The sequence below is a fragment of the Rhinopithecus roxellana genome, chromosome 20 (assembly GCF_007565055.1).
Source record: "Rhinopithecus roxellana isolate Shanxi Qingling chromosome 20, ASM756505v1, whole genome shotgun sequence".
Classification (NCBI taxonomy): Eukaryota; Metazoa; Chordata; class Mammalia; order Primates; family Cercopithecidae; genus Rhinopithecus; species Rhinopithecus roxellana.
Genome location: NC_044568.1, coordinates 41,187,864 through 41,259,192, shown reverse-complemented (window position 1 = coordinate 41,259,192; position 71,329 = coordinate 41,187,864). Strand labels below are relative to the sequence as shown.

The 71,329-nt window shown below is 43.4% G+C and overlaps 2 protein-coding genes and 1 pseudogene across 4 annotated transcripts; 1 reads left to right on the top strand and 2 right to left on the bottom strand.

Moving 5' to 3' along the window:
• Positions 1-14,139: 14,139 nt before the first annotated feature.
• Positions 14,140-53,337, top strand: CCDC113 (coiled-coil domain containing 113). Of its 2 annotated transcripts, XM_030925559.1 has the most exons (9): positions 14,151-14,312; positions 16,932-17,058; positions 18,183-18,344; positions 23,830-23,985; positions 25,255-25,335; positions 28,095-28,250; positions 33,269-33,376; positions 50,017-50,172; positions 51,224-53,337. In XM_030925559.1, exons 1-9 carry the CDS (start codon positions 14,212-14,214, stop codon positions 51,308-51,310), a joined length of 1,134 nt encoding a protein of 377 aa, XP_030781419.1. In that variant the 5' UTR covers positions 14,151-14,211; the 3' UTR covers positions 51,311-53,337. The 2 variants fall into 2 exon arrangements, with proteins under 2 accessions (XP_030781420.1, XP_030781419.1); XM_030925560.1 differs by lacking the exon at positions 18,183-18,344 and having other exon boundaries at positions 14,140-14,312; positions 51,224-51,592.
• On the bottom strand, positions 21,377-22,562 carry LOC104664071 (annotated as a pseudogene). Its single transcript, XR_748202.2, has one exon. The product of XR_748202.2 is annotated as an ATP synthase F(0) complex subunit B1, mitochondrial pseudogene (transcript).
• Positions 51,533-65,589, bottom strand: PRSS54 (serine protease 54). The gene is given in 6 exon segments (XM_030925561.1): positions 51,533-52,283; positions 56,286-56,417; positions 57,627-57,885; positions 62,591-62,768; positions 65,501-65,549; positions 65,551-65,589. Coding segments are annotated over 6 exon segments (1,182 nt in total). The 5' UTR covers positions 65,587-65,589; the 3' UTR covers positions 51,533-51,755.
• Positions 65,590-71,329: the final 5,740 nt, after the last annotated feature.

Here is a 71,329-nt window from a genome sequence, read left to right as displayed (position 1 = left end):
AAAGGGAAAATCAGCAGCACAGGCAAGGAGCTGATGTGGTGATAACCATATTTGTATGAACTCTTCTGCTAGGAACAGGACGCCTGGAAACATACTGGCTCACACTGACTTTGTATTTTTGGTGCTTGCTTTAAAATCAAACCACTTCGCTTGCTAAGTTGCCAGGACCAAGAAGGGGGCAGAAAGGAGGAGGAGACCTCCTTGGAAGATAATCGAATCTGAAGGAGGTGAAGGGATGAGCCATATGTTTATCTGGGGGAAGAGTGTCCAGGCAGAGGAACTGCCAGGATAAAGGCTGGGAGGCAGGAGGATGCATGTCACGATTGAGAAACAGCCAGGAGACCAGTGTGACTAGAAAGGACTAAGTGAAGGGGTTGGGGTGGGAGCCGAGGTCAGAGAGGAAATAGCTGGGGTGATAGACAGGGTCAGCCACAGTAAAGCACTTTGGGTTTTACTCTGAGTGAGTTGAGAAGTCATTGGAAGGCTCTGTTAGGAAGAGGCATGATCTAACTTACGTTTAACAGGATCCCTCTGGCTGTTGTGTGGTGAATGCACTACAGGAGGTGGAGGTGAGAACAAAAGGGGATGAGAATTTGGGATTGGGCAGCATTTCCCTCCCTCCCTCTCTCCCTTTCTTTCTTCCTTTCTTCCTTCCTTTCCCTTCTTTTCCTTCCCCTCTTCTTCCTCTTCCTTTCCTTCTCCTCCCTCTTCCCCTCCTCTTTTTTCTTCTTTCAGCTTTCTTTCTTTCTTTCTTTCTTTCTTTCTTTCTTTCTTTCTTTCTTTCTTTCTTTCTTTCTTTCTTTCTTTCTTTCTTTCTTTCTTTCTTTCTTTCTTTCTTTCTTTCTTTCTTTCTTTCTTTCTTTCTTTCTTTCTTTCTTTCTTTTTTCTGAGACAGGCTCACTCTGTTGCCCAGGCTGGAGTACTGTGGTATGATCTTGGCTCACTGCAACCTCTGCCTCCCTGGTTGAAGCAATTCTCCTGCCTCAGACTCCCAAGTACCTGGGATTACAGAAGCATGACACCATACCTGGCTAATTTTTGTGTTTTTAGTAGAGACGGGGTTTCACCATGTTGGTCAGGCTGGTCTTGAACTCCTGACCTCCGGTGATCCGCCCACCTCAGCCTCCCAAAGTGCTGGGATTACAGGCATGAGCCACCATGCCTGGCCCTCGCCCCTCATCTTGCAGTTTTATTGACCCATAACAAACTGCAGAGTGATGAGATAACTGCTATAATGTAGACAAAAGATGATGGTGGCTTGGACTAGAGTGGTTGTAGTAATGAGAAGAGGTCAAGTTCTAGCTTTACTCTGAAAGTTGGGCCAGTGGGATCTGCTGACAGATCAGATGTGGAGGTGAGAGAAAGAGGAGAGTGAAGAGTTAGTCAAGGATTACTTCCAGGTTTGTTGGAAGGAGTAATGAAGTTGTCCTGGAAGGATGAAGTTGTTATTTACTGAGATGGGGAAGAATGGGTTTGGTGGGAGGGGGAGTTTAGTGCAGGTATGTTAAGTTTTATGTGTCCATTACACATGCAAGTGCAGATGTTGAGTAGGTGGTTAGATGTAGACAAGGCTGGAGTAGAGAAGACAGCATGTTTATTTGTTTGCTTTACAGCGTTATTGAGGTGTAATTGAAATAAACAAACTGCAGGTATATAAATATTGTACAGTGTACAACTTAATAAATTTTTTCTTTCTTTTTTTTTTTTTTTTTGAGATGGAGTCTCGCTCTGTCACCAGGCTGGAGTGCAGTGGCATGATCTTGGCTTACTGCAACCTTTGCCTCCCTGGTTTAAGTGATTCTCCTGCCTTAGCCTCCCAAGTAACTGGGACTACAGGTGCACGCCACCACGCCCAGCTAAGTTTTGTATTTTTAGTAGAGACAGGGGTTCATCATGTTGGCCAGGATGGTCTAGATCTCTTGACATCGTGATCTGCCCGCCTTGGTCTCCCAAGGTGCTGGGGTTACAGGCGTGAGCCACCGCGCCTGGATGATAAGTTTTGATAGATGTTTACACCCACGAAATCATCACTCCCAAAAGTTTCCTTGTTCCCCTATGTGATCCCCTCCACCATATTCCCACTTCCCTGCCCCCTCCATATCCCAAGCAGCCATTAATCTGCTTTTCATCATTGTAAATTAGCTTACACTTTCTAGAAGTGTGTACAAATAGAATCATACAGCATGTACTCTTTCTAAAATCCAACTTCTTTCACTCAAACTATTTTGAGATTTATGCGTGTTGTTGCCTGCGTCCATGGTTTATTCCTTTCCCCCCTTTTTTTTTTTGGATGATAGATAGTGTTCCATGGCTCATATATATGTGTGGATTTGTTTCTGGACTCTATTTTATTCCATTGATCCATTGTCGATTTGTCACCAATGCCATGCTGTCTCAATTACTGTAGCATTATAACAAGTCTTACAGTCAGGTAATATAAGTTGTTCGACTTTGTTCTTCCTTTTCCTTTGTTCTTTCTTCTAAAGTTGTTTTTTCTTTATTCTTTGAATTTCTGTGTGGCCGTTAAAATCAGCTTATCAATTCACAAAAATAAAGTCTGATGGGAGGTTAATTACAGTTGCATTGATTCTACAGATTAATTACCCAGTATAACTCATATCTTAATATTTAGCCCTGTGATCCATGAAGGTGGTCTCTCTCTCTCTCTCTCTCTCTGCAGTATAGGCATTTTAGTATTTTAAATTTGTGTCTAAGCACTGCTTTGGATGCATGCTATTTATTTTAATATTTGGTGTTTGAATTTTATTCAATTTAAAGTAGTTTCTAATTTCCTTATTGATTTTTTTAACCTATTTGTGATTTAAGTGTGTTATCTTGTTTCCAAATATATTAGAGGTTTTTCCAAATGTCTTTCTGTTTCATTTCTGATTTAATTCTATTGTGGTGAGAGAACATACTTTGTATGGCAAATACTTTTAAATATATTGAAGTTTATTGTTTTATGAATATGGTCTTCTTAGTAATGTTCTGTGTGCACTTGGAAAGAATGTGAGTTCTGCTGTTGCTGGGTGGAGTGTTTTAGAAATGTCCGTTAGGACACTTCAGTTAATAAAGCTGCTCAAATCTTCTATTTCCTTACTTATTTTTGTGTCCTTTTAGCCTATCAGTTTTTGAGAGATTGGTGTTGATATCTTTGAAATCTTTATTATTTATTTATTTATTTATTTTTGAGACGGAGTCTTGCTCTGTCGCCCAGGCTGGAGCGCAGTGGCGCTACCTCGGCTCACTGCAAGCTCTGCCTCCTGGGTTCACTCCATTCTCCTGCCTCAGTCTCCCTAGTAGCTGGGACTACAGGCGCCCGCCACCACGCCCAGCTAATTTTATGTATTATTTTTAGTAGAGATGGGGTTTCACCGTGTTGGCCAGGATGGTCTCGATCTCCTGACATTGTGATCCACCTATCTCGGCCTCCCAAAGTGCTAGGATTACAGGCGTGAGCCACCAAACCCAGCCTGAAATCTTTAATTGTGAATTCGTCTGTCTGTTTCTTCCTGCAGTTCTATTGGGTTTTGCTTCATGGATTTTGAAGCTCTCTTATTGGATGCATAAATATCATGTATTTATGAATTCATCCCTTTATTATTATAAATGGACCCTCTTTATTACAGGTAATAATATCCTTTGTTCTGAAATCTACTATGTCTGATATTAACATAACTACTTCACCTTTCTTTAGTGTTTGTATTATTGTTTGACTAGTGTTTGTATCTTTTTCCCTTTTACTTTTAACCCACTTGTGTCTTTATATTTAAAGTGCATTTTTTTATAGGCAGCACGTATTTAGGTTTTGCTTTTTTATCCAATCAGATAATCTTTGCCTTTTAGTCAGAATGTTTAGATCAATTACATTTGATGTAATTATTGATATGGCTGGATTTTAATCTACCATCTTGATATTTTCTACTTATTCTTTCTTAAAAACAGCTGTATTAATATATAATTCACATCCTTAACAATTCACCCACTTAAAGAGTAAATTCAGTGACTGGTACAATATTCAAAAGTTGTGCATCTATCACCCCAATCAATTTTAGAACATTTTTCTTATCCCAGAAGAAACTCCACACGCCTTATCCATCCCTTATCCCTCATTTTCCCTACCCCAGCCATAAACAACCACTAATCTATTTCTTGTCTCTAGGTATCTGCTTATTTTTGACATTTCATATACATAAAATCACACAATATGTGATTCTTTGTGATTTTCTTTCTTTTTACTTATCATAATGTTTTCATGCTTCGTCCTTATTGTATGTATCCATACTTCATTCCTTTTCTATTGCCAAATAATATTACATTTTATAGATACAACATTTGTTCATCTGCTCATCAGTTGATGGACATTTGTGTTGTTTCCACTTTTTGGTTAGTTTAAATAATGCTCCTGTGCACATTCATGTACAAGTTCATGCATAGCTACCTGTTTTAATTTCTTTTGAGTATATAATAGGAGTAGAATTAGTGGTTCATAATGTTAACTCTATGGTTAGACTTTTAGGAAAGACCAAACTTTGTTTTCCGAAGGAGCTGCAGCATTTTCCATTCCCACCAGCAGTTTATGAGGGTTCCAATTTCTCCACATTCTTACTGACACTTGTTTTTATCTGTCTTTTTAATTATATATGTTTTATTATATATTACACTTCCATGATGACTAATGATGCTGGGCATCTTTTCATATGCTTATTGATCACTTGTATATCTTTTTTAGAGAAATGTCCATTCAAATCATTTGCTTATCTTTTTTTTTTTTTTTTGAGACAGAGTTTTGCTCTTGTTGCCAGGCTGGAGTGCAGTGGCATGATCTCGGCTCACTGCAACTTCCGCCTCCTGGGTTCAAGTGATTCTCCTGCCTCAGCCTCCAGAGTAGCTGGGATTATAGGCATCCACCACCACACCCGGCTAATTTTTTGTATTTTTAGTAGAGACAAGGTTTCACCGTGTTGGCCAGGCTGGTTTCAAACTCCTGACCTCAAGTGATTTGCCCGCCTCAGCCTCCCAAACTGCTGGGATTACTGGCGTGAGCCACTGCACCTGGCCTGTTTGCTTATCTTTTAGTTATTGAGTTGTAATAATAGTTCTTTATGTATCCTGAATATAAATCCCTCATCAAATATATGATTTGCAATTTTTCTCTCATTCTGTGGATTGTCTTTTCACTTTCTTGATGGTGTTCTGTGAAGCACAAAAGTTTTTAGTAAGTCCAGCTTATCTATTTTTTCTTTATTGCTTTGCTTCTATTTGTTCTTTTTGTTTTGTTTTCCTTTTTCTGCCTTCTTTTGGATCCATTTGAATATTGTACAATTCCACTTTATCTCCTTTGTTGACTTAGCTGTATTAGTTTCATAGGCTATTGTGATCTATTGCCATGAACTTTGTGGCTTAAAACAACACAAATTTATTCTCTTATAGTTCCAGAGGCCAGAACTCCAAAATGGGTTTCACTCAGCAGGACTGTATTTTCTGTAGAAGCTTGAGGGGAGAATTCTCCAGTTTCTAGAGCTTCATTCCTTGCATTCCTTGGCTCCTAGGCCCTCTCCTCCATCTTCAAAGTTCACAGCATAGTGAAGTTCACGTCAAGTCTCTCTCTGCTGAGGTTGTCACATTGCTTTCACTCTTCTGTAGTAGAATCTCCTTCTGCCTCCCTCTTGTAAGAACACTTGTGATTGCATTTAGAGCCCACTTACATAATCCAGGATAACCTCTCCATTTTAAGACCTTTAACTTAATCGCAAAATTGTTAAGACCTTTCCACCCTTTACAAGGTAATATTCACAGGTTCCAAGGATTAGAACCTAGATATCTTTGTGGGCCATTATTCTGTCTACTACATTGTCTAGACATTCGGTCTAGAATTAAAGCTACTCTTTTAGTTTTATGTCTTTGCTGTGTCATTTTTGTCATTGCTTTAGGGTTTATAGTACATTTCTTTAACTTAGTAAGTCTATTTTCAAGTGTTATTATACCATTTTATGTATAGTATAAGAACTTTATACCATCACATTCCCATTTCTCCTCTACTATCATTGTCGTACATTTCACTTATAAACTCTACAATGTAAATTTTTTTGTTTGTTTGTTTGTTTTTCTTTTTTTTGAGATGGAGTTTTTTGCTCTTGTCACCCTGGCTGGAATGCAACCGCCTGATCGCGGCTCACTGCAATCTCTGCCTCCTGGGTTCAAGTAATTCTCCTGCCTCAGCCTCCCAAGTAGCTGGGATTATAGGCATGTGCCACCACGCCTGGCTAATTTTGTATTTTTTTTTTTTTTTTTTTTTTAGTAGAGACGAGGGTTCACCATGTTGGTCAGGCTGGTCTCAAACTCCTGACCTCAAGTGATCCACTGGCCTCTGCCTCCCAAAGTGCTGGGATTACAGGTATGAGCCACCATGCTCAGCCACAATGTAAATGTTGTAAACTCTACAAGACACAATTTTTATTATATAAACAGTCATTTATCTTTCAAAGAGAATTAAATGAGAGAAATATATTTACTTACCCACTTAGTTCCATTTCTAGTGCTTTTCATTTCTTTGTGTTGATCCAGATTTCCATCTGGTATCATCTTCTCTCTGCCTGAAGGACGTCCTTTAACATATCATTATGGTGAAGCTCTTCTGGCAACAAATTCTTTCAAGCTTTTGAATATCTGAAAAAAATATTTATTTTGTCTTTATTTTTAAAAGATATTTTTGCTGTGTAAAGTATTCTAGTTTGACAGGTGCTTTTTTTTTCTTTCAGAACTCTACCAACTTGAATTGTTACCTACAAGAAATCTGCTATCATTTTAATCTTTGATTCTTTGTATATACTGTGTCTTTTTTTTTTTTTTTTTCCTGGCTGCTTCTAAGGTTTTCTGTTCATCACTAATTGTAAGCAATTTAGCTATGATTTCTTTGGTGTCATTTTCCTCATGTTTATTGTTATATGAGATTGGTTGAGCTACTTAGATCTATAGGTTTGTAATTTTCATCAAATGTGGAAAAATTCAGCCATTATTTCTTCAAATATTTTTTCTGTCTCCTCCACACTTCTGAAGATGAGCAGGATCAAGGAAAGACACTACAAAGGAAAATATCAAGAGAAGGCAGTACAAAGGAAAATGTACTAAGCTTCTTACATCTTGGAGATGCACATTTGCATAGTCAGGACTTTAATCTAGGAAAATAATAACCCAGAGCTTGCTCCATGCCTGGTACCTGATTAAATGTAATCTCAATGAACTCTTCCAAGACCTTAGTGGGAATGGCTTTGGATGGATAGGAGAAGGACTGGGATGGGAAGGAATGAGTAATGATTAAAGGTACAAGCTTTCGGCTCCAGCTCTGCATGGCACCTGCTGTTTGAGTAATTCACATCACCTCTCAGGCTTTCACTTCCTCACCTATACAAATGAGGTGAGTAATAGTGTAACTGACCGAGTCCAGCTGCTCGCCGCTTGGAGGCCAAAAACACGAGAAGTGAGGTGTGGTGAAAGGAAAGCAACTTTATTCAAGTACTAGCAGTTGGAGAATGGCCAGGCTCATGCCTCTGAAAGACCATTCTAACTTTTTGGGCTGAGTGAAGGGGTTTAAGAAGGGAAAAGGTGGGGGAAACACGCGGGAGTGGTGCAGCGGGAGGTCTTGTTATCTTGAGTCATCACCTGTCTGGAGGACCGGTTTGCATCATCCTAACTGCAGTAGTGGTGGGCTAACTGCTCCTAACTCCCCCTAATCAGAGGGTTCCGCAGCTGGGTCTCTCTGCCTGGCTTGTTTCAAAATTGATCCCTGGAATTTCTAGGCAAGCACATAATTAGATAAGCGAGTACTGTTCATAGAAGTGGCTGGTGGGAAAGGGCAAAACAAAAAGTTTCAAAGTATGTTTCAAGGCTGGAAGCAAGAAAGGAAAAACATTTTAAAACGCATTTTGAGGCTGGGATACTTGGTTACAATAGTACTTATTTTACAGGGTTAGGGGACAAAGCACTCAAATGTTGGCTGTTATTACTACTATTTTTTTTTTTGCCAATATTTGAAATATCCCTCTTCCTTACTAACTCAATTCTTCCTTAACATCGATTAAAGCAATATATATTGCTCAGCTGTGACTGACTCCACTGATTGAGGATGGAGCCAGGATCTGTTTATTTCCTTCTTCAGCTCCACGTCTCTGGAGCACTCCCTGGGATATGGAGGTTTTCAGGATTAATAACTGGATGAGATACTCAGCTCAGATCAGCCTCAGTCTCCTTTTCCCATCTTGCTTATCTCCCCTCCTCTTCTCCACTGTGTTGCCTCTGTACTTTCCAGGGTGGAGTCTGAGAGAACAAGGGGAGACTTAAGAGACAGAAGAGGTCTCACATGACAGCAATGATTTCGGGCTTATGCTCTTGTGACCTGCTTGTGCCCCCAAAGCTTCTTACTCTCGAAGGGCTACTGTGGGTTCCCTAATGATTCTCCCACAGATGAATTCCACTGATTCCCTGACATGAGCCACAGTGTTTTCTCTTAAGATTCCTCTTGGTCTTCTGCATTTTCTGGATATGTCTCCAGCCTCTTTCTGTGAAGACATCTGACCCGTGAAAATCCTTTCTCTTGCCCCATCTTGGGGTCAGCGCAGCCTGCTCCCTGGTAGCCCTTGCCCCTGCCTCCCGCTTAGATATACAGATCCCTCCAGCCTCTACTTTTAACTTCTTGGGGGCATGAGGCAGATGTCAGCCCCTTGCCCCCAAACTCCAGAGCCTCAATAAGCTCATCTGGTGACAGTCTGGAGACCCCTCATTTGGTATGTGAAACCTCTCCTGCAGTAACCCCTCCTGTGCCTTTCCTTACAGAGAAAGTCCAGAGTACTAGGACAGCTGTCACCAAAGGAATTGTCACTTCTCAATGGTGTACCAAGAGCAGGGTAGTGGGAGGTTCTACCTATGGTGTAGGAAATAATTTAGAATTGCATTGTCCATAAAGACCTTTAAAACAATAATACAATCAATGAAAAGTTGGTCTTTTAAAAATTGTTATTACTGGGTGCTGGCAATTCTAAACAATGACAGCGACAAAATTCTCCTCCCCCCAAAAATCATGTGTGGGTCTAAGTCCTAAATAACGGCTACAGTTAATGTTGAGCTTTTATGGTACACATTTTGGCTTCAAATTGGCATATTTCAATTCAGAGAACTCCTTGCTATACAGTCATCCCCTGAAACTCACAGACTCAGTTACACTCATTTATTTTGTGAATAAGTTTCTATAGGTTTGGAAAAGTTTGGGCTTGTTTTGGGTAAAGTTCTCATCTCCAGCTCCTGTGGTATAATATATTCTTGCATTTGAACAACGGGTTCAAAATAAGTGAGGATAGTACAGTGACAGCAAAGACAAAGAAATGGAACTTGAGTTACTTCAATTTTGTTATTCTGTGTGACTTTTTTGGAATTTTAATTTGTGTTTAAAAGCTAAGGCAGTGACTGGGCGCAGTGGCTCATGCCTGTAATCCCAGCAGTTTGGTAGGCCAAGGCGGGCAGATCACGAGGTCAGGAGTTCGAGACCAGCCTGACCAACATGGTGAAATTCCGTCTCTACTAAAAATACAAAAATTAGGCCGGGCGCGGTGGCTCAAGCCTGTAATCCCAGCACTTTGGGAGGCCGAGATGGGCTGATCACGAGGTCAGGAGATCGAGACCATCCTGGCTAACACGGTGAAACCCCATCTCTACTAAAAAATACAAAAAAATACAAAAAAAAAAAAAAAAACTAGCTGGGCGAGGTGGCGGGCGCCTGTAGTCCCAGCTGCTTGGGAGGCTGAGGCAGGAGAATGGTATAAATCCGGGAGGCAAAGCTTGCAGTGAACTGAGATCCGGCCACTGCACTTCAGCCTGGGTGACAGAGCGAGACTCTGTCTCAAAAAAAAAAAAAAATTACAAAAATTAGCCGAGCGTGGTGGCCTGTGCCTATAATCCCAGCTACTCAGGAGGCTGAGGCAGGAGAATCGCTTAAACCTGGGAGGCAGAGGTTGCAGTGAGCCGAGATCGTGCCACTGCACTCCAGCCTGGGCAACAGAGTGAGACTCCATCTCACAAAAAAAAAAAAAAAAAAAAAAAAAAAAAAAAAAAAAAAAAAAAAAAAAAAAAAAAAAATTAAGGCAGTGATGGAAGCAATTCAAGTGTCCATCAACTGATGAATGGATAAACAAAATGTAGTATTTCTATACAACAAAATATTATTAAGCCTTAAAAAGAAAGGAAATTCTGACACATGCTACCGTGTAAATGAACCTTAAAGACATGCTAAGTGAAATATGCCAGTCACAAAAAAACGAAAGTATATGACCTCGCTAATGTAAGGTACCTAGAGGAGTCAGATTCATAGAGACAGAAAGTAGAACTGTGGTTGCCAGGGACTGGAGGGAGGGGGAAGCGGGTATAGAGTTTTATAATTAATATGGAGTTTCCATTTTGCAAGATAAAAAAGTTCTGAGGATTGGTTGTACAACCATGTGAACATACTTAACACTACTGTATTGTACACTTAGAAGTGGTTCAGATGGGCTGGGCGCGGTGGCTCACGCCTGTAATCCCAGCACTTTGGGAGGCCGAGGCGGGCAGATCACGAGGTCAGGAGATCCGGACCATCCTGGCTAACACGGTGAAACCCCGTCTCTACTAAAAATACAAAAAGTTAGCCGGGCGTGGTGGCGGGCGCCTGTAGTCCCAGCTACTCGGCAGGCTGAGGCAGGAGAATGGCGTGAACCTGGAAGGCGGAGCTTGCAGTGAGCCGAGATCACGCCACTGCACTCCAGCCTGGGCGACAGAGCGAGACTCCGTCTCAAAAAAAAAAAAAAAAAAAAAAAGAAGTGGTTAAGATGGTAAATTTTGCAGGGCGGGTGCAGTGGCTCACGCCTCTAATCCCAGCCCTTTGGGAGGCTGGGGCGGGCGGACCACGAGATCAAAAGTTTGAGACCAGCCTGACCAATATAGTGAAACCCCATCTCTACTAAAAATACAAAAAATTAGCCAGGTGTGGTGGCTGGCGCCTGTAATCCCAGCTACTCAGGAGGCTGGGGCGGGAGAATCGCTTGAACCCAGGAGGTGGAGGTTGCAGTGAGCCGAGATCATGCCATTGCCCTCCAGCCTGGGCAATAAGAGTGAGGCTCCATCTAAAAAAAAAAAAAAAAAAAGAAAAAAAGAAAAAGAAAAAAGATGGTAAATTTTATGGGTTTTTTTTTGTCTTTTTCTTCTCACCTGCCTGGACCTCCCAAAGTGCTGGGATTTAGAGGTGCGAGCCACTGCGCCCGGCCATGTTATGTATTTTTTAACCACAATTTTAAAAACATGTAAAGCAGCTTGAACAGCAAGGTGATCCAAACAATATTTTTGTTTGGCAAGTGCAAATTTTAGTTCATACATGTAATATGTTACCAAATTAGAATAATATATTTAAGACTGAAATTTATTCTTTGTGTTGGTTTGAGTCCTCCAAACCAAGATAAAATTAGACATGAAGAGATCTCTTTCTTGGGGAAAGCGTCTGTGATGGACAAAGGAGAGGAAGCTGGAGTAGACAAGGACAGCCTCCCACTGTGATGACATCTGGGAGAGGACAGAGGGAGGGCCAGGGAGCAGGCATCCCAGATCAAAGCACAGCGCTAACAAAGTTCCAGCCAGCCTGATGGGGAGTCTTTGAGTCCATGATGCCAATTAGGCCAGGTACAGTGGCTAATGCCTGTGATCCCAAAACTTTGAGAGGCTGAGGCAGGAGGATCTCTGAAGGGTAGAGTTCCAGACTAACATGTGCAACATAGCGAGACCCCCATTTCTACAGAAAAACAAAAACAAAACAAAACAAAAAAACAGAGGGAGAAAGAAAAAAAAATTAGCCAGGCATGGTGGCATGCATCTGTAGTCCCAGCTACTCCAGAAGCTGAGGTGGGAGGATCGATTGAGCCCAGGAGTTCAAGGCTGCAATGAGCTATGAATGTGCCACTGCACCGCACTCCAGCCTGGGCAGCAGAGTGTGACCCTGTCTCAAAAAGGTAAAAATAAACTCCCCCTTCCAAAAAAACAAAAACAAAAACAAAAATTTAAAAAAAAAGTTTCCAATTAGATGAGTCCCCTGGGGCCATTTCTCTCTCCACACAAAATAGATGACCAGCCGCAAGACCACTTACAACTCTGCCAGTTGGGAAGTTTTCCTTCTCCACTGTCTTTCACCACCTTTTGTGAAGTGGTTGTAATGCAGCCACTGTCCATTTTTGGCTTCCAAGCCAGCCCATCTGTAAACTGAGCACAAGCCTTTGCCTTCTCTTCCAGGTGGTCATGAACTCCCCAAGCCCCTGCAAATATAGTCATACATTTGAGCTGGGGGAGGGATCCTGGTGCAAATGTAGTGGGTGCCACGTTGGTCTGGGCTACCTGCTCATGCAGCTTACTCATAGTCTCTGGTCTTGCTGAGGCCCAACCCTGGATTAACCATTTCCAGGACTGAGGCTGGGCCCGTCCTGCTTAATAACTCAGTGGGTCAAGCGGAACCCAGCTGGTAGAGGGCAGGACTGGATGCATGGTCACTTGGTACCCCATATATTCAGCGCTCTGTCTCTACCAGGGTATAGTAACAGGCCAGGAGTTATTTCTCAAAAGACATATAATTCTCTGCTGTGGATTGTATGGTCTTGTTTCAGAATCCTGGGTCCTTTGTTGTGATTTTCCTGCTGGGTCTTGCTTTAAGATTCCTGCTGCATCTTTTTTCACCACTGATACCCCCAATGCCATAGAGTCTATTGTATCACACAGCCCAGTTGGCAGGGTTGTTTGCATCACAGCCTCTCAACTTGCTACAGAGCCCTTTCTTGCTCTGGGTACACTTGGAGCTGGCACCTTTTTATGTCACCTGGGGATAGCATCCATTTGTGTCACCTTGAGTATGGACATATTAAGTATTCCTAAATGTGGTCTGCATTGTCCCTAGAACCTAAAGAGGCCTACCGCCAGAGAGAAGGTAGTAGGGCTCCAGCTTTCTGCTGCCATCTCCAGTAATTCTACTCTGGCCCCAACCTTGTGCACCCTGAGCAGCAAAACAAAAACCCTCCCTCAGATCTAGGGAGTGCCTGTCAATGCTAATGCATGTCCCTTGCAGGGGAAGGTGGCTGACACGCACCCCAAGCACTTTATCACATCTTGCTTTCTAAGCACATCTAGAGCTCACCTCCCTAGGAGAAGTCTCCCCGTCCTGCCCTCTGTCCTCTTTTATCCCGATGGGGAGCAGAGAGCTCCCGTGTTGCCTCCCTGATCCTTATCATGTCTCACATCAGCGTAGAAGTTAACAGCAAGGACTTTGGGTTCCACCGGAGCTTGATTCCATTCTTGAGTGGAATGGAACCTAAGCTACTCCATTCCTTGGTTTTCTGATCTGTAAGATGACGGCAATAATATCAATTGTACCAGATTGTTTTGAGGATTTAAGGAGATGACTACGATGCACACAGTGTGACGCATGATGTTGCTGTCTGCACCCCAGGTTCCAGCGGCTTGTTTAGAGGCTGTTTCACTCATTTAATTGGAAGCTCCTTGAGGATCAGAATGGTCTTTTGCAGACATTCCCCCTAGGATACTAAGGACACAGTAGATATTCAGAAACTATTTAGGGATGTCTCTTGAATGTATACCCATTTTTATCAGCCACTGTTTTCCTTCCAGAAATGCAGGATGTTAATATCTGAGAGGAGCTGCTGTTAGCATGTAGGAAGCCCCAGGTGGTGAACAGAGCAGGGGCCTCCCAGTGGGACAGGCGAAAAAGGACACTGATAAATCGCGTTAATTTTCTGGGCCCCAGTTTCCTTATTGGGAGAATAGAGAGAGTGATAGATACCATTACAAGGTTGTGGCGAAGGTTTTTCATAAACTATGCTTAACACGATGCCAAGGACACAGTAAGTGCTGAGAAACAGCAGCTGCTATTATTACTATCAATTTAACAGTTATTGTTAAAGAAGTGAAACTGAACGCGGTTAGGTGTGCGGTCAAGGCCAGCAAACTGGCTGGGTCCGCACGGAGACAGGCGGGGCAGGGCGGGGAGGGGCCACCGGAAGCCCCACCCCTTTCCTCGCGTCCGGTCGCCCGGGTAACGTGCCGCCGCATCTCCGCGTCGCAGCCGGAGTGACGGTGGCCGCCGGCACCCGGAGCTCCTGGGCACACTGCATTGGCAGGGACGGCTTCGGCAGAGTGATGACTGATGATGAGATCGAGAGCGTCCTCTCCGACTCCCATGAAGGGTCGGAGCAGGAGCTGCCTGTTATCCAGCTGTGCGGGCTGGTGGAGGAGCTCAGGTACCGCGGCCTGCGCCTGGGGGCCGCCCCTCTTCCTCCTGGGCCCTCCTTCCCGGGCAGCCTCGGACCTGGGGACCAGCATGGAGAAGATCCAAGCCCGCACTGAGCACTGGGGAGACTTTGCCTCTGCTCCTGCGTCTCCACCACTACTGAACCAACAAGCTGTTGGTGGAGCTAGAACCGGGTGGTGGGGCGAGGGGGTGGGGCCGGTGGTGGGAAGCCCAGAGGGTAATTGGGGAAGTGAGAGTTTCAGCCGGATGAGTCTCTCTCGTGCCAGACGGTGTGCTTAGCCGATCCACAATTCTACAGCGGCAAGTTGGACCAGGTGACTTCTAAGCCCTTTTCTGATGCTAAGATTCTATGATAAGGCCGGGCACGGTGGCTCACGCCTGTAATTTCAGCACTTTAGGAGGCGAGACGGGCGGATCACTTGAGGTCAGGAGTTCGAGACCAGCCTGGCCAACATGGTGTAACCCCGTCTCTACTAAAGATACAAAAATTAGCCAGGCGTGGTGGCGCGTGCCTGTAATCCCAGCTACTCTGGAGGCTGAGGCAGGAGAATCACTTGAACTTGGGAGGCGGAGGTTGCAGTGAAGCGAGATTGTGCCACTGCACCCCAGCCTGGGCGACAGAGAGAGACTAAGTCTCAAAAAAAAAAAAAAAAAAAAAAAAAAAAAAAAAAAAAAAAAAAAAAGTGATAAAACTAACACGGCAGCAGAATAGAAACCTAGCTATTGAGATGGTTTTAGTATGAGGCAACGTGTGCCTGAACCTGGATATAGGCATGGAGATGGACAGTAAAGAATGACTGGCCCAATTGTCTGCGTTTATTTTGTTTTATTTTAGTTTTGTAGTCTACTTTATATCTACTACTATAGCAAGTAAATTGGATATCAAGATTCCATGATGTAGTTTTGTTGTACAACTTACTGGTCTTGCACAGAATATCCTAGCTCTAGCAGCTGAATAGATGTTACTTCTACACAGCTACAAATACTTTAGGTCAGAACTGAGGTATTATTACTAATAGTTCTCATTTTTGAGTGTTCCTATGTACCATGCATTTTACATATATGATCTTATATGATGACACTGCAACCCTAGGAGGTGGGTAAAGAAACAAAGACACAGAGGTGAAGTCACTTCCCTAGGTTCACACAGTTAGTGGTAGTGCTGGGATTCAAACTCAGGTGTGACTCCACAGACTACACACACCTGGAGCATGATATATGCTGAAAAAGCAAGCTAGTTTGATAGATTGTGTTTTCCATTCTGACTTTTCCACTAGTTTGTTTTGTTTTGTTTTGTTTTTGATATGGAATCTCACTCGCTCTGTCACCCAGGCTAGAGTACAATGGCATGATCTTGGCTTACTGCAACCCCCGCCTCCCGGGTTCAAGTGATTCTTCTGCCTGAGCCCCCGAATAGCTGGGATTACAGGCGCCTGCCACCACACCCAGCTAATTTTTGTACTTTTAGTAGAGATGGGGTTTCACCATGTTGATCAGGCTGATCTCGAACTCCTGACCTCAGGTGATCCACCTGCCTCGGCCTCCCAAAGTGTTGGGATTACAGGTGTGAGCCACCACGTCTGGCCCCACTAATCTTAAAATTCAGCCAAACAGGAATTATTAAAAGTAATTGTAAAAACTGCAGTTACTTTTGTGCCAACGTAATAGATCAATAACACATGAAAACATCAAAGTTGTTCTCTCTCTCTTATATATATATACTTACATATGTGTGTGTAACACACACACACATACACACATAAGAGAAGTTAAGAAGTTAAAAAGGTTATAACCTTGGCATATACAGGATAAACTAGGTATGTTTTTTTTCCTCTGTTCAAAGTTTTCCACAGTTTATGATAAACTTCTGGTTGATACTTTTCATCCATTGGGTGCTGGAAATAAAAGAACTGAAAAACATAAACCAAAGGAAACATCTGAAGATTGTGGTTGTGTGTAACTTCAATAATATAGTAATTCAGGATGGGCACAGTGGCTATTATTGCCTGTAATCTCAGCACTTTGGGAAACCAAAGTGGGAGGATCGCTTTAGGCTAGGAGTTGGCGCCTAGCCTTGATAACATAGCAAGATACCACCTTTACAAAAAATTTTTAAAATTAGCCAGGCATGGCGTTGTGCACCTGTAGTCCTAGCTACTTGGGAGGCTGAGGCAGGAGAGTTGCTTGATCCCAAGAGTTCAAGGTTATAGTTAGTGCAACAGAGTAAGACCCTGTCTCTTAAACAAATTTTAAAAAAAGTATATATATATAATATAGTAATTCAGAAATAATTTCCCAAATGGGTTCAATGATACTTGAAACCTATGACAATTTTCCATGTAATACTAGTGTTCTGAATTTTATGGCTCATTAAACATATTAATAAAAATATCAAATATATAGCACTTACTATGTGTCAGGCACTGTCCCAGAGGCTTTGTCTTCCTTATTGGAACCCTAAAGTTCTATTCTTATACCCATTTTATAGGTGAGGAAACTAAGGCACCAAGAGGTTAAGGGGTCTTGCAGGTCCACTAGTTATTAAACACTAGTTATTTGGGGTTTAAACTCTTATTACTAGAACTTACTCAGGTACCCTGTCTTGCAGCTATGTAAACTCTGCTCTCAAAACTGAGACTGAGATGTTTGAGAAATATTACGCTAAACTGGAGCCCAGGGATCAGCGACCTTCACGATTATCAGAAATTAAAATGTCAGCAGCAGATTATGCACAGGTACACAATGGAGATCTAGAACATTCTTTTATTGTTTGTCCCCTTAAATGCAAGTGGCATTTGTATATCTGCCTTCGGTGTGCCCTCTATGGCCAATTGACCGTGGGACCTTCTTCTCCCTGTTTTACTTTTGATTTTTCTTTGTTCTCTAGGGTTTCTCTTTCAAGTGACTACGAAAGAAATTGGGTTCAGTTAATAGTAGATTGAGTCTCCCAGCATATGTTAGTTTACTTGAAAGAATTTCTTTTGGCTAGGTGCAGTGGCTCAGGCCTGTAATCCCGACGCTTTGGGAGACTAAGGTGGGAGGATCACATGAGACCAGGAGTTCGAGACCTGCCTGGGCAATATTTCTAGACCCCATCTTTACAAAAGAAAATTCTTAAATTAGCCAGATGTAGTGACGTGCACCTGTAGTTTTAGCTACTTGGGAGGCTGAGATGGGAGAATTGCTTGAGCCCCGGAGTTTGAGGCTGCAGTGAGCTATGATCACACTGCTACACTCCAGCCTGGGCAACAGAGCAAGACTCTGTCTCAAAAGAATTTAAAAAAAAATCATTTAAATTAAGAGACTCAACTGTTTACAAGGCCCAGCCAGCCACCTAAATGAGGAAAGTAGGCCTGGCACAGGCCCTTGTCTCAAAGGGGTTGTCTGTGGAGGCTTATCCTTTGAGGGCCAAGCAAACCCATATGTACCCTGGACCACCCACTTCTGACCTTTGCCTTAAATGTGTAGAAAGTCCAAGATGTTTGTTTGTCTGTTTTGCTGAACACAGTCCCCCACGGATGCAGTTTCTTTCCTGTGTTCAGCTCAGGAAGTACCTCTGAGCTTCCCCTGTCTTTGACTTGAATGCTAGTCTATAGCAGGTTCACAGCCTTTCCACCTCAAGACGTTTACCCTTATTTATTTTCACTTCATTGTCAAGCACAGGCCTTTGAAGTATTTAGTGCAGGGGCTTAGGATGACTTGAGAAATAAATGCCAGCTCACGCCTAATATCCAGCATCCTTTTACCGTGAATTTATTCTCCCTGGCTGTCACTCTGGGGAACTTCTAGCAGGTCAGAGGATCATTTCGATGCCTACTAATTCCTCTTTGACATTGGCTTTGTTTCTGTTGGGTTGCAGTTTCGAGGCAGGCGTAGATCCAAATCCCGGACAGGTATGGACCGTGGGGTGGGCCTGACTGTCGACCAAAAACTTGAGCTGGTACAAAAGGAGCTGGAAGACACGAAGGATGACTTACGGCACATGAGGGCAAATGCAGAACGCGACATGCAGCATCACGAGGTACACCTTCCTCCCGGCGCAGCCTGTCCTGCCCGGGCTCCCCACCTCCACCCCATCAAGAGGTATCTAGAGTGGGTTCATGTGATTGTTGGGGCTTTAGAAGAAACACAAGTAGGATGAGGCGAATCCAGGGCCTATCTTCAAGGAACTTACCACCTGCTTGTGGGGATGACACGTTTTTGAACTTTTTTTTTTATGGGAAATTTCAAAAATACACAAATGTAGAGAGGCTAGCACAACAAACCCCTATGTACTCAACACCTGGGTGCAGTGATCATCAACATATGGCCTCTTTTGGTTGATCAACTTTCCCTTCATCTGGCTGGGTTACTAGGAAGTGAATCCTAGTGAATCTCTGTACATATCTCTGTACATATTTCAGTATATATCTTTAATATATGAATTCTTTTAGAAGACATAACCACGATAACCCTAAATGCTCTTAAAATTTTACACTAATTTCTTTCTTTTTTTTTTTTTTGAGATGGAGTCTTGCTCTATTGCCCAGGCTGGAGTGCAGTGGCGTGATCTTGGCTCACTGCAAGCTCTGCCTTCTGGGTTCACGCCATTCTCCTGCCTCAGCCTCCTGAGTAGTTGGGACTACAGGCACCCGCCACCACGCCTGGCTAAGTTTTTTGTATTTTTAGTAGAGAAGAGATTTCATCGTATTAGCCAGGATGGTCTCGATCTCCTGACCTCGTGATCTCCTGCCTTGGCCTCCCAAAGTGCTGGGATTACAGGTGTGAGCCACCGCGCCCAGCCTATAATAATTTCTTAATAATACAACAGGTTTGAGGTTTAAGTCAGTGTATTCGGGTTCTCGAGAGGGACAGAACCAAGAGCATACATGTATATATGAAAGGGAGTTAAGTTAATTAGGGAGAATTGGCTCACGTGATTACAAGGCAAAGTCCCACACAATCGATCGGCTATCTGCAGGCTGGGAAAAGAGAGAAGCCGGTAGTGGCTCAGTCCAAGTCTGAAAGCTTCAAAACCAGGGAAGCCAACAGTGCAATCTTTAGTCTATGGCCGAAGGCCCTTCAACCCCCAGGAAGCCGCTGGTACAAGTCCCAGGGTCTAAAGGCAAAGAACCTGGAGTCTGATGCCCGAGGGCAGGAGGAGCGGAAGGAATTGTCCGGCATAGGAAGAAGAGGGAGAGCCAGAAGACTCAGTACACAAGCTTATCCACCTTCTTCCACCTGCTTTGCTCTAGCTGCTCTGGCAGCCCAACTGGATGGTGCCCACCCACATTGAGGGTGGATCTTCCCCTCCCTGTCCACAGACTTAAATATCAGTCTCTTCTGGCAACACCCTCACAGACACACCCAGAAACAATACTTTCCCAGCCATCTAGGCATCCCTGAATCCAGTCAAGTTGACACCTAATATTAACCATCACAGTCAGTGAATTGAGTGAAAAGTCCCTAGGTCAGCATTTCTTTTTCTTCTGCTTCTTCTTTTTTTTTTTTTTTTTTTTTTTTTTGAGACGGAATCTTGCTCAGTCACCCAGGCTAGAGTGCAGTGGTGTGATCTCATCTCACTGCAAGCTCCACCTCCCAGGTTCATGACATTCTCCTGCCTCAGCCTCCCAAGTAGCTGGGACTACAGGCACCCACCACCATGCCCACCTAATTTTTTTTGTATTTTTAGTAGAGACAGGGTTTCACCGTGTTAGCCAGGATGGTCTCGATCTCCTGACCCCGTGATCCACCCGCCTCAGCCTCCAAAAGTGCTGGGATTACAGGCGTGAGCCATCGTGCCCGGCCCCTAGGTCAGCATTTCTATACGGCACACGTGCCCATGGTTTATGCCCTGTTTTAGACTAATATAGTAGCGTCTCTTAATGAGTCCAATACAGTCAATTTCCTCCAGAGAAGAAACATCACTGTTAATTCGGTTGCCCACAGGATGACGTTGTTAGCTTGCATTTGAGACCCATGTTGTATGAAAAATAGATATTTCTGTTCTATTTCTAAAGTTTTCTATTTTTCTGTTTCCAAATGTGGGCATTCACAGAATCACACTTGTCTCAAGAGGGACCAATCAGTAGACTCATGTCTCTCTCATTGATGCAACCATCTGTATACATCAACTGATCCCTCTCTCCCACCCCTCCTCTCTCTCTTTCCAAACATGCATTGTTGAATTCTAGCAAGTTAAAGGAGGTTGGGATGTGGTAGCATTATCCTGACCTGCTAGGTTGCACAATGTAAGCATCAAGTGCAGAGACAGAGATCAGTATGGGCTAGAGTGGTCAAAAAGAATGTGTTGAGGAGGTAGGGCTTAAAAGGGACTTGGCATGATCTTGAAGAATGATGGCATCTGTTTAAGGCACAGGGAAAGAAAGGCACCCCAGGTAAAGAGAATGACATGGGCAAGGAAGTGGAGGTGGGCACAAGCATGGTGAGCTCATGACATTGAGGAGGCTGGTGTGATTAGAGAAGAGGCTACTTTGGAGGCTGCTTTAGGAAGTCAGGTTGAGTAAGGCCATGATTTCTTGAGAGCCATACCAAGGAGTTTATCTTTGATGTCTTAGAAAGCTGGACCCCACTGAGGATACTTGAGTAGGAGAGCAACGTGTTGAAAGCAGCGTTTCAGGTGGATTGATGTTCTATCATGTAGAGACGATGGGGCTGGGAAGAGGCTGGAGCCTGAGGTCAGCCAGTGAAAATGCTTTTGCTTCTTGGTGCCCAGAAAAAAAGTCTGAACTAGGATGATTTGCAGCCTGGCTCCAGATACCATTCCATTTTATTTTTTATAGTAATGTGTGTGTGTGTAAGTGTTTTCTTATTTCAAGGCAATCTATGTTGTAGAATGTTGAAAAATACAGTTAAGCTAAAAGAACATTTGAAAACATTCACAATTTACCACTCACAGGTAATTTCTGTTGACTTTCCATTTACCTCCTACAGTTTAGATAATTTTCTATGCATATATGAATTTCTTCTAAAAAATAGTATCATGTTATTTTGTAAACTGTATTTTTCAACATCTCTTTTTATGTCAATACACATATTCATTTTTTTTTCTTGTTTCATTCAATTGTCACTTTATTGCAAGATGGTAGAATTAATTGCAAATTTAAACTATAATCTGGTAATCTTTAGTCAGGCAGCAAGTTTTTATAAAGGCAAACTGCTTATTCAGAAGTGATCATGGAACAACTCAAAGGCAGAGTAAGAAGGATGAGAAACATCTGACTGGCCCATAGAGATTTTGTTCTCTTACTATATGAAAAAAAATTTTCATTTTTAGGAGGGGTAAACTATAACTTCAGTAGACATCAATACAGAAAGACTTCGTCAAATAGACTAGTTTCCATTTAGTCTGTCAACTGTTTCTAGCTGTCTCAATTGGGATAGATTCATTTACATAACCGGCTGTGCTTGAGCCTTCTTTGCCAGCAGCTTTAGGTCCGCAATGCACTTGGCAACTGTCTCCTTTTCCTGCTGTGCGGAGATGCTTTGCACCACGTGCTTCTCCACCCAATTTATCATGTGCTCTTGTTCCTTTCGACGCGTCATGTTCTGCACAGCTATATGATAGTCCAGGCGACTCTTTACTTCCTTATATACTCTATATAGTTGTTCCCGGTAAGTAACCTCCAAAGCCATAGCAATGTTATTCCTTTGCACAACAAAAAGGTAATGGCGCTTCTGAGTCAGTGCCTGCTGCGACTTCTCCATATCAATTGCATTCTGGATTTGCTGGATGGAAGCCTGCTTCACCTCTTCTAGTTGGGCAAGTTTTTGCTCATTGAGTTTATCAGCAAATTCTGCAACAGAAGGACCATATTTTTTAATTCCATAGACCATTATCCCTATTAATGACATGGCAGTGAAGGTCTCTGCGCTAATCACATATATTTCTTTGGATAAAGCATACAAGATAAGCCCAGTTCCGAGCACATAGGGTCCTGTTACACCAGTTTTAGGATAAAGAAACTGGAAGAATTCCTCAGGGATCAGACCATAGCGAACTTTTCCTCCATATTCAGGAAGAGGTGGTACAGGGGCAAGGTGTGGCTGCCCTGTATGGAAGGTCCTTGTTGCCTGCAATACTCCTGGACTGAGGAAGGCTGCATTCTTCAGAGACGGGGCCACTGTGGAGGTGGTGGAAAGTACCACCCGGGACAGCATGGTCAGCGAAGGCGCAGGTAGCAATCTTAGAGTCCCTGTGACCCCGACAGGAGAACCTGTCAGGGCAGGAGCAAGATGGCCGCTCCCACATATTCATTTTATAAAAACTTTTTTTTTTTTATTTTTAAGAGATGGGGCCTCACTGCATTGCTCAGGCTGGGGTGCAGTGGCCATTCACAGTCACAATCATAGCACACTACAGCCTCGAACTTCTGGCCTCCAGCAATCCTCTTGCCTCAGCCTCCTGAGCAGCTGGGACTACGGGCACCATACCTGACTTTATAATATCTTCTTTATTTTTTTCCATTTTCCCCCCCAAATACTCAGGCTTGGAAGTATAATGTCTTTTTTTTATAACAGAAATATAATAAGAGTGCCTCTTTATTTCCCCACTAATCCATCTCTGTAGATGTAACTGTGGTTCATGTTTTGATATATATCCTTACAGATATTTTTAATGGATAAATAGTTTCAAATATGGAAATACATATTTAGATAGATACCTTGGCCAGGCATGGTGGCTCATGCCTGTAGTACCAGCTCTTTGGGAGGCCGAGGTGGGCGGATCACCTGAGGTCAGGAGTTCAAGACCAGCCTGGCCAACTTGGTGAAACCCTTCTCTACTAAAAATACAAAATTCAGCTAAGAGACACCACCCGCATGGTGGTGGATGCCTGTAGTCCCAGCTACTCAGGAGGCCGAGGTAGGAGAATTGCTTGAACCCGGGAGGCGGAGGTTGCAGTGAGCTGAGATTGTGTCACTGCACTCCAACCTGGGCAACAGAGGGAGACTCTGTCTCAAAAAAAAAAAAAAAGGCCAGATGCGGTAGCTTACGCCTGTAATCCCAGCAATTTGGGAGGCCGAGGCGGGTGGATCACAAGGTCAGGAGATCATGACCATCCTGGCTAACACAGTGAAACCCCATCTCCACTAAAAATACAAAAATTTAGCCAGGCGTGGTGGCAGGTGCCTGTAGTCCCAGCTACTCGGAAGGCTGAGGCAGGAGAATGGCGTGAACCCGGGAGGCAAAGGTCGCAGTGAGCCGAGATTGTGCCACTGCACTCCAGCCTGGGAGACAGAGCGAGACTCCATCTGAAAAAAAAAAAAAAAAAGATAGATACCTAACATCTGTTTTTGTTTGCTCTCTTTTTATGGATTCTATTTTTCAAAGAATGCTTTTAACTAATAACATTGAATAGTCAAGTTTGTATCTTAAGGATATGTTCCTAAGACTGAGAAGAAACATATTTCGGGACACCAAGAGGCCTGGGAACTTAGGTTTTCTTAGAGGACACATCCTTGAAGATTGCTGGAAACATTCTTCTCTCTTTGTGCTGATCCCCCAGGCGATCATTGAGGAGGCTGAAATTCGATGGAATGAAGTTGCGAGAGCAGTGCATGAGTTTGAAAAAGATATTCTAAAAGCCATATCCAAGAAGAAAGGGAGTATTTTGGCCACTCAGAAAGTGATGAAATACATAGAGGACGTGAACCGCCGGAGGGTGAGTTGGCAGACGGAGCTTAAAAAGGGAAAAAACATTCTTGCAGGGATGTTATAGAAATCATCCATGTGAAGCAGCCTAGCTCCATTTGGTCCACCATAAATGTTGCCCACATATGCAGATTTTCTTTGCATCCCTGAAAGTGTATGTGTATATGCATGTTTTAAAATGTGTTTATGGCTGGGCGCAGTGGCTTACGCCTGTAATCCCAGCACTTTGGGAGGCTGAGGCAGGCGGATCATTGGAGCTGGAGGACCAGCCTGGCCAACATGGTGAAACCCTATCTGTACCAAAAATACAAAATTTAGCTGGGTGAGGTGGTGTGTGCCTGTAATTCCAGCTGCTTGAGAGGCTGAGGCAGGAGAATCGCTTGAACCTGGGAGGCAGAGGTTGCGGTGAGCCGAGATCATGCCACTATACTCTAGCCTGGGCAACAGAGCAAGACTCCATCTCAGAAAAAATAAATGAATGAATGAATGAATGCATGCATGTTTATCAAGGTTAACACCAGCCAGGCAGGATGTATATTAACAGTACCTCAGATTGATTTCTATTTTTCTTGAGAAAGGTATGAGACTGGTCTGGTCCAGCCTGTCTAGAGAGATGACTTGTGGAGTAGGACAGGTAAATCTCTTCTTCAAATTTTTAAAAAAACCTTTTAAAAAATTGTTATAGAGATGGGGTCTCACTGTGTTGCCCAGGCTGGTCTTGAACTCTTGGGCTCCAGCAGTCCACCTGCCTTGGCCTCCCAAAGTGCTGGGATTACAGGTGAATCTAAAGCTCTTTGAGATCCTTTGTTATCAGGAGATAGACCTTGGGCTGTTATGAGAAAAAAGGAGAATTTGGGGGGTAACCTTCATTTCCAGAGATTTTACAATATGTCAAGCTTTAGATCCTGGAGACAAGGTAGGGTTACTAACCCTAACATGTTAAGAGTAATAAAAATTATGTAAACTACCATGGGAATACAAGACCAAAAATCGTAAGATCATTTTGTCAGGAAAGACCCCTACAGTAGCATATACCCAAATAATCTTGACTTTGAAAGCAATGTAAAATTTGCATATTGCAAAACCAATGTCCTCTGCTTCTTGGTCATGAAATATCATACTAGCCCCAGCTTAAGTAGAAATACAAGGACCTGAAATAAGTGACAGAATGTTAGGGGTCAAGGTTTGGTTTACAGCCCCAGAATCATCCACTTTTCAAACCAATGGGAAAAAGGAGAGAAATGGATTAAATGCATTAAAATATGCCTTTATGTTTTAGGATAATATGAAGGAGAAATTACGTTTGAAAAATGTTTCTCTCAAAGTTCAGAGGAAAAAAATGCTTTCACAATTGAGGCAGGTATGTGGTCCTTTCTCTCTCTCTCTGTTTCTTTTTAAGGTTACCGTGGTAGGCTGAATAAGGTTCCCACCCCCACTCCAAAATGTCCATATCCTAATCCCTGGAATCTGTGAATACATTAACTTACATGGCAAAAAGGATTTTGCAGATGTGATTAATTTAGGATCTTGAGATGGGGAGATGGTCTTGAATTACCTGGGTGGGCCCTATATAATCTCCCTCCTTATCAGTGGGAAGCAGGAGGGTGGGAGAAGCTATGATAACAGAAGCAGAGATCAGAGTGATGAGCTTTCATGCTAGGGAGAAGGGGCCAGGAATCGAGGACTGCAGACAGCCTCTAGAAGCTGGAAATGACAAGGAAACAGATTCTCCCTTAGAGCCTTGGGAAGAAATGCAGCCCTGCTGAGATCCTGATTTGAGCCTCCCAACCCGTTTCAGACTCCTGACCTCCAGAACTATAAGATAATAAATTTGCATTAAAGCCACCAGGTTTGTGGTGATTTGTTTCAGCAGCAATAGGAAACTCATATGATGACTGTGCAGGCAAATCAGAGGTTTTCTGTAGACAGAGTTGGCGTGAATTTAAAAGACCCTCAAGACGTACTTGTTGGCCCTTTCTGGGAAAATGGCCTGGTGGCACAGTTATATGTGCTTTGATGTGTCTCGCATTGCCACCAGCTGACCCTAATGGCTCCTGATGAAAGGCAGTAAGGCAAACATGGTCCTTTCCTAGCTCAATATTTTTATTATTAACTTGAATTTGGGCACTGGTGGCATGCTTATCAAAGGGGGCTACTGACAAGGACACAAAACTGGGCAGGAGAATTAACACATTGGGGCACTATTGCTTGAGTGACTTGGAATCCAGAAAGACCTCAGCAAGCTGGGACAGATTTAACAGCATGAAGTGACAAAGGACAAGTGTAACACCCTACACTTTTGATTCCCCAAAATACCTGATCAGGTACAGGTTGGCTTAGCCATAGAGTACCTGATAAAGTCAGCTCAGCTGGTGGTGATGCTATGGTGTAGGCTGCACTTATAGAAACACAGTGCCCAGAACAAGGAAGGGGTAGACTTTCTCTGCTCTGTCTGAGCGGCCCCTACCTGGAGTGTCATGTCACAGGGTGAGCCCCACCCTTGGAAGAATTGGCAAACTAGAGTTCACATCGGAGAGCAAGCCAGATGTCGGGGATAGAAACCATATCCAAGAGCCTGGGACTGATGGGCCCAAAGAGAGAGGGCCCAGGAGGGCCACAGCCACGTCTCCAAGTGCTCAGGGTTGCAGCAGGAAGGGAGAGCAGAGCTGGGGCTGTGGATGGAGGTGTCAGGGAAGGAGATTTGAGTTCAGTGCAAGAAAAAATTCTACAGTGAGTGGTCCCAGTGGAGCTGTCTGCAGATCATCAGTTCCTGGTACTTGGAGGTTCATGCAAGCACGAGCATCTTGAAGAGGGGCTTTAAGCTGGAGATAGGGAATAGATGGATGATCTTTAACCTTAATGCTGCTGCTACACAGAGATAACACAGACACGGGCCCTGCCCTTGTGAGCTCCTAGACTAGTGGGCAGCAGTGTTGTGAGAAAAGGTGTGTATGTGTAATTGTATACAGAAGCTATATACCAAGGACTGGCCGGGCGCGGTGGCTCACACCTGTAATCCCAGCACTTTGGGAGGCTGAGGTGGGTGGATCACGAGGTCAGGAGATTGAGACCATCCTGGCTAACACAGTGAAACCCCGTCTCCACTAAAAATACAAAAAAATTAGCCGGACATGGTGGCGGGTGCCTGTAGTCCCAGCTACTCGGGAGGCTGAGGCAGGAGAATGGCGTGAACCCGAGAGGCGGAGCTTGCAGTGAGCCGAGACTGCGCCACTGCACTCCAGCCTGAGTGACAGAGCGAGACTCCATCTCAAAAAAAAAAAAAAAAAGAAGCTACATACCAAGGATCACAGAGCTAAATCTTCCAGGGGCTCAGCAGAGAGAGGGATCACCCTCCGGTGTGGAAAACAGGTTGGGAGCATTGGAGCTGGAGGAATGGTTGTACTGGGGCTTAAGAAAGTTGTGTTGTTTTGGGAAGGGGAAGAAGATGAATCCCAGGAGATAGGACAGACAGCATGAGTGAGACGTGGGAGTGAGGAATAGCAGTTCCCAAGTTGGGCTGTTGTCTGCCACAGATATAAAGTGGCATAGACCTGGCAGGGCTGGTAAGGTCGGCCAGGACAGGGAGGGAACCTTATACACTCGGGCACTGCAGTGCAGAAATATCAGATGATCAAAGAAGGGGGAATCTATGGTCTGCTTGTCCTGGGTTTTTCATGTTAAAAACAACTTTTAAATGGCCTGATTCTTTCTCTTCCTTCATGGCCCTGTGAGGCACCACCCACTGTGGGATGTCCTCTGTGCGTGACTCAGTCTTTCATCCTCCCCTGGCCTGGCTTAGCGACTTCTGTGTGCCCTCTGCCCCCACTCCCCCACATTCCCCCCAAACAACACATCCCACTGCACCACACTGTTGAGTCAATGGCTTGTCTGTAAACCGTCATATGCACTGCCTGGAGCCAGGGAACATTGTATTTACTTAAATCTCTATTCCCAGTGCCTAACACCATGCCTGGGACCAAACACATGCCCAATATGTGTTTGTTGAATGACTGAATGATGACTGACCTCCAAAGTCTTATCAAGAGTTGTAAGATGTGAGCCATACATTCAGAATCACAGCTGACGTATCACCTTTTCTTTCATCTTTCTGAGCTGTAGAAAGAAGAGGTGGGTGAGGCCCTTCATGATGTTGATTTTCAGCAGTTGAAGATAGAGAATGCTCAATTTCTCGAAACAATTGAAGCAAGGAATCAAGAACTGACTCAGCTAAAGCTGTCATCTGGAAACACTCTGCAGGTCCTCAATGCCTACAAAGTAAGGCCATCCCTGATGCTGAAGGCTCCCTCAAGGCTTTCCACACTCACCTTTCTGGCCACAGGGAGGTTCTTGTGCACTCCAGTTTCACACAGCACTTAGGTGCCCCCTCACTGTCAAGCCATGTGTCCTGAAATTTCCTGAATGCTCCCATAACCCTGGCTGTGTGTGAGAACCAGGGTTTTTATTTAAAAAGAAAAAAAAAATAGATAGATAGTTGATAGGTAGGTAGATGGATGGATGGATGGATAGATAGATAGATACATAGATGACTAGTCCCACTCTGACTAATTGAATTAGGAGGTGAGGGCCATGTATCTTATTTATTTTGTTTTCTTTTTTATTGTTGCTGTTAATTCCCCAAGTGATTTTTATGGATGGTGAGTTTTGAGAACTAACCACATTTAGAGCCCTGTTTAATTTGAGCACATTATAAGCACTTTCCTGCTTAAAACCCTGCAAAGGAAAGCAGTCTTAGCTATAAATCAGAAAACTACTAAATAATTTATCATCCAAACAGAACCCTTTTGGGAGGGAAAAGAGGCACTATTAATAATTAGGCAGAGACTATAGGCACACAAAGGGCCTGGCCCAACAGACGAGGCCATCTGGTCACCCTGCTAGAGACCATCTAATGTAGTATTCAGCAACTGCAGGCCAGTGTATCCCCACCCACTGCCCTGTGAGCTAAGAATGATATTACAGAAGAACCTTTATAACCAATTTGATTATAGAAAACACTAACTGGAAACCAAATGAAGCAAAATTGGTTTCTTCCCTAGAAATTCCATTTCTTTCATTAGTAGACCTATATTCTAAAATATTGTACTCAATTATTATATCTTGAATTGAATCGATAAAACGTTGGTAGGATTTTTTCTCTTGTTAATATAAGTACACAATACCCACAATTTTGCTTCTGGGCTTGCAAAACCTAAAATATTTACTATGTGGTCCCTTACAGAAAAGTTTTGCTGACCTCTCGTATAGTGCCCAGGTGACAACGGTGGTTATGAGCTTAGGTAACTTGCAGGTGGGCTTTGTTTGGTCCACACAGTTTAAAAATGTGAATGTGAATGTGTTTAGGCCAGGTTTATGTTTGTTCAACATTTTCCTTTTACAAATGAAAAAACCGAGGGTCAAAGATGCAGAGTAGACAGGGAGCAGTGGCTCACACCTGCAATCCCAGCACTTTGGGAGGCCTAGGTGGGCAGATCACCTGAGGCCAGGAGTTCGAGACCAGCCTGGCCAACATGGCAAAACCCCGTCTCTACTAAAAATACAAAAAATTATCTGGGCGTAGTGGTGCACACCTGTAATCTCAGCTACTTGGGAGGCTGAGGCACAAGGATTGCTTGAACCCCCAGGGGCAGAGGTTGCAGTGAGCTGAGATCATGCCACTGTACTCCAGCCTGGGCAACAGAGCAAGACTCTGTCTCAAAAAAAAAAAAAAAAAAAAAAAAAAAAGATGCAGAGTATTTGCCAAATTCAAGCAACAAGTTACTGACAGAGGTGGGGCTCTCAGTCCAGTATGCATCCCACCTAACTCAGTGTGTATCCCACCCGACTGCCTTTTCCAGCATAAAGTATGTAGAAAACAGTGTGCTGGCATTCTGAAATTTATGTGTCATAAGCATGCAACAGATCCTCTACTTTTAGCTTCTCTCATCAGTTTTTAGCTTATCTGATCACTGTTATTTATAGAGGAAGCCAATTCCTGTGACTCCCAGGCCCTTGTTGCCTGGAGAGCAGGTTGTACTTGCTTAGATCACACTGGACCTCGATCTTATCCCGTGGAATCAGTTAAGTAGCACAGGGTCTTCCTGGTCTTGTGGGGGAAAAGCCAAGGGTTTTGGAAATGAAGCTACTGAGTTTTAAAAATCAAACTGCCAGGTTGCAGGGCCTGACCTCTTTAGGATGGGTCTAAATACACAGTGCAGATTGCTTGCAGTACCCGAGATCAGCAGCACAGGCCACCATGGGCAGAGTGAGAGCCATTCTTGGGGGAAATGGAGGCAGAACAACTGAGTTGTGGAGTCAGACCTTGCCTGTGCTTGAATGTTCTGCTGGGGGAGGTGCTTCATCTAGGCAAGATTCTTCACCTCTTAGAAGCAAGTTTTGTGTCACCAGGATGGTGCTCTGTCTAGCATGTGTTGTGTCCCCAGCATCAAGGATGGTGCCTGGCCAAAGCAGGTGCTTGGCCAATATTGCTGAATGAACTGCTTGCAGAACAGGTGTGTATTTGGTAGGCGTGGGAGGGTGACAGGAGGGGCCACTTTGATGTAAATATGAAACATTCATTCTCCCAGCAATCAGAAAATGAAAATAAAGAAACAAATATCAAACACCCAAGTGTGAAACCTTGTTAAAGACATGCAGAATAATTTTCCTCTATACTAAAAGTACCAATACCTTCAGTAGGGTAGGCACCAGGCTAAGTGCTAAGGGTGCAGCATTGAGACAGCACCAGGCAGAAATGGGCTCTTCTCTTCTGTGAGTTTCATGTGTGAGCCTGAGTCAAGGTGGCAGCTTTTTCTCTGACTTTATGCCCTCAAGCCCTGCCTGGTGGAGTTTGGTAAAATGTAAGCATGTGACTACAGCTGTGATGAGTCACTCCAGACTGCCTATAAACTAGTGATCTGGGGCCTTGTAGGTAGAATTCTAAGATGTCCCCAAGACTCCCCAGCCCCTGGTATCTACACCCTGTATAATCTCCGGCCAAGACTGTGAATGTGATGGTTTCGGTTAAGTTCTGTTCTGTTCTATGATTCGGTTGTACTGTATGGCACAGTTGACTAAAGACAGGGAGATTACCCACTTGGCCTGACCTAATCACACGAGTCCTTTGAAAGAACAGTTTCTCTGGAAGAGGAAGTCGTAAATGCGAACCATGAGGAGAAATGGCTGGAGGAGGTCTCCTCCATTGTGGGCTTGAAGACAGGCCACATGGAAGGGATTCAAGAGGGACCTCTGGAAGCTGAGAGCACCTCCTGCTGACCGCCCAAAAGAAAACAAGGGCCTTGGTTGTACAGCTTCAAGGAATTACCTTCTGCCAACAATAAATGAGCTTGGAAGAGGACCATGAGCCCTTAACAAGAACCACAGCCCTGGCGGACACCTTGGTTTCAGCTGGATGTGACTGTGGGGGAGAATCCAGCCACACTGTGTGCAGACTTCTGGCCTATGGAAGCTGTGAGATAATAAATGGGTGTGGCTCTAAGCCACAAAAGTCTGTGGTAATTTGCTACATAGCAATAGAAAGTGAATGCAGTCCTTTGCAGAAGTGGCCTCCTCAAGGGACCCACATCTTGACTCAGCATCACCAATGCAGCTTTTATTAGCCTTCGTGGAGACTGCCCTGGCAGAGCTGGTGATGGCCTCGCTGCTATTCTTGTACCTCCATTCCTTCCTGCCCTGCCGCTCTAAGTTGGTGACCACTTGTCTTCCCTCCACTCGCCTTCCTCCCACCTGAATTGCTGGATTTGCAGCAAAGTCCTGCCCCATCTCCCTGACCCCACACCTCACCCTGTCAGTCTGGTCTCATTCACTTTTGCTTTCATTAGCAGAGCAATTCTCATGCAGGACATGGAACAGGGAATGAGCCTTAAAGAAGTGAGGCCTGAAAATAGGAGTGAGGAAGAGAATGGCCCCTGGGTGCTGGAAGGTCCCCCAGGCAGGTGGTTCTAGTCTTCTCTGTTTTGACACCCTGGGGCAATGCCCTTGTCCCCTCCTCCTGCCTTCACTTTGACTGTGGCCCTGCTGCTCTCTACCCACTCTCCCAGCTCCTATTAGATCCTCCTCTCCTTGGTTCTTTCCTTAGCTTGGAATGTTCTCTTCCCTCTTCACCTAGACATACTGACTCAACCTTTCAGCTCTCTTTCCAGCATATATATATATATATATATAAAATATATATTATATGTTATATATTTTATATATATATATAAAATATATATTATATGTTATATATTTTATATATTTTATATATATATATATATATATATATATTTTTTTTTTTTTTTTTTTTTTTTTTTTTCAGGAAAACCTTCTCCAACCCTGTCCTGGCATTCTCATAGCTTGGCACAATTGCAGTCTTACATTTCTTCTTGCAATTATTTTACTGCCTTTCCCCTACTGTCCGGGCTGTGAGCCAGCCTTCTGGTGGCAGAGCCCAGTTTGCTTCATGGGCCAGTGCGTGGTGCAGGGACTGGCGCCTGGTGGGTGGGTTTTCAGGGTTTGTTGAGCGAGCTCCCCCAAATCACTGCGTCTTTCCCTTGGCCCACTCCTCTGCCCAGCAAAGCACATCCCAGCGCCTCTGGCTGACTCTTCCCCACTGAGAGAGAGTGGTCAAAAGGGGACCAATCTAAGAAGCAGGGGTGGGGCCTGCAGGAGCCAGTGAAGGGCAGATGATGCCGTGGGAATCTGCAAGGCTGTGCTCCTGCAGGACTCCTCTAAAACTAGCAGGCCCGGCCTCATTAGGTGATGAAACAGTGATGGAGCCTGTGGGCTGTGGAATCTCACTGTATGGGCTCAATTCCCGGCTCTCCCTGGTCTCTGTGTCCTTGGGGAAATGGTTTTACCTTCCTAAGGGTCAGTTTTCTCACCTATAAATGAAGATAGCAGTAGACCCACCTTATGAGGAGTATTCCCCACTCTCCATCCACATGCGATAGTCACGGCAGCTGTTTGTTGAATGTTCTCCATGTGCCTCAGCACCAAGTTTAGAAAGGTTCTGGGACCTCCCCAAAGATCTTCTTAGTGAATAGTCGGGCAGGATTTAGGTCCCCGTGTGCCTTACTTCTTTGCCTGTCCAGCTGAGGACAAAACTCCAAAATGTCCTCTCCTCCCGCACCAGTTCTCAGACATCAGGATCTGGAAAATCTGGGCAACAGTGAGAAAGGCAATTTGGACTTTCTGGATGGTCCTGCTTTTCTCTTCGTTAACAAAGAGCTGTCTCCCCTTCCTGCGGTTCTGAGAGGTCATCTTAGCTCATGACTTGCTGTGTTGTTATATTTCAGAGCAAGCTTCACAAGGCGATGGAAATATACATCAATCTGGACAAGGAGATCTTGCTGAGAAAAGAGCTACTTGACAAAATTGAAAAAGAAACACTACAAGTAGAGGAGGTAGGAGAGGGCAAAATGTGGTGTTTCTGGTATTTGTCTCCTTGTGTTTATAAGGGCTTGAGTCAAGGTCCACCAAGATCTAAGCCACCTTGCTTGTTTATCTAGAAAAGCCTAGACCGTAAAAATCAAAATAGCCGTGGGCCATCAAAGCATAAAGTGGCACCTGGAGACCTACAGTCCAGGTGTGTCACATTTTACTGCTGGGTTGGGTTCTAGAGTCACCTCAGAAAACAAAAATTTCGTGGAGTCCAAATAACATTTGGGAATTCCTTAAGTGACCCATAAAGTACAATATTCAAAGTTTCGTGTATACAACCCCAGGAAAAATGTTTAATGCATGTAGTAATGTCCCTGATAGGAAAAAAAGTACACATGCCAAAATGAATGTTTGACATAAAGGAGAGACAGAGAGAGGAAAGAGAGAGAGAGAGAGAGAGGAAAAGAAAGAGAAGTCATAACCATATGACATCTTGCCTGATACCCGGGCTGGACACTCATAGCCTGAGTAGCCTGTAGCAGAGACCAGCTGAAGGACAGCAGACCTGTGACCTCTGTCCTGGGCTCACTCCAAGGCCTGTGGTCACTGTGTGAAGAGGTGAATGGAGTCATCTGAGCTCCCTGCCTATCTAAATTGCAATTTACCTCTCTCATTACTTTGCTGAGCATTGATAGCTGAATTTCCCTAACTTAAATGCACGTAGGATGTGATGCAAAGAGAACTTTTTGGGGTGCAGGAGAAAGAGTGCTGGACTCGTGATCAGAAGGCCTGGCATAAGGTTTGGTGCTGCCAATTTCTAGTCTTGAACAAGCTTTTAAATAGGACTGTTTCCATGTCTGTGAAATAGATCTACTGCCCTTATTGTAGTAGCTAGAGAGGACCACATATAATGACGCTTTGTTAACCTCTAAAACTGTATGATTATTAGTGTCATTGTCTTGTGTGGCCCCAAATTTGTCTACAGTGGCCCCAAAGCCACAGGATTATTCACATCTAAGTTACGTCACAGCATGCACATCATTTTCTCGATGGAGAACCAACACCTTCCGCAAAAAAACCCCAGTCTCAGTACAGAGTGGCAAGAAGCAAAGTTAAAGCAAAAACCTGTGAACTCTCTTAATGCAGAATTGCTCTGGTCCTTATGTATTTTTTCCTTGGGTTGATAGTTATTAGATTAAAAGTAAAACTTAAAATTGATTTTTTTTAAAGCCGGGCATTCACTGCTTAGTATATTTTAGTTTTCTTGTTAATGTTTTGAAAATAGCTTTATTGGAATTTAATTTATATGCCATATAATCACCCATTTAAAGTGTACAGTTCAGTGGATTATAATATATTCACAGAGTTGTGTAACCATCAGCACAATAATGTTAGAACATTTTCATCACCCCAGAAAAAAACCCTGCACCCATTAGACCTCCTTCCCCATAGGACAGGTGCAGTGGCTCACCCTGTAATCCCAGCACTTTGGGAGGCTGAGGTGGGCAGATCATTTGAGGTCAGGAGTTCAAGACCAGCCTGGCCAACATGATGAAACCCAGCCTCTACTAAAAATACAAAAATTAGCTGGGCGTGGTGGTGGGCACCTGTAGTCCCATCTACTTGGGGGGCTGAGGCAGAATCGCTTGAGCCCATGAGGTGGAGGTTGCAGTGAGCCGAGACTGTGCCATTGCACTCCAACCTGGGTGACAGAGGGAGACTCCATCTCAAAACAAAACAAAACAAAAATCTACTTAAGTACATTTATTTATAAAAAGAAAGAAAGAAAAGAAAAGATCCTTCTCCATTCCCCACACCCCACTCTCACCCTCCAGCTCTCGGCAGCCACTAATCTACTTTATGCCTCTGTGGATTTGCCTATTCTGGACATTTCATTTAAAAGAGATTATACAATATGTGGTCTTTTATGAGGGGCTTTTTTCACTTGGAATAAGATTTTCAAGGTACACTTGTATCATGTATCATTTGTTTATTTGTATGGCTGAATAGCATTTCATTGTGTGGATAGATCACATTTTATTTATCCATTCATCACTCGGTGGACATTTGGGTTTCCACTTCGGGACTATCATGAGTCATGCTGATATGAACATCCTGGTACAAGTTTTTCTGTGGATACGTGTTTTCTTTTCTCTTGATGTGTTTTCTTTTCTCTTGACGTGTTTTCTTTTCTCTTGGACATATACCTGGAAGTTGAATTGTGGGTTATACATGGTAATTCTATGTGTAACACCTAGAAAAACTAGCAATCTGTTTTTGAAAGTGGCTGCCCCATTTCGTATTCCCACAATGTGTGAGGGTTCCAGTTTCCATACATCTTTTTCTCAGTTTTTTTAAAAAATGGCCATCCTACTTGGTATGAAATGATATCTCGTTGTGGTTTTTATTTGAATTTTCTAATGACATGGAGCATCTTATCATGTGCTTATTGGCCACTTGTCTATCTTTCTTTGAGAAATGTCTAGTCAAGTCCTTTGCTTGGTTTATACTTGGGTTATTTATCTTTTTAACTTTCCCATTGTAAGATGAAAATATCGTAAGTTAAAAATGCATTTAACATACCTGACCTACTAAACATTATAGCTTAGCCTAGCCTATCTTAAATATGCTCAGAACACTTACATTAGCCTACAACTGGGAAAAATCATCGAACACAAAGTCTGTTTTATAATAGGGTGTTGAATGTCTCATGTAATTTATGGAATACTGTACTGAAAGTGAAAAATGGGTTATATCAATACTCGAAGTATGGTTTCTACTGAATGTGTGTTGCTTTTGCACTATCTTAAAGTTAAAAAAAAAACAACTTAAGTTGACCTATTGTAAGTCAGGGATCATCTGTATAAGATTCACAAATATTTTCTCCCATACTGTGGATTTTCTTTCACTTTCTTGATAGTTTTGTCTGCAACACAAACGTTTTTAGTTTTGGTAGAAGTCCAATTTATCCATTTTTTTTTCTTTTGATCTTGTGCTTTTGGTGTCATATATAAGAAACCATTGCCTTACCCAATATCAGAAGATGTTCTCCTCTGTCTTCTTTTAAGAGTTTTATAATTTTAGCTCTTATGTTTAGGTTTATAATCAATTTTGAGTTAATTTTTTTTAATGGTGTGAGCGAGGAGTTCAAAAGCTGAAAGAAGAAAGGAGATGAAATATGTTCACAGAGTTTGTCATATTAACTTTTTGTTTACATTTCTTCCTGTGAATTTGAGTTACTATCTGGTGTTTCTTATGTAAATACAGCTTTGTTTCAACCTGCCTCCTTTGTGCTGTTACTGTCAAATACACTCCATGATTACATGTTATAGTTCCCCAAATACAATTATATATGTATTTTTATACACTTGCTTTTTAAATCAGTTAAGAGAAGAAATATGCAATTATACTGTCTTTTATAATTACCTATTATACAGTTAATTTTATTTGCACTACTTTTTTAATGTCGATTTCATATTCCTGTAGGGTATCACTTGTTTTTAGCTTGAAGAACTTCCTGTAGTATTTCTTGTAAGGCAGGTCTGCCAACCGTGACTTCTGTAGGTTTTTGTTAATCTGGGAATGTCTTTATTTTTCCTTCATTTTTCAAAAATAAACTTTTATTTTAGAAGTTTTAGATTTACAGGAAAATTGTGAAGGCAGTACAGAGAACCGCCATACACCTCATACCCAGTTTCCCCTATTTTAACCTCTTATATCAGTACAATGTGTTTATTACGATTAATGAACTGGTATTGATACAGTATTATTAATCAAAGTCTGTGCTTTTGTCACATTTCCTTAGTTCTTACCTAACGTCCCTTAACTGTTCCAGGATCCCACCCAGGATATCCACATTACATTTACTGCTATGTCTCCTTAAGCTCCTCTTGGCTGAGACAGTTTCTCAGAATTTCCTTGATGTTGATGACCTTGACAGTTTTGAGGAGTACTTGTCAGGTTTTTGTAGAATGTTCCTCCAATGGGATTTGTTTGATGTTTTTCTCATGATTACATTGGGGTTTATGTGTTTTGAGGGGGAAGACCACAGACATAAAGTGCCATTCACATCACGTCATATCGAGGGAGTCTACTATCAACATGACTCATCATTGATGTGAACCTTGATCACGTAGATGGATAGTATGTTACGGATTTCTTCACTGTGGAGTTACTCTCCCTCCTTTCCATACTGTACTCTTTGAAAGGAAGTCACTATGTACAGCCCATACTTAAGGAGTAGGGATTTATGCCCCACATAATTTATTTGGAATTCTTCTGTATAGGAGATTTATCTATTCTCCCTCATTTATTTATTTATTTATTTATTTATTTATTTATTTTTGAGACGGAGTCTCGCTCTGTCACCCAGGCTGGAGTGCTATGGCCGGATCTCAGCTCACTGCAAGCTCCGCCTCCCGGGTTCACGCCATTCTCCTGTCTCAGCCTCCCGGGTAGCTGGGACTACAGGCGCCGCCACGTCGCCCGGCTAGTTTTTTGTATTTTTTAGTAGAGACGGGGTTTCACCGTGTTAGCCAGGATGGTCTCGATCTCCTGACCTCGTGATCCGCCCGTCTCGGCCTCCCAAAGTGCTGGGATTACAGGCTTGAGCCACCGCGCCCGGCCCATTTATTTATTTTTAACATCATTTATTTATATCAGTTTCAATTCATAGATATTTGTTTTATATGTTGGGTTATAATATCATAAGCCATGCATTGTTTAATGATGGGATACATTCTGAGAAATGCATTGTTAGGCAATTTCATCATTGTGTGAACAGTATAGAGTGTACTCTATGATGGTATATCTAGATAGTATAGCCTACTACACACCTAGGCTGTATTGTGTAGCCTGTTGCTCCAGGCTATAACCCTGAAAAACATGTTATTATACTAAATGCTGTAGGAAATTATAATACAGTGCTAAGTATTTGTGTATCCAAACATATCTAAACATAGAAAAGGTACAGTAAAGATATGGCATTATAATCTTATGGGACTATCTTCGTAAGTGGTTCATTGTTGACCAAAATGTTTTATGTGGCATGTGACTGTATTACATTATTTATTTTGTTGCTCAGATTGTTCCAGGTTGGCCATTGGGAGCTCTTTCAGTTGAATTTGGTGTCCGTTTGACTCTCTTCATCTTTATGGCCTTTTTTTTTTTTTTTTTTGAACACTTCCTTTCTGGCATCAGAAGATGTTCTAGGCTTATCTTAGATATTTTCTGCCTCAGTCCTAGAATCCACCATTTCTCCAAGGAGGCTTGGTGTCTTTTATTTGAGAATGACATTAGAAACCAAGATCTGAGTGTTTTGATTACTTGCTTTCATTTTGAAAGATCATTTTGAGGATATAATATTCTTGAGTGGCAGGTTTTTCTCTTTCAGCCCATTGCCTTCTGGCCTTCATTGTTTTGGATGAGAAATCAGCTGTTAATCTTGTTGGGCTTCTCTTGTATGTAATGAATTGTTTTCTCTTGCTGTTTTCAATATTTTCTCTTTGCTTTGCCATTCAACATTTTGAGTGTGATGAGTCTCTGGGTGTGGATTTATTTGCATTTCTTCCGTTTGGAGTTTGTTGAGCCCTTTGGATATTTGGCTTACTGCTTTTCAACAAATTGGTGAAATTTTCAGCCATTACATCTGAATAAATTTTTCTACTCCTTTCTCTTTCTTTTCTCTCTCTATTACTCCCATTACCTGTATGTTGGTACACTTAGTGGTGTTCCACATTTCTCTGAGACTGTTAATTTTTCTTCATTCTTTTTTCTCTCTGCTCCTCAATCTGCATAATCTCTATCAATCTACAAGTTTACCAATGCTTTATTCTACTGGCTTAAATCTGCTGTCAATCTCCTGTGGTGAATTTTTCATTTCAGTCATCATATTGAAAAGATTCCGGATTTTCTATGTTTTAAAAATGAATTTCTACCTCTTTATTGATTTTCGTTACTTGATGAGATATTATTATTACTTTAATTCTTTAAACATGGTTTCCTCTGTTTTTTTTTTATTATTATACTTTAAGTTCTAGGGTACATGTGCATAACGTGCAGGTTTGTTACATATGTATACTTGTGCCATGTTGGTGTGCTGCACCCATCAACTCATCAGCACCCATCAATTCATCATTTATATCAGGTATAACTCCCAATGCAATCCCTCCCCCCACCCCCTCCCCATGATAGGCCCCAATGTGTGATGTTCCCCTTCCCGAGTCCAGGTGATCTCATTGTTCAGTTCCCACCTATGAATGAGAACATGCGGTGTTTGGTTTTCTGTTCTTGTGATAGTTTGCTAAGAATGATGGTTTCCAGCTGCATCCATGTCCCTACAAAGGATGCAAACTCATCCTTTTTTATGGCTGCATAATATTCCATGGTGTATATGTGCCACATTTTCTTAATCCAGTCTGTCACTGATGGACATTTGGGTTGATTCCAAGTCTTTGCTATTGTGAATAGTGCCGCAATAAACATACGTGTGCATGTGTCTTTATAGCAGCATGACTTATAATCCTTTGGGTATATACCCAGTAGTGGGATGGCTGGGTCATATGGTACATCTAGTTCTAGATCCTTGAGGAATCGCCATACTGTTTTCCATAATGGTTGAACTAGTTTACAATCCCACCAACAGTGTAAAAGTGTTCCTATTTCTCCACATCCTCTCCAGCACCTGTTGTTTCCTGACTTTTTAATGATTGCCATTCTAACTGGTGTGAGATGGTATCTCATTGTGGTTTTGATTTGCATTTCTCTGATGGCCAGTGATGATGAGCATTTTTCATGTGTCTGTTGGCTGTATGAATGTCTTCTTTTGAGAAATGTCTGTTCATATCCTTTGCCCACTTTTTGATGGGGTTGTTTGCTTTTTTCTTGTAAATTTGTTTGAGTTCTTTGTAGATTCTGCATATTAGCCCTTTGTCAGATGAGTAGATTGCAAAAATTTTCTCCCATTCTGTAGGTTGCCTGTTCACTCTGATGGTAGTTTCTTTTGCTGTGCAGAAGCTCTTTAGTTTAATTAGATCCCATTTGTCAATTTTGGCTTTTGCTGCCATTGCTTTTGGTGTTTTAGACATGAAGTCCTTGTCCATGCCTATGTTCTGAATGGTACTACCTAGGTTTTCTTCTAGGGTTTTTATGGTATTAGGTCTAACATTTAAGTCTCTAATCCATCTTGAATTAATTTTCGTATAAGGAGTAAGGAAGGATCCAGTTTCAGCTTTCTACTTATGGCTAGCCAATTTTCCCAGCACCATTTATTAAATAGGGAGTCCTTTCCCCATTTCTTGTTTTTGTCAGGTTTGTCAAAGATCAGATGGCTGTAGATGTGTGGTATTATTTCTGAGGACTCTGTTCTGTTCCATTGGTCTATATCTCTGTTTTGGTTCCAGTACCATGCTGTTTTGGTTACTGTAGCCTTGTAGTATAGTTTGAAGTCAGGTAGCGTGATGCCTCCAGCTTTGTTCTTTTGACTTAGGATTGTCTTGGCAATGCGGGCTCTTTTTTAGTTCCATATGAACTTTAAAGCCGTTTTTTCCAGTTCTGTGAAGAAACTCATTGGTAGCTTGATGGGGATGGCATTGAATCTATAAATAACCTTGGGCAGTATGGCCATTTTCACGATATTGATTCTTCCTATCCATGAGCATGGTATGTTCTTCCATTTGTTAGTGTCCTCTTTTATTTCACTGAGCAGTGGTTTGTAATTCTCCTTGAAGAGGTCCTTTACATCCCTTGTAAGTTGGATTCCTAGGTATTTTATTCTATTTGAAGCAATTGTGAATGGAAGTTCATTCATGATTTGGCTCTCTGTTTGTCTGTTACTGGTGTATAAGAATGCTTGTGATTTTTGCACATTGATTTTGTATCCTGAGACTTTGCTGAAGTTGCTTATCAGCTTAAGGAGATTTTGGGCTGAGACAATGGGGTTTTCTAAATATACAATCATGTCATCTGCAAACAGGGACAATTTGACTTCTTCTTTTCCTAATTGAATACCCTTGATTTCTTTCTCTTGCCTGATTGCCCTAGCCAGAACTTCCAACACTATGTTGAATAGGAGTGGTGAGAGAGGGCATCCCTGTCTTGTGCCAGTTTTCAAAGGGAATTTTTCCAGTTTTTGCCCATTCAGTATGATATTGGCTATGGGTTTGTCATAAATAGCTCTTATTATTTTGAGGTACGTTCCATCAATACCGAATTTATTGAGCGTTTTTAGCATGAAGGGCTGTTGAATTTTGTCAAAAGCCTTTTCTGCATCTATTGAGATAATCATGTGGTTCTTGTCTTTGGTTCTGTTTATATGCTGGATTACGTTTATTGATTTGCGAATGTTGAACCAGCCTTGCATCCCAGGGATGAAGCCCACTTGATCATGGTGGATAAGCTTTTTGATGTGCTGCTGAATCCGGTTTGCCAGTATTTTATTGAGGATTTTTGCATCGATGTTCATCAGGGATATTGGTCTAAAATTTTCTTTTTTTGTTGTGTCTCTGCCAGGCTTTGGTATCAGGATGATGTTGGCCTCATAAAATGAGTTAGGGAGGAGTCCCTCTTTTTCAATTGATTGGAATAGTTTCAGAAGGAATGGTACCAGCTCATCTTTGTACCTCTGGTAGAATTCAGCTGTGAATCCGTCTGGTCCTGGACTTTTTTTGGTTGGTAGGCTATTAATTATTGCCTCAATTTCAGAGCCTGCTATTGGTCTATTCAGGGATTCAACTTCTTCTTGGTTTAGTCTTGGAAGAGTGTAAGTGTCCAGGAAATTATCCATTTCTTCTAGATTTTCTAGTTGATTTGCATAGAGGTGTTTATAGCATTCTCTGATGGTAGTTTGTATTTCTGTGGGGTCCGTGGTGATATCCCCTTTATCATTTTTTATTGCGTCTATTTGATTCCTCTCTCTTTTCTTCTTTATTAGTCTTGCTAGCGGTCTGTCAATTTTGTTGATCTTTTCAAAAAACCAGCTCCTGGATTCATTGATTTTTTGGAGGGTTTTTTGTGTCTCAATCTCCTTCAGTTCTGCTCTGATCTTAGTTATTTCTTGCCTTCTGCTAGCTTTTGAATGTGTTTGCTCTTGCTTCTCCAGTTCTTTTAATTGTGATGTTAGAGTGTCAATTTTAGATCTTTCCAGCTTTCTCTTGTGGGCATTTAGTGCTATAAATTTCCCTCTACACACTGCTTTAAATGTGTCCCAGAGATTCTGGTATGTTGTATCTTTGTTCTCATTGGTTTCAAAGAACATCTTTATTTCTGCCTTCATTTCGTTATGTACCCGGTAGTCATTCAGGAGCAGGTTGTTCAGTTTCCATGTAGTTGAGCGGTTTTGATTGAGCTTCTTAGTCCTGAGTTCTAGTTTGATTGCACTGTGGTCTGAGAGACAGTTTGTTATAATTTCTGTTCTTTTACATTTGCTAAGGAGTGCTTTACTTCCAATTATGTGGTCAATTTTGGAATAAGTGTGATGTGGTGCTGAGAAGAATGTATATTCTGTTGATTTGGGGTGGAGAGTTCTATAGATGTCTATTAGGTCTGCTTGGTGCAGAGATGAGTTCAATTCCTGGATATCCTTGTTAACTTTCTGTCTCGTTGATCTGTCTAATGTTGACAGTGGAGTGTTGAAGTCTCCCATTATTATTGTATGGGAGTCTAAGTCTCTTTGTAAGTCTCTAAGGACTTGCTTTATGAATTTGGGTGCTCCTGTATTGGGTGCATATATATTTAGGATAGTTAGCTCTTCCTGTTGAATTGATCCCTTTACCATTATGTAATGGCCTTCTTTGTCTCTTTTGATCTTTGATGGTTTAAAGTCTATTTTATCAGAGACTAGGATTGCAACCCCTGCTTTTTTTTGTTCTCCATTTGCTTGGTAGATCTTCCTCCATCCCTTTATTTTGAGCCTATGTATGTCTCTGCATGTGAGATGGGTCTCCTGAATACAGCAGACTGATGGGTGTTGACTCTTTATTCAGTTTGCCAGTCTGTGTCTTTTAATTGGAGCATTTAGTCCATTAACATTTAAGGTTAATATTGTTATGTGTGAACTTGATCCTGCCATTATGATATTAACTGGTTATTTTGCTCGTTAGTTGATGCAGTTTCTTCCTAGCCTCGATGGTCTTTACATTTTGGCATGTTTTTGCAATGGCTGGTACCGGTTGTTCCTTTCCATGTTTAGGGCTTCCTTCAGGGTCTCTTGTAAGGCAGGCCTGGTGGTGACAAAAATCTCTAAGCATTTGCTTATCTGTAAAGGATTTTATTTCTCCTTCACTGATGAAACTTAGTTTGGCTGGATATGAAATTCTGGGTTGAAAATTCTTTTCTTTGAGAATGTTGAATATTGGCCCCCACTCTCTTCTGGCTTGTAGAGTTTCTGCTGAGAGGTCTGCTGTTAGTCTGATGGCCTTCCCTTTGTGGGTAACCCGACCTTTCTCTCTGGCTGCCCTTAAGATTTTTTCCTTCATTTCAACTTTGGTGAATCTGGCAATTATGTGTCTTGGAGTTGCTCTTCTCGAGGAGTATCTTTGTGGTGTTCTCTGTATTTCCTGAATTTGAATGTTGGCCTGCCCTACTAGGTTGGGGAAGTTCTCCTGGATGATATCCTGAAGAGTGTTTTCCAACTTGGTTCCATTTTCCCCCTCACTTTCAGGCACCCCAATCAGACGTAGATTTGGTCTTTTTACATAATCCCATATTTCTTGCAGCCTTTGTTCATTTCTTTTTCTTCTTTTTTCTTTTGGTTTCTCTTCTCGCTTCATTTCATTCATTTGATCCTCAATCGCTGATACTCTTTCTTCCAGCTGATCAAGTCGGTTACTGAAGCTTGGGGATTTGTCACGTATTTCTCATGTCATGGTTTTCATCTCTGTCATTTCATTTATGACCTTCTCTGCATTAATTATTCTAGCTATCAATTCTTCCACTCTTTTTTCAAGATTTTTAGTTTCTTTGCGCTGGGTACATAATTCCTCCTTTAGCTCTGAGAAGTTTGATGGACTGAAGCCTTCTTCTCTCATCTCGTCAAAGTCATTCTCTGACCAGCTTTGATCCGTTGCTGGCGATGAGCTGCGCTCCTTTGCAGGGGGAGATGCGCTCTTATTTTTTGAATTTCCAGCTTTTCTGCCCTGCTTCTTCCCCATCTTTGTGGTTTTATCTGCCTCTGGTCTTTGATGATGGTGACGTACTGATGGGGTTTTGGTATAGGTGTTCTTCCTGTTTGATAGTTTTCTTCTAATAGTCAGGACCCCCAGCTGTAGGTCTGTTGGAGATTGCCTGAGGTCCACTCCTGACCCTGTTTGCCTGGGTATCAGCAGCAGAGGTTGCAGAAGATAGAATATTGCTGAACAGCGAGTGTACCTGTCTGATTCTTACTTTGGAAGCTTCCTCTCAGGGGTGTACTCCACCCTGTGAGGTGTGGGGTGTCAGACTGCCCCTAGTGGGGGATGTCTCCCAGTTAGGCTACTCAGGGGTCAGGGACCCACTTGAGCAGGCAGTCTGTCCGTTCTCAGATCTCAACCTCCATGTTGGGAGATCCACTGCTCTCTTCAAAGCTGTCAGACAGAGTCGTTCAGGTCTGCACAGGCCTCTGCTGCTTCCCCTGTTGTTTTTTAGCTGTGCCCTGTCCCCAGAGGTGGAGTCTACAGAGACCGGCAGGTTTCCTTGAGCTGCTGTGAGCTCCACCCAGTTCGAGCTTCCCAGCAGCTTTGTTTACCTACTTAAGCCTCAGCAATGGTGGGCGCCCCTCCCCCAGCCTCGCTGCTGCCTTGTGGTTAGATTGCAGACTGCTGTGCTAGCAATGAGGGAGGCTCCGTGGCCGTGGGACCCTCCCGGCCAGGTGTGGGTATAATCTCCTGGTGTGCCCGTTTGCTTAAAGCGCAATATTGGGGTGGGAATTACCTGATTTTCCAGGTATTGTGTGTCTCAGTTTGCCTGGCTAGGAAAAGGGATTCCCTTCCCCCTTGCGCTTCCCAGGTGAGGCAATGCCTCGCCCTGCTTCAGCTCTCGCTGGTTGGGCTGCAGCAGCTGACCAGCACCGATTGTCCGGCACTCCCCAGTGAGATGACCCCAGTACCTCAGTTGAAAATGCAGAAATCACTGGTCTTCTGTGTCGCTCGCGCTGGGAGTTTGAGACTGGAGCTGTTCCTATTCGGCCATCTTGCTCCGCCCCTCCTCTGTTTTTTTGAATAGCTCCTTTGAAGACTTTGTCTGCTAAGTCCACCATCTGCTCTCCCTCAAAGGCAGTTTATTTTGCCTTCCCTGGGTGGATCATGCTTTCCTATTTCTTTGCCTAGCTCATAATTTTTGTTGGAAGCTGTATATTTTAGGTGATATAGCAATTCTTGATATTGATCCCTCCCACCCCTTTCTTGGGCTTGTCATAGTTTTTGCTTGTTACTTGTTGAGTGACTTGGCTGGACTAGATCAGTAAAGTCTATTCCCCTGCTGTTAGTACTCTTTTCTTGCTACTTCATAATATTTATCTTAGGTATTCTCAAATCACCATCTGGACAGGAGTATGCATTGATGGTTCTGCCCACATCTTTGGGTCTCTCCACAGTTGTTTGTTTATGCTAAATAGACAGGAGCTATTCACTGAACACCTGACAATTTATTATTGCATTCGGAAAACAAATTAATAAAAATTAAATTATTGGCTTGTTTTATAGTGTATTGAAAGAGTGGAAGGTGCAAACCAATTACCTGGGGATCTTGTTAAATGCAGATTCTGAGTGGGTAGGTCTAGGGTAGCCTGGGAGTCTGCAGCTCCCAGGTGTTTCTAGTGCCACAGATTGTGCTTTGTGAAGCAAGGAATTAAAAGACAATACCATATTGGGAAGATTCAACATAATAAAAATATTAGTTCTCTTTAAGTTGATCTGTGAAATACGATATTCCAATTAAAATACCAAGGAAGGTTTTTTTGTTTGTTAAGAATCTAAATCAACTGACTCAAAAATTCCTTTTGGGGGGGCTAAAAAGAGTATCCCCAAATTCCAAATGAATAAATGAGAGGACTAGCCCTATCAGGTAATGAAATATGTTATAAAGTTACAATATTTAAAACAAGCTCAGGATTAGGCTGGAAGATCAAAGAAAAATGTATAAGGTCCTTTAATGAACCCTGATACAGATCATATAAGTATATAAATATTTGATAAAACTTTGATGTTGATACCTTTATGATAAAAGTGGCATGGCATTAATCAATGGACAGCCAGATTTTTTTTTTTTTTTTTTTTTTTTTGAGACGGAGTCTCGCTCTGTCGCCCGGGCTGGAGTGCAGTGGCTGGATCTCAGCTCACTGCAAGCTCCGCCTCCCTGGTTCACGCCATTCTCCTGCCTCAGCCTCCCGAGTAGCTGGGACTACAGGCGCCCGCCACCTCGCCCAGCTAGTTTTTTTGTATTTTTTAGTAGAGACGGGGTTTCACAGTGTTAGCCAGGGTGGTCTCGAACTCCTGACCTCGTGATCCGCCCACCTCGGCCTCCCAAAGTGCTGGGATTACAGGCTTGAGCCACCGCGCCCGGCCGGACAGCCAGATTATTGAATAAATGACATGGGGTAACTGGGGTAACTGGGCAACCATTAAGGAAAAAATTAAGTTGGAGCTATGACTTACACTGAAGTTAATTCAGGTATATCAGGTATTTAAATGTAAGTAATAAAACCATTAAAATCCTAAAATAAATACTGGAAAAATTTTTAATCTTGGAATGAAGAGGCCTTTCAAAATATAAAAGTTAGAAATTATGACATCAGTAAAGTGAGTTATATAAGAATGAAAGTTTTTTGCATAGCAAAAATGATCATAAGCAAAGTCAAAAGGTAAATAACTGGAAAAATGTTGTATCTAAAATCGCAAGGAGCTAATAACTCCAAACAAATAACTTCTATAGATCAACAAGAAAAAACTAATAACTAATAGAAAAAATGGGCAAAAGTTTTCAAGAGTTTACTGAAAAGCTAAAAAACTGAAGCATGAAAAATGTTCTACCTCACTCATAATACAAAGAATACAAAATAAAGCTATAATGGGATATTATTTTCCTTCTCTTAGATTGACAAAGATCAAAGAGTTGATAAAACTGTAGTGAGAGAATGAGGGAAAACTGGCAGTCTCAAACATTACTGTAGAAGTGTAATTGTCTTGAATTAAAGGGGAATTTAGCACTGTTTACCAAACATTAACATGCACATATGCTTAAGGCAGGGTTTTTCACCCTAAACACATTATTACTGACATTTGGGGCTGGATAATTCTTTCTTGTGGCGGCAGGGCAGGGGGAGGTCTTGTGTATTGTAGGGTTTTTAGTAGCATCGCTGGCCTCTACCTACTAGATGCCAGCAGCACCCCTCTAATTCCCACAGAAATGTCTTTAGGCATTGCCAAATGTCCCCTGGGGGCAAAATTGCCTCTGGTTGAGAACCACTGCCCTAGAGCAAGCGATTTCACTTTTAGTAGTTTATCCTACTGATTCACTTGCATAATGACAATATGATGTATACCCAGATGGTTGGTAATTGCAGCATTGTTTATTGTAATAGCAAGAGATTAAACAGTTAAGTGACTGTGGGAGGATTGTTAAATTATGGTACATCCATGTGGAAAATTATGTAGCTGTCAAAAAGAATGAGTAAATTCTTCATGTGCTGATACAGAAAGATCTTCAAGATTTATTGAGTGAAAACATCTGGATGAATAAAAGTGAATAGAGTATGTTACTATTTAGGTCAAAAAAAGGAAACATGTTTGTATAAGCCTAGATTTCTGGAAGGATGCACAAAACCTAAAAACAGTGTATGCTTCTAGGCAGGAGACCCTCCTGATGGGGTGACAGGAGTGGGATGGGAGCTCGTCACAGGGTACCATTTGAACTGAATGTATAGCCTAAACAAAATAATTAGTAAAATAAAAGTTAAAAGGATAATGTTAATTTTGGGGGGGACAGTTTCGCTCTATTGCTCAGGCTGGAGTGCAGCGTCATGATCTCGGCTCACTGCAACCTCCGCCTCCTGGGTTCAAGCGATTCTCCTGCCTCAGCCTCCTAAGTAGCTGGGATTACAGGCCTAAGCCACCATGCCTAACTCAGTTTTGTATTTTTAGTGGAGACGGGGTTTCACCCTGTTGGCCAGGCTGGTCTCAAACTCCTGACCTCAAGTGATCCGCCTGCTTTAGCCTTCCAAAGTGCTGGGATTACAGGCGTGAGCCACTGTCCCCAGCTGATGTTAATTTTTAAAAAATGCGGCCGGGCGCAGTGGCTCAAGCCTGTAATCCCAGCACTTTGGGAGGCCGAGACGGGCGGATCACGAGGTCAGGAGATCGAGACCATCCTGGCTAACATGGTGAAACCCCGTCTCTACTAAAAATACAAAAAAAAAAAAAAAAACTAGCCAGGCGAGGTGGCGGGCGCCTGTAGTCCCAGCTACTCCGGAGGCTGAGGCAGGAGAATGGCGTAAAACCCGGGAGACGGAGCTTGCAGTGAGCTGAGATCCGGCCACTGCACTCCAGTCCGGGCGACAGAGCAAGACTCCGTCTCAAAAATAAATAAATAAATAAAAATAAAAATAAAAATAATGTATTTTATTAAAAGGGCTAATGAATTTTACAGTATGATAATTTTTAAAATAAATATTTAAAAGACAAGGATTACTCACAAAATTGAATTACCATAGGTTCTAGCCATTCCGCATCTGGGGATGTACCCAAAAGAATGAGAAGGGAATTGAACAGAGTTTTGTACACCCGTGATGACAGCACCATTCTTCATAATAGCCAAGAAGTGGAAGCAACCCAAGTGTCTTATCGATGGATGAATGGATAAACAAAATAAATAAAATGTGGTGTATCCATACAACGGAAAATCATTCCACCTTAGAAAGGAAGGATGTTTTGACACATACTACTGTGTGTAGGAAACTTAAGGACATTATGCTAAGTGAAATAAGCCAGTCACAAAAGGGCAAATACTGTATGATTCCACTTATATGAGGTACCCAGAGCAGTCAAATTCATAGAAAGTGGAATGGTGGGGACCCGGGGCTGGGAGACGAGGGAAGGAGGAGTGATTGTATAACGGGTACAGAATTTCAGTTGTACAAGACAAAAAGAGTTCTGGAGATGGATGGTGGTGATGGTTGCACAAGAATGTGAATGTACTTAACGCCGCAGAACTGTATAGTTAAAAATGGTTAAGATGATAAATTTTATGTTTTTTATATATATCTTATCATTTTAAAAGACATGGAAGTGAATTGAGTCTGATCAAAGTACACTTAAATACACAATTTTTCACACACAGAAAAACCCTAAGAAGTCAAAGTAAGTACAACACATTCCTTAATAAAGGAGAGGAAGAGGAAGGAAGGAAGGAAAGGAAAGGGGAAGAGAGACAAAGGAAAGGAAAGGAAAAGAAAAGGGAAAGGAATGAAAGAAACAAGACTATTTAGACCGCCCTAGGTGTTTCTGAACTGGCTTAAAATATGTTTTGCAAAAAAATCAGAGTTTTGTGATTCCCACCCCCTCCCCAACCTCTTTGAAAATGTAAACATTATTTTTGGAACTCTATTAGAATCATGGGGAGAGATGTCAGGGCCAGTGAGTTCTCAAAGCAAGAGCCTCTGGGGTTCCCTGGGTGTAACTGGTCCCTCCCAACCCAGGACCGGGCCAAAGCCGAGGCAGTGAACAAGAGGCTCCGGAAGCAGCTGGCTGAGTTCCGGGTGCCACAGGTGATGACTTACGTCCGGGAGAAGATCTTAAATGGGGACTTGGAGAAGAGCATCAAGATGTGGGAAAGGAAAGTGGAGATAGCAGAGGTGAGCCACGGGGAGCCCCGAGATGGGCAGTCTTTTATGTCTTCAATGTTTTCATTTAGGATTTTGTTCTTTGGGCTAAGAATACAGATGTTTGGATATATAATTTCTGGGAGAAACCTCAGCAGTTGCTTTAACTATTAAACCAAGACGAAGGATGATTTTTTTTTTTTAAGTTCCCCCTTTTGCATTGTTAGGGGCAGGGTCTTTTCCATTTTCAGGGAGAAACTCTGTAGTAATAGTGTGTTTTTAGTTGCCTGTTTTATTAATGAATTCTAGAAGTTTCTGAATCCCTCTGCACTGGTAATTTAGTGATTGTTACTTTATACATGGAGAAGTCAGTTTTTTAAAAAATGAGATACTGATAGATTTTTTAATATCACTCAGGACCTCATTCCATGCATGTCCACAGTCGCCATGGGTCTTTCTGCTTTTGAACGAATCCCGCAGACTTTGAATATGGTAGTGTGACAGGAAGCACCCTTGCTCCTGTGAGCTTCGGGGGATAAATGGGCAATGGAAACCATGTGCTGGCATCAGAAGAAAGACAAGCACCCAGACTGCCATGGCCAGGTTGCAAACTGAAGTCACGCAGGACATCATCAGAGTAGCTTAGAAAGCCAGTCAGGTCACTTGGAAAACTGGGACCTTGGCATTTTCACATGTAGACCCTGGCTCCCATTTCCTGTGTTACTTTCTCCTGCCTCTCCTGTGGCCATTTTGCAGCAGAGAGTAAATTAGGATCCAAACTTGGGCCCCTCAGATCTGAAGCTGAGAAGTAGCAGAATAGTGGCAGGAACATGCAACTTCTCACTTCACTGAGCAGAAGAAACATGCTCTATAGAAAAATCCTCTGGGTGGGTGCTGCCCCTTGGTGGCCCCCACACAGGAGCATGCATGGAGGACACCCTGCCTCACACAGGGTTGCCTGCACCATCACGGGGCTGGATGAGGGCTGCATTCTGAGTAACCACAATCAGTTTTCCCCAAATGACCTTCTCCCCACTCTCCTTTATAGTTTTTTTTTTTTCTTCTCTTTTCTTTTTTCTTTCAGATGTCCTTAAAAGGCTACCGTAAGGCTTGGAATAGAATGAAAATAACCAATGAGCAGTTGCAGGCAGATTACCTTGCTGGGAAGTAGCCAGAGGCAGGCCACGGCTTACAGAGCACAACATGACCTATTAAAGTAATCAGCTCCTTTCTAGTCACCGGCTCCTCTCACTGTTCCCTGTCTGCCTGGTGTTCCCACCCCCCCAGCCAGGCTGAGCATCACCTCCTGGGCCACATCTGCCCATGGGGAGTGTTTTCACAGCCTGGCCCCTGGAACTGTTACCACTGAAAGAACCACAGGGCACTCTAATGGTTTGACACTTGTTAGCCAGCATTTAGTTCACAAGCATAATGAAAGTGATCTTCCCACACCCGGGAGAGGAATAGAGGAGGGAGAGCCAGCCCAGTGTGTGCTGTGGGCTTATCTATGGCAGCCCTGGTGTGCAACTATTAAAAACAGACACCAAAACAGCATGGTGAATGCCTGGCACTCAGCATTCTGAGCTTACTCTTCAGTTTGGTGGCGTGGCTCCAGACTAGATACTGCTGCAAAAGAAAACAAGCATGAAGGAAACCAAGATGATTTCTTCATGCTGATGCAACCTTTTCTGACCTGCAGAAATCCTATCTTCCCCCACCTCCCCACCATAATAGTCATAGTATAAGGGTTGTACCGATGCCTCAGGAGACCGGCCTGATTCCTTTACACCCTTCTCCCTAACATCTAGATCATCTCTAGAGCTGTTTACTAGTCGTGAATGCGTGATGGTCCTTCCTTGTCCCTGCAAGTATGATCCAACATGGCCCAGTTCAGAATCAGAACTCTGTGTCATGGCAGCATTTGGTCCATGGTGGGACAAAGAAATCAACTTTTCCCAGTGGTGGAGTGAGGACAGGGGAGGGCCGGCCCTCTCAGCCTTGGATGTGATCCATTTGCTGTAGTCTTCCACCTTGGTGTACAGAAACAAGCCAGGGCACGTCTCACCACCGAAGTTCAGCACTCCTCTCAGCACCCACAGATTGAACTGCTGTAGCTGGCACATCATTGGGCTTCCTGGGTCCCCCTGTGACAAAAGACAGAAGGCTTCAAGTCTTAGAAAAACGTGTTTTTGTTGTAAATCTATCCTTGTGCAATATACTGTTTGTTCTAGAAATGTTTTACGCTGGTTCTCACTGGAAATGGGGCAAATTATAGGATACGATTTCAAATCTAGGCAGCCACCACCACAAATTCCAGGAAGATGACTTTTCCTTTTATTATGCAAATTAGCTGTGGACTTCTACTGATTGCCTATAGCTTCCTGGTTCATATTTCATTTTCTTGCCCCTTTCCAGTCCTTTGGCCAAACCTTCCCTCTCTTGTGGCTTCTCATTCCTGAAATGTTGGTGTTTGTTTCCGTTCTGTCCTGAAATGCTCACATTTTCCCTTCTCTCTGCCTTGCTTCAACGCTTAGTTTAAGCCACTTCCTGCCACCTGGCAGCTGCTCACCAGCCTGGCTGGCTGTACTCTTGGTCTTCCCCACTCCCAAGGGAGCAGTCCTCTGGGACTCGGGAATTCTGCCACATACACTTTACCTAAGGTGAGGGCGTAGAAGCTTGGCATCATTAGCTAGATATGGGACCCTGGCAAGTGACCAAATCCTCTCTGAGCCAAAGTGGGAACACAGTTAATGCCTGTAACACATGCTGAGCACAGCACAGTGCCTGGCACACAGCACGCACTCAATAGAATATTAGCTACCATCATCTTGATGTCTCTATAAAGGCCATCATTTTTCTGAAAAGTTGGGGAAAACGGGAAAAGCAACAAGGCAACTACTAGGCATCATTTACCTTACCTGCCCTGACCCCACACCCCTAGGTCTCCTCTCAAAGGAATTCCTATCCCTCCTGTGGCCCATCTTTGTCCAAGAAGGCGGTGGTCATCCCCAGGCTAGCCAGCCACCTCTGACCTGTGTGGCCTGCCTGGCTGGAAGGCCCAGGCAATGACATGTTGCTCTCGCGGTTTGGACTGAGATACAGAATGGGGCTGCAATTAACAACAGGAAACAATCTGAACAGACTCAACCACGAGCAGCAGGAAGGCAAAAGAGCAGCCGCCTCAGCCCCTACCATCCGAGGCCTGGGTGTGTGGTCTGTCTTGGGTATTTCTCTCTCTCTCTCTCTCTTTCTTTCTTTCTTTCTTTCTTTCTCTGTCCCCGAGGCTGGAGTGCAGTGGTGCAATCTTGGCTCACTGCAACCTCCTCCTCCTGGGTTCAAGCGATTCTCCTACCTCAGCCTCCCCAGTAGCTGGGATTACAGGCGCCCACCACCACGCCTGGCTAATTTTTATTTTTAGTAGAGATGGGGTTTCACCATGTTGACCAGGCTGGTCTCAAACTCCTGACCTCGTGATCCACCCCCCTCGGCCTCCCAAAGCGTTAGGATTACAGGCATGAGCCACCATACCCAGCCTAATTTCTGTATTTTTAGTAGAGATGGGGTTTCATGATATTGGCCAGGCTGGTCTTGATCTTTTAACTTCGAGTGATCTACCTGCCTCGGCCTCTTTTTTAAAGTGCTGGGATTAGGCATGAGCCACCATGCCCAGTGGGGTATTCTCTTTCAATAAATCTCCCCTTTTCCAAGGAAGCCACACCAGAACAGAGATAAAGACCAGTGGGAGAAGAAGGGAGCAAGTCCGCAGGCAGGGCAGCAGGGAGGCCGTGCTGCAAAGCTGCCATGATTCCCTGGTGATCTCAGCAGGTCAAGGCCAGACACGTGAGGAAGGCCTTGAGGACTTCATTCTGTGCCTCTCTTTGGATGGAAGGGGGTGCTTTAGTGCAGAACTCTTGACTTTTCAATTGAATGGTGAACAGGCCCTTGTGTGCACCTCACTATGTCTGCCTAGGTCATGGGGGCTCCCTGGCTAAGAATGGCATGGTTCCCCCCTTCATCGGTCCCATTCACAGTTTAACTGTAGTGGTATAGCCAGAGCAAGAAAAAGAATGTAATTTAGGATGAATGATTGGATGAATGATTGGGAGAAGTCCTCAGCGATGGTGTGGTTTTGCAGGTCGCTGTTCCACCTGGGCACAGCATATGCGCTTTTTCTCTTCCCCATAATCCTGTAGGGGCTGCGACTTCTGAAGCACAAGAGGCAGAGGTGAACAGCTCCAGATGCCCCTCTGGAGCTAACCTATTTCATCTCCCAAGGGAGCAGCCACAGCCCAGAGTGGGGTCTTTCAATGTGTGATCTTTTCCCTTGACATTCAGCAAAAGCCCTAACAGTGGTAGAATAAAGGCTGGACGGGTGAGTGCAGAGTGATTCTGCTTTTGTTGGGTTTTGGGGAAACCCATAGGCAGATTCTGAACCTGGTGGTTGATTCTATAGGTGGGAATTGTGGCTTTGAAGACCTCTGGACATGAGAACATATTTCCAAGACAGAGGATTCTACGGGGACAGGTCACCATTAAGTGGTGTGCAAGCATAATTCTGTTAAAAAATGAAGGCCTGTTTAGAGGTGTGTCACAGTTAAAAACCAACCTGAACTTTGCAGTTAGATTTTAAAAGATGGTCACTTAGAGTAGAAATAGCTTAGAATATTCCATTGAGTCTAAGATACAGTTAGAAATCAACATCTTTGAAATTAGGGTGTGTCTTTTTTTTTTTTTTTTTTTTTTTTTTTTGAGACAGAGCCTCGCTGTGTCGCAAGAGGGAGAGTGGAGGCTGGAGTGCACTGGCGTGATCTCGGCTCACTGCAAGCTCCGCCTCCTGGGTTCATGCCATTTTTCTGCCTCAGCCTCCCGAGTAGCTGGGACTACAGGCAGCCACCACCATGCCCAGCTAATTTTTTGTATTTTTAGTAGAGACGGGGTTGCACCGTGTTAGTCAGGATGGTCTCGATCTCCTGACCCTGTGATCCGCCCGTCTCAGCATCCCAAAGTGCTGGGATTACAGGCGTGAGCCACCGCACCCGGCCAGGTTGTGTCTTTTAATCAGTTGACATCAGAGTTTAACTGACAGCATTTTTTTCTTTCTTGGGATTACATAAAATGATGGTGCATTGTATAATTGGCAGCATCTTAGATCTGAGGAAGTATGATACTTGTTTGATGGAATGGTTGAGGGCAGATTTTTGTTAAAAAGCTCTATCTTCACTGTATTTTAACACATTATCTAATTTTGAAATTGTTAAGATCCCCCACCTGGTAGAGGACCCAGTACGAAGTAGGCACTCAATAGATGTTACACCAACTTGGGAAGGGCAAATGTATTTCTTAATGACAGGCAGTCCATGCTTTTGCAATAAAATGACTTAGAAAAAATTATCTGTATATATGTATTTTTCCCCTTGCTCTAAAAATCCTACCTTTCTGGATCCTATAGGGAAAAAAAAAATTCCCCATCAGGTGTCCTGAAGGTTATTTAAAGGAGAGTGAGTGATAAGCCTCTTAGAAAAGCAATTCTAGAGTAGAGGAGATAAACTCTATCTGGATATCTGGTAGACCTAGGTCCTTGTCTTTGCTCCTCTAACTTTTATTGACTGTGTGACCCTAGTAAGCCACACTTTCTCCAGATTTGGATATGAAGGGGCCTGAACCAGGTGTGTGTGACTTCCACACATTTTTTTTGAGGCAGTAGGACAGCCACATCTGTACAGCCCTCATCTGGCTGGAGGGCAGGGCTTCTCAGAGAAGAAAAACCCAATAACTGATAGCATCAGAGGGAGTCTAGGTTCCCTAGAAGCTGCATACAGCAGCCCCACACTGTAGACCTGCTCAAAGCATATCTGCCTGTGTGGTTTGGACTCAGACTTTCAAATTTTAGCTAGTTAAAAAGCACCTGTGACTTAGACAAGCTTCATCACGTTACACTGAAAATCATGACTGGTTAGTTCATTCAGCAGATTTTTATTGAGCGCATACTGTCTGCCAAGTGCTGTTCACTCCAGAGACAGCCACTCATCCCAAGCTCTAGTCCCTGCCGTCACAGAGCTCCCCATCTAGGGAGGGGGTCCGAGGCTCCCTTGGATATGACCAAGGCTTACTCTCAACACTTAGCTTCTATTCCATGAGGTTCTTACCAAGCAGGCAGTCTTGGTTTCCTCTTTCGTGTGGCTGCCACATTCTGTCTTCTGGAGTTTGTGTAGGGGACACATGTCAAGATCTTTCACGAAGATTTTCCTCAGGATACTCATCGTCATGTGATTTCCTGTCTGGACCATGCAACAGAGAGCCCAGGGATTATTAATGAGAAGGCAGTCCCCTATGTCAACACAACTCCCACTCACATAGCCAAATGAGAGTGAGAATTTTTTTTTTTTTTTGAGTTGGAGTCTTATTCTGTCACGCAGCCTGGAGTACAGTGGTATGATCTTGGCTCACTGCAACCTCCGCCTTTCGGGTTCAAGCAATTCTCCTGCCTCAGCTTCCAGAGTAGCTGGGATTACAGGCATGCACCACAACACCCAGCTAATTTTGGTATTTTTATAGAGATGAAGTGTCACTATGTTGGCCAGGCTGGTCTTGAACTCCTGACTTCAAGTGATCCACCTGCCTTGGCTTCCCTAAGTGCTGGGATTACAGGCATGAGCCACTGTGCCCTGTCAGAAATGTTCTTATAAATTCCTTTTTTTCATAGAAATGAGAACCTGTGACTGAGTTTTTACTGAAAACTACCTCCACTTTGAACTTCAATGTGCAAACAAGCAGAGAACACCCTTCCTCCTCTTCTAGAGAGCATCCATTTCCTTGTTTCTTTCTTTCCCCAAAATGAAAGAAAACAAGGATGGCTTAGACAAGAGGACAATCAGCCCTAGTTTGGGGACTAACAACCCCTCACCCTCTGTACCCTTGTACTCATTCCAGGGTGTACACTGCCTCTGTACTTCCAGTTTTGGTGTAGGGCTAGAGGGTAAAGGACCAATGTGATGTAAGAATGGCCACTGAATGGGCGCAGTAACTCATGCCTAATTCCAACACTTTGGAAGGCCGAGGTGGGAGACTTGCTTGAGGCCAGGAGTTTGAGACCAGCCTGGGCAATATAGCAAGACCCCATCTCCACAAAAAATAAATTTAAAACAATTAACTAGGCATGGTGACATGTGCCTGTAGTCCCAGCTACTCGGGGCTGAGGCAGTAGGATCACATGAGCCCAGGAGTTCAAGGCTGCAGTGAGCCGTGTTGGCACCACTGCATGAAAAAGACCCTGCCTCAAAAAAAAAAAAAAAAAGAAGAAGAAGAAGAATGGCAACAGAAAGGGAAAGCCCTAGGAGTCTTGACTGATTAGGTGAAGGTTTCAGCCAAACTCTAGAACCTCAAGCAAACTCCATTATTAAATTAAGATAGGCCCTAGATTGGATTATCCAGGTCACCCCCACTGCCAGCACACACACAGCCTCCTCTGGGAGGAGGAATGCCTTAACTGCAGATGTGGGATTCCATCCTGACACCCAGCAGTTCTGCAAGACTGGTGGTGTATGCAACGTTCTGCTGAGGAAGCAGATGGACTGGACCAGGTTGCCAAAATGCATCGCTGTGTCTGTCTTCAGGAGGGCGATGTTGTTGCTCATGGAGTTGTTATCAAAGTCCTCATGGATGATGATGGTATTGACTGGATACTCTGTGTGAGCAATCTTGCTGGGATCCGTGTTACTTATACCCACTATAATGACAATGTCCTTCCTGGAGAGAGAGCAAGAGAATCTTGAGAGGCCAAGACAGCAAGGAAGCTTCACACTTCCCTGTTTTCCTATTTATGTTTTAACACTCCTATTCCATGTGTTAATTCTTCCTGACCCCTTTGGACTCAAGTTTCTAGGAAATCTTTTATGAACCCCTAGGCTTGTGTCCTCTTTTGCGAGCCTGCAGAATCCTGGAGATTCTTCAATCTTAACATCATTTGCCCCACCACTAAAGAAAATCTGTTAACATGTTATTGCTGATTAACATTTTTTCTATGAATAGGTTTTTGTTTGTTTGTTTGTTTTTTACATATTGTAGTTTGCAAAAGTAGTAATTGCAGTTCTACCAAAGATGTCATCTTGACTCCCGCTTTTAGTATTTGACATTTTAAAACAGGCATCTTTCCTTATTATATATTCTGTAAATACATTTTGGAGAAATTAAAGTTCTAATAACAATAGAATTGAGTTGGGTGTTTTCCCTTTCTCCTCTTGGGAATCACCCAAGAAACTATGAGAATGAGGAACAAATACAAACACCATAAAACCAAGAGACGCTAAAGAATTCAGATCTCAGAGTCAAAGGAAGGGCTGATAAAAGGAAGGATGGCAGGAGTGCAAAAGTTATAGATGACACTGACTGCCACAGAGCTCAGGAAAAGCTTGTTGAGCGTGTTCTCATCAAAGAAGCAAAAAGAAAAGAAACAAGACCATCACCAAAATGAAGTCCAAATCAAAAGCAGCATAAAGGAGAATAGGGCCCACAGAAAACACAATTAGGGGCTTTGAGAAATGTGACCAAAATGAAAATTAACAAAGATTTTTAAAGGCTTGAGAGAAAAATGAAAGATAAGGTAGTCACAGGAGACCCAGCTGACCACAAAGAAAGTAACCAAAATGATGAAACAGGAAAGATATTTCAAGATATAATTTAAGAAAACTTTTCAGAACTAAGACTTGAATCTATAGTTTGGAGACAGCTAATTTACCTCCAGTAGTGTTGACTGTCCACTATATAGTTTGGAGTAGTTAATGCTGAGACATAGTTCTGGTCAGGTCTCAACAGGAAATAAATGTTCTACTCAAATAAGATAAATTGGGGTGAGTTTTAAAAAGGAATTTTTTACAAAGGTCTTGGCAGCATGCAGGGAAACCACAAGGACAGCTCTGGGCACTGCATGCTATAGGCAGCTCCTGCTGAGGTAACAACGCTGTGCTGACACCATCTCTGGGCTCTAGGTGAGGGGAGGATGTGATCAGACAGAGCTGTGTAGAGTGGGTCACTTAGCTGGTAAAAGCAGCCAACCAGCAGCCAATATGCAGTAGCCCTCGGAGGAGTAAGGGCCCTGACTTCACTCTCCCCACTCCCTCTGATCTCTTGCCTCTTATATGATTGTTGGCCAAAACCAGCTGGAATCCAGAAGGCAAAAAAGACCACTGGTATAACCCATACAGGTGAGCCTCCTGGGGCCTGGCAGGGTAGAAGAGTAGAGTGGATCTGAAGGGCAGGTGGGGGAAATACAGCACAACTAGTAAAGTTGCTGGACTTGAGTGACAAAGAAGGAATTCATGGACATCCAGACTAACAAAGATGAGGTCATCTTAATTAAGTTTGGCTGTATTGTCTAACCAAAGTACTGGCATTACAGGTGTGAGTTATTGCACCTGGCTGGTAGGCGATTTTAATTCACCTCTGACAGTCTAGGACAGATAAAGTAGACTTCCTTGCCCAATTTTATGTATTGAATTATACACCAACCATGGAGAATGAACTTTTTAATTTACCTGTGAAAATATTCACATAGACCACCCATAGTAGACAGACAGGACAACCTCAACAAATCCTAAATAGATCACCACATGGTGTAATTCAATAATGTTAGAAAACAAAGCAAAAAACCCTAGCACCTGGACATTTTAAAACTCTGTCTTGGCCACACATGGTGGCTCACATCTATAATCCCAGCACTTTGGGATGCCAAGGCGGGTGGATCACCTGAGATCAGGAGTTCAAGACCAGCCTGGCCATCATGGCAAAACCTCATCTCTACTAAAAATACAAAAATAGCTGGGCATGGTGGCAGGCGCCTGTAGTCCCAGCTACTTGGTAGGCTGAGGCAAGAGGATTGCTTGAATCCAGGAGACCTAGATTGCAGTGAGCTGAGATCGCACCACTATACTGCAGCCTGGGTGACAGAGCAAGACTGTCTCCAAAAAAAAAAAAAAATTATATAAAATTTAAAAATCAAGCTCCGACTTTAATAAAACCCTTGAGTCAAAGAGAAAATCAAAACCAAAAGAATGGACCAGATAGAAAATAGCCATAATGAAAACACTACACAGAAAACAGAAGTTCCATGGAGGGCTAGTTGGCAGTAGCTCTCAGGATTTTAAATGCATGTCTTTTTTAGCCTAGTCTTTCTACTCCTGGGATGTCTACACTATGGCACACTTGCATGTGTGTGAAATAATGCGTGTACAAGTATGTCTGTTGCAGCATTTTTGGCAGTAGTAACAGATTAGAAACAGCCTACATTTCCATTAACAGAGGACTGTGTAGTTACGGTACTTCCATTACAGGCTATTGTGCAGCTGACAAAAAGAATGCATTAGCCATTTATGTACCAATAAGAAAAGGTCTCTAAAATTTATGATAAAGTGAAAAAAGGCTGTGAGTAAATTAATGTGTATGGTGTGCTACCAGTTCCATGGTGAGTGTGTCGCAGGTATGTTATGAACTCAATTGCATTCTTTTGAAAATTTGTAGGTTGAAGTCCTAACCCCCAATTTGACCATATATTTGGAGATAGAGCCTTTAAGGAGGTAATTAAGATTACATGAGGTATAAGGCTGGGGCTGTAATCTAACAGGACTGGTGTCCCTATAAGAAGAGAAAGAGACACCAAGAATGCACAGGCACAGAGGGAAGGCCATGTGAGAACACAGCGAGAAGGTGGCTGTCTGCAAGCCAAGGAGAGAGGCCTCAGGATAAACCAAATCTACTGACACCTGGATCTCAGACTTCCAGCCTCCAGAACCGTGAGAAATAAATTTCTGTTGTTTAAGCCACCCAGTCTGTGATATTTGTTATGGCAGCCTAAGTAGACTAATACAAGGGGAAAGAAAATTCTCTGTCAATAGATATAAGAAACAATATAGCCAGACCTATAGGTATATAGATATCCATGAGTGCTTTGAGTATTTAAGAAGGAATAGGCAAGAAATTGGTGACAGAATGTGACTCAAGGGAGAAAAACTAGTGACTGACGGGTGGGGGAGGGAAGGGGCTGCTTTTCACTGTACATCCTTTGGTTTCTCGTGAACATTTTACTACATCCTTTTTTTTTTGGACATGGAATCTAGCTCTGTCACCCAGGCTGGAGTGCTGTGGCACGATCTCAGCTCACTGCAACATCCACCTCCCAGGTTCAAGTGATTCTCCTGTCTCGGCCTTCCTGGTAGCTGTGATTACAGGTGCATGCCACCATGCCCAGCTAATTTTTGTATTTTTTAGTAGAGACAGGTTTTTGCCATGTTGATCAGGCTGGTCTCAAACTCCTGACCTCAAGTGATCCATCTCTCTGAGCCTCAGTGCTGGGATTACAGGTGTGAGCCACTGCACCCGGCTGCACATGTATTTTTAATTAAAAATACAAATCCTATGTTAAAGTATTTACCAGCTACATAATATTCCATCAAGGATTTATATTATAATTTATTTATCCAATTATAGTCATTATACTCTCTCCCCCAATATTCTCTGTGTGTTTATATGTAATTATATATTATATACTATATGTTACATATAATAGAGTATTGTGTACATATATTCTATATACATATATGTTACAATATACATGTATATCACGTATAATAGAGTTAGTATATAATTACATGTATATTATATACTATATATATAATATATATTTATGTGTATAGCATGTATGCATATGAAAAATTATGATTTCATCGCAATAGTGGGACATTAGGTTTCTTTTCAGTGTTTTGTGTGTAATTAACCATCCTGGGAACAACTTTGTACGTACAAATTTTCCAGTGGTTGAAATTATTTCCTTAATGTTGATTCCCAGAAATGAAGTCACTGAGTCAAAGAGTGAGAAATATTTACCAAAAACTTTATTCTTTTAATAATATTTATGATTTTTCTCTGGTTTAAAAGAATGCATATTTGTACTACGGAATTTGCAGAATACAGAGAAGCTAAAAGAGGAAAGTAGAAATCGTGCATTCTGAGCATTCAGAGATAAGCACTCTTAAAAGTGCTTCTGTATTTTTTTCGAGGCTTTTCTCTGTGTACATGTTATTTGTGGCAGTAACGTTTCTAAGGCCCAAGTGTTTTAAGGTAAGGGCTCCTATCGACTGGCTGAACAGGATAAGCGGTAGGGACCCTAGTGTTAGGAACCAGTGCCTCTGTGATGGCAGTAAAATCAGAATGAATATCCCACCTGCATTGAATGGAGGACTCATCTTTTCATTTTTCCATTGCGAGGCCTGCAGTCCTCACAGCAGAGATCAGCCTTGGCAACCGGTGATTTGAGGGCTCACAGCAGAGCAAAGCTGAGCTGGTAAAAAGCCCTGTCCCCCCGAATGCACCTTGCAGGGCCTCCCCAGGCTGAGCAGGAGACAGGGCCACCCCCACCCTCACCCGCGGCAAAACCGCGGGCCCCAAAAGCAGGGGCACTGGCCTGTTCTGAATGGCGGATGCGATGCTGAGTACCCAGAACTCGCTGAGGATGCAACCGAAAGCCAGGTGTGTGTACTGCGAGTCCTGCAGCGACACCACCCACGGGAACTCCATGCTGCTGACCAAGCCCTCCTTGGGGTCAGGACCGTAGAAAACGGAAGCTTTCTGGACGCCACAACCTGCGGAGCAGGTGCGGGGCCTCACTGCCGGGGCAAGGAGACCTCAGGACCCTCTCTTCTGCGGGCTGTCTCGATCATCACTAACGTCACCCACAACCCCTGTTTCTTTCTTTTTCCTAGTGTGTCTTCTTCATCCTAAAAGATGCTCAATGGCATTTTTGAATCCCAAAATTATGTTAGACTACAAATAAAAGCTCTCATCTATTGAACACATAACGGTACATATTGGCAGTGTCTGCCACCTTTGGTGTTCATCAGCAGTTCTCAAAGCCTGGTCTGGAACCCCCGGGAGTCCTCAACACACTTTTGGGATCTGCAAGGTTAAAGCTATTTTCGTTTTCTTTTCTTTTCTTTTTTTTTTTTTTCTCTTTTGAGAGGGGATCTCATTGTGTCGCCCAGGCTAGAGTGCAGTAGTGGGATCATAGCTCCCTGTGGCCTCAACCTCTCCGGTTCAAGCGATCCTCCTGCCTCAGCCTCTGGAGTAGTTGTGACTACAGGCGCCTGCCACCACCCCCAGCTAAATTCTTTTATTTTTAGTAGAGATGAGGTCTTGCTATGTTCCCAGGCTGATCTAGAGCCCCCTAACTCAAGATATCCTCCCTCCTCACCCTCCCAAAGTATTGGGATTACAGGCATGAGCCACTGCGCCCAGCTTTAAAACTACTTTCATAAGAATGTGAAGACATTATTTGCATTTTTGCTCTCTTCCTTAATGTACCATAGAATTTTCCAGAGGCTACAGGATGTCATCACTGTGATTGCTAGTAGTATGTGTGACCTTGTGCATTCCTTTTTTTATTTTTTATTTTTGTATTTTTTAAGATGGAGCCTCACTCTGTCACCCGGCTGGAGTGCAATGGTGCGATCTCGGCTCACTGCAACCTCCGCCTCCCAAGTTCAAGTGACTTCCCTGCCTCAGCCTCCCGAGTAGCTGGGATTACAGACGCACGCCACAACGCCCAGCTAATTTTTCTATTTTTAGCAGAGATGAGGTTTTGCTCTGTTGGCCAGGCTGGTCTTGAACTCCTGACCTCAAGTGATCTGCCTGCTTCAGCCTCCCAGAGTGCGGGGATTACAGGCGTGAGCCACTGCGCCCGACCAGTGACTCCTTTTTCAGCCATGCATCCAACTACACTCAGCCCTGGCAGGTGCTGAGGTAGGGCCTGGGATTCCAAGAAAGGATTTCAGGAGCCCATCAGAGTGACATGCTGAAGAGTGATGGTGATATAGAGGGATATGTGACCCAGGGAGTATGCCCAAAGTATAAGAGGAGGGGGCATGAATTCTGCCCAGGACATAAAGTCTAGGAGGGCTTCCCCCTGGGGACAATCTTGCATATGAGCACCAAAAACAGTTTCTAAGCCGTGACCCTAAGAACTGATTGTAACATACAGGATTATCATTAAAGGAGCACGGAGGACCTCTCCATCATGGGGCATCATACGAGCAGACATCTCCATTAATTGACACTTGGTGACTTTGCTGGAACAATGACAGACTGATTTTAGCAAGATGATGTCTGGAAGGTCACTAAGTGCATCAGAACCACTAGAGACAGGATTCCTTATCTTTGATCTGATTTCTCCTTGGGATGTTGGCAATCTACGATGCAAGGCATTCGCCAACCTTCCCTAATCCCACAAGAGCTTATGAGCGTGTGACCACTTTTGCTTTTTCAAAGCTCCAGTTGGCTAGTTTATCTGACCTTACAAAACCCTTAAAAGACAAGATGTAATGAGGAAATCTGACCCAGAGATGAAATGCTTGTCTTGACCCCTTAGCTGTGGCTTTTTAAGGAGGGAGAAGACCTTTCTGTGTTTTCTGGGTATCCCCTGGTCTCCTTGGGGCTGCAAGAAGACAGGGAGCTGCAGGAGGCTGAGGGAGCTGAAGGACTCACCTCTATGTGTGCGTGTATGTGCATGTGTGTGTGTATGTGTGTGTGCATGTGTGTGTGTGTGTGAGTCCGTGTGTGTGTGCATGCGTGTGTGCGTGACAGTCCGTGTGTGTGCCTGTGTGTTTGTGTGTGCATGTGTGTGTGTGAGTTGTGTGTGCGCCCATGTGTGTGTGTGAGTGTATGTGCGTGTGTGTGTATGTGCATGTGTGTGAGAGGATGTGTGTGGACTTTCTCATGTCTCCTATCTAACCCCAGGAAGGCAGGGCAGGGCCAGCTGGATGGCAGCAAGGTGGGACAGAGCCTGTTTTAGCCAGCTGTCTCCTCTCCACCTGCCCTCTGTAGGCTGGAATTCTTAGTTTTGAGCAGCTTAGAGGTCAAGGGAGGAGAGGGACCGCAGCTGCCACTTCTGCCGTCTGAGGCTGGGCTATGGTAGCCTCCCAGACACCTGCAGCAGTAGAAGCCCCCGCTGCTCCTGGGACCAGTCCTGCCATTGGGGGTTGTAGTTTGCAAAAGAGCAGTATTCTCCAGGAAGGACAGGGCAGGGGCTGGGAGTGGAGAGGCAGGCCTCTCGCTCACCCCTGTACCCAGAGAGTCTCATTTTCCTAACCACACTACCACCCTAAGGATTGGCTCTGACTTTGGTTTCCTCCATCCACGTCCCATGATTCACTTCTTTGCCTGGTTCCTGCCACCAATGCAGGCTGCCCAGTACAAAGTGCCGTGAGTCATCTTCCCTGAGCCCCTCCTTGGACATTAAGGACCACTTCATTTTCCTGGATGATCCCCTTCTAAGCCACATGTGCAGCTAAAGTCAGAGGGAGGAAAGCAGCACACTCACTGGTGGAAGAATGGAGAAGGCCGAGCAGCACCAGGAGCACCCCTCGCATCTCTGCCATCCCCAGAGAGACCCGTCGCGGACACCATGGGCAGCTGGGGAAACAAAACCCAGTGACTCCATCCTCTTCCCAAACACAGGCGGGGTTTCCTAAGCCTCTTTTATCCATCCACTTCCCAAACACACATGTTCCCTCCCAAATATCGGAGGCTCTCCTTTCTACCAACAAAGGTTCCAAGATGTAGGACACTGACCTGTCACATCCCTAGTTCTTGGTTCTGTGTAGTAAAGAGGCAGGACCAGTTGGCTCGCACTGTGGTTTGTGAGATGGCCCAAGAAGAGAAGGCAGCTTACTCTTGTCAATTTTCTTCTCAATTCAGCCCAAGCCTCTGAGCACCCCAGAGAGCTGGGTCTCTGAAAAGGGTTGCTTTTTGACTCGTGGAATTCAACCCTTGCCTTAACTCTGTAGCCGTAAAATGCTGCTGAAAGAAAAGTAGAGTTTTAGTGGAAGCCCACCCTGGGATTAATGCCTCTGCTGTGGTTTTATCCTTCCTACTAAACTCTGCTGGCTAAAAGAATGCTAGGCTTCTGTTAACTCTTAACAGCCTGTTTTTTTGTTTATTTTAGTTTATTTTATTTTGGGACTGAGTCTCGCTCTATTGGCAGGCTGGAGTGCAGTGGCACGATCTCGGCTCACTGCAACCTCTGCCTCCCAGGTTCAAGTGATTCTCTTGCCTCAGCCTCCCGAGTAGCTGGGACTACAGATATGCACCACCATGCCCAGCTAATTTTTGTATTTTTAGTACAGATGGGGTTTCTCCATGTTGGCCAGGCTGGTCTCGAACTCCTGACCTCAGGTGATCCACCTGCCTCAGTCTCCCAAAGTGCTGGGATTACAGGCGTGAGCCACTGTGCCCGGCTGACAGCCTGTATCTTTACAAAGGAACAGCCCCAGCATTTAGCTTATTCATTTGCACAACTGCAGTAGGAAGTAGACACTCTAATTATCGCCATTTTACAGATTCAGAAACTGATACTCAGAGACATCGAGTAGCCAGTCCAAGGTCACACAACTGTCAAGCAATGCACAGAAGCCCAAGGAAGCCATGTGCACAGTTCTAAGTCACCATGTTCCACTCATGACACTGGATGCCTCTTATCCTCAGAATGGTCCTCAGAGTTCTTCCATGAACTGCTCCTGCTCAAGGAGAAATGAACTCAGGCTGGCCTGACACAGTAGAGTTCAACAGAAGGATTTCTTCTACCGCCTTGGGAAGAATGTTCCATTGTGGCATCACGGTTACCATGGCATCACCAAGCAAATGTCTGGACATGGGGACTTAGGAGGAGCTAGGATGAAAGGCCTCCTTGTTGCTTAGCCTTGGCAGGGCTCTTCTAGAAGCCAGACTCTCTCCTAGTCCGTCTGAGAAGACATCCTTTTTGCTAGATCACAAAATCCTCTCTGGTCGTGGCCACGGTCTGTCTACCCCACTCAGTGCCTGCCCTGTGTCCACACACGCTTATCAGACTGGACTGAGGAAACCCACAACTAGGATGGGTTTGGAATTTCCAGTCCCCGTCAAAATCTTACACTCCCAGTGTGGTTTCTTTCAGACTTAGCCCAGTTTTCTTTAGCCTCTCAGTTTCCGAGTCCAAGCTAAGCTACCAGACCAGCTCTGCCAAACCAGAGGCCCGGATGGGATCTGCCACCCCAGCCACTGTGAGCGGCTTTGGTTTCAGCCCAAATGCCAGGAGTGGAGAAGTGTTAACAAGGTTGAGGTAAGATGTTAATTCCACGGAGCCACAGAGGGAGGGTGGGCGTGCAGGCCTCTGGTGCAGACGCTCAAAAGATCCTTACTGGATGGGTAGATGAATGACTGATGGAAGGCAGGAAGGCTGGTGAGAAAGTGGAACCTCGCTGAGCATAGTGGCTCACGCCTATAATCCCAGCACTTTGTGAAGCTGAGGCAGGCAAATTGCTTGAGCTCAGGAGTTTAAGGCCAGCCTGGGTAACATGGTGAGACCCTGTCTTTTACCAAAAATACAAAAATTTAGCCAGGTGTGGTGGCACACGCCTATAGTCTTAGGTACTCGAGAAGCTGAGGTGGAGGTTGCAGTGAGCTGAGATCGCACCACTGCACTCCAGCTTGGGCGACAGAGTGAGACCCCATCTCAAAATAATAATAATAATAATAATAATAATAATAATAATAATAATAATGAAATGAGGCCTGAGTCCAAAGGGAGCCACTACCTCCTTCCCCCATGGTTCCCCTGATGTCCTGCTGGCTTCACCACCCTCCCTCACCTTTAACCCTGTGCAGGGGGGCAGGGGCACTGGCTTCTGCTACAAGAACAGAAAATTTTTGGTTGTGAAAGAAGTGGGAGTTAATTCTTCAATTTGTTCCACATCACAGGTCTGAAAGAGCTGTATTTTAAATTTTTATTTTTCATTGTTTTTAGAGACAGGATCTTGCTCTGTTGCCCAGGCTAGAGTGGAGTGGTACAATCATAGCTCACTGCAGCCTCGAACTCCTGGGCTCAAGTGATCCTCCAGCCTTGGCCTCCCAAGTAGCTGGAACTACGGGCCTGTGCCACCAGGTCTGGCTAATTTTTCATATTATATTTTTTTGAAGAGATAGGGTCTTGCTGTGTTGCCCACACTGGTCTCAAACTCTTGGGCTCAAGTGATCCTCCCACCTAAACCTCCCAAAGCATTAGCAATTATATAGATATGAGCTGCTGCACCTGGCCCTCAAAGAGCTTTCATTACCATATGTTTCCTCACTCAGAATGCCCCGGCACCCTGGCAGGACAAAGGCATTTCCTGAGCTTTCCAGGTGAGAATATGGTAGCCCAGAATATGTTTCTCATTCTTTTGTTCTTTGCTTAATACCTGTGTCCATATGGATGTATGCCTAAACTCTGTATTAAGTGTGTGTGCAAGAGTTTCTCTAGGAGTAGGATTGCTAGGTCACAGGATATGTTAAGAGAAGCCTAACTTTACAAAATAATGCTGAATAGTTTTCTAAGGTGATTGTTTAAATTTACACTCCTACCAGCAGTGTATGTGGACTTTCATTGATTCGTCTTCTCCCCAACACCCGTTACTGTCAGCCTTAATTTTTTGCCAATCAGTTGGGTATAAAATGATATTGTGTTGCTAATTTGCATTTCTCTGATTTCTAAAAAGGTTTAGGATGTGTCCCCTCATTTACTGGGTGTACAAGTTAATCTTTGTGTCTTTTACTCTTTTTTTCTGTTGAGTTGCTTGCCTTTTACTTATTGATAAGTAGAAATTCTTAATACAGTCTGCATGTTGTTCATAATATGCATTATGAATATCTTCTGAATAGCTCACAATTTGTGGCCTGTACTTTTTATTTCTTTTCTTTTTTTAATTTTTTTTATTTTGAGATAGGGTCTCACTCTGTCACTCAGGCTGGAGTACAAGTGGCTCCATCATGGCATGCTGCAGCCTCAACCTCCCAGGCTGAAGCCATCCTCCCACTTCAGCCTCCTGAGAAGCTGGAACCACAGGTGCCTACCACCACACTTGGCTACTTTTTTAATTTTTGGAGAGACAGGTTCACACTATGTTACCCAGGCTGGTCTCAAACTCCTGGACTCAAGCAGTCCTCCTGCCTCAGCCTCCCAAAGTGCTGGGATTACAGGCATGAGCCACTGCACTCAGGCCTGATTTCTTCATGGTGCTTTTGAATAACCAGAAGTCTTAATTTTCATGAACTCACATGTATTCATCTTATACAGTTATGACTCTTTGTATCTTGTTTAAGAAATTCTTCCGGCCGGGCGCGGTGGCTCAAGCCTGTAATCCCAGCACTTTGGGAGGCCGAGGCGGGCGGATCACAAGGTCAGGAGATCGAGACCATCCTGGCTAACACGGTGAAACCCCGTCTCTACTAAAAAGTACAAAAAACTAGCCGGGCGAGGTGGCGGGCGCCTGTAGTCCCAGCTACTCGGGAGGCTGAGGCAGAAGAATGGCGTGAACCCGGGAGGCGGAGATTGCAGTGAGCTGAGATCCGGCCACTGCACTCCAGCTTGGGCGACAGAGCGAGACTCTGTCTCAAAAAAAAAAAAAAAAAAAAAAAAAAAAATTCTTCCCTATCTTAGCATCAGAGATCTTTTCTACTCTATCTTCTTCTCAAACCCTTGAAGTCTTGTTTTTCACATGTAAGTCCTCAACCTGTATGGATTCATTTTTTGTACATGGTGTGGATACTTAGTTGTGCCAGCATCATTTGTCACAAGTCTCCAATGTGACTCCAGCACATATCAAACTATACATTTCTTTGTTGAACTTCTCTTTGTACTTAGTTTTCTAGTTTATTATTTTCCGCCCTTATCTTTTATTGTCTGTTTTCTTCTACCTTCTTTGAGTTTGTGTTATTTTCCTAATTTTTTTTTTTTTTTTTTTTTTTTTTTTTTTTTTTTTTTAGACAGAGTCTTACTCTGTTGCCCAGGCTCGAGTGCAGCCCACTGCAACCTCCACCTCCCAAACTCAAGCAATTCTCCTGCCTCAGCATCCTGGCTAAGTTTTGTATTTTTAGTAGAGACAGGGTTTCACCATGTTGATCAGACTGGTCTCGAACTATTGACCTCGTGATCAGCCCACCTCGGCCTCCCAAAGTGCTGGGATTACAGGCGTGAGCCACCACGCCCGGCCTATTTTCCTAAAATTTTTAGCTGGCATTTAGTGTGTTAACTTTAGCCTTCCTTTCTAATATAAGTCTTTAAGGCATTGTATTTTCCCTAAGTACCATTTCTCTGTAGCTCTTAACTTTTGATACCTTGTGATTTCCTTATCATTCAGTTCTATTTTTACATTTCCATTGTGATTCTTGTTTGACTCTTGAGCTACTTACAAATGTGTTCTTAAATTTCCCAAACATATGACCAGTTTTATTTACCTTTTTGATACAGACTTCTAACCCAGTTGGTTGGAGAATGTGATCTGTGTAATACAAATCTTCAAAATCTCTGAGATGTGCTTTGTGGTCCTAATATGTGATATGAATTGTTGTACCTGTACCATGTTTGCTTGAGGAAAATGTACTGTCTATATCCGTCAATTATCCTCAAGCTTGTTTACTGTGCTATTCAAATTTTCTGAATTATTCCTGATGTTTTGTCTACTTGGCCTATCAATCATTCAGAAAGGTGCCTCCCATTATGCTAGTGAATTTGCCCATTTCTCCCTATAGTTACAGCAATTTTTGCTTTATGTGTTTTGAAGCTATTTTTGCCCAGATACACAAATTTAGAATTGTTAACTATTCTTGGTAAATTGAACTATGATTGATTCTCATTATTCGCTGTAGCTATGTTTTATAAAGTCCTAACAAACACTGAATTAATGGATACTGAACTTTTGTTCCTAGGGGAAATAACAAGAGTAGGTTCCCAAAAGCCTCTGGTCACAACAGTTTTATAAAATGGAGTACAATGAAGCGACCTCAGCTCACTGCAACCTCAACTTCCTGGGCTCAAGTGACCCTCGTGGATAATTTTTTTTTTTTTTTTATAGACAGGATTTTGCCATGTTGCCCAGGCTGGTCTTGAACTCTTGAGCTCAAGCGATCCACCTGACTCAGGTTCCCACAGTGCTGGGATTATAGGCATGAGCCACTGTGCTGGGCCTTTGTCTTTTTAATTGATATCTATACTCCTCTTAATGTTTATTGGGATTATTTATTTATTTTTTCTGCTCCTCACCCTCCTCCCACCTCTAACCCTCAAGAAGGCCCCAGTGTCTGTTGTCCCCCTCTTGGTGTCCATGTATTCTCATCAGTTAGCTCCCACTTATAAGTG

Bases quoted from the DNA above. Each gene is read 5' to 3' on its own strand.
- CCDC113 (XM_030925559.1), top strand. From the start codon at position 14,212: ATGACTGATGATGAGATCGAGAGCGTCCTCTCCGACTCCCATGAAGGG. The intron at 17,059-18,182 runs GTACACAATGGA...GTTGGGTTGCAG, and splicing joins CAGCAGCAGATTATGCACAG to TTTCGAGGCAGGCGTAGATC. The intron at 18,345-23,829 runs GTACACCTTCCT...CTGATCCCCCAG, and splicing joins GCGACATGCAGCATCACGAG to GCGATCATTGAGGAGGCTGA.